The sequence below is a fragment of the Ascaphus truei genome, chromosome 4, assembly GCF_040206685.1.
Source record: "Ascaphus truei isolate aAscTru1 chromosome 4, aAscTru1.hap1, whole genome shotgun sequence".
NCBI classification, from domain to species: domain Eukaryota; kingdom Metazoa; phylum Chordata; class Amphibia; order Anura; family Ascaphidae; genus Ascaphus; species Ascaphus truei.
In genome coordinates, this window is record NC_134486.1 from 296212677 (window position 1) to 296284765 (window position 72089).

General features: G+C 44.0%; 1 protein-coding gene across 2 annotated transcripts; it reads left to right on the top strand.

Moving 5' to 3' along the window:
• The first annotated feature begins 3736 nt into the window (after positions 1 to 3736).
• On the top strand, positions 3737 to 50680 carry LOC142493535 (G-protein coupled receptor family C group 6 member A-like). Of its 2 annotated transcripts, none has more exons than XM_075597706.1 (6): positions 3737 to 3996; positions 32404 to 32701; positions 43288 to 44142; positions 44335 to 44544; positions 46650 to 46767; positions 49293 to 50680. In XM_075597706.1, exons 4-6 carry the CDS (start codon positions 44380 to 44382, stop codon positions 50357 to 50359), a joined length of 1350 nt encoding a protein of 449 aa, XP_075453821.1. In that variant the 5' UTR covers positions 3737 to 3996; positions 32404 to 32701; positions 43288 to 44142; positions 44335 to 44379; the 3' UTR covers positions 50360 to 50680. Both variants share the same exon structure in this region, with proteins under 2 accessions (XP_075453821.1, XP_075453822.1).
• The last annotated feature ends 21409 nt before the right edge of the window (positions 50681 to 72089 follow it).

Consider the following 72089-nt stretch of genomic DNA (forward strand, 5'->3'; position numbering starts at 1 on the left):
CTTATTGCGCGCTACGAAAATTCAAACCCGTTCGGCAATGCACTAAACTTATCAAAGTTTGTTGAATAGGCACATACAGTAGGTATGATATATCAGATTACATGTATTTGTGGACAGCAGTATATTGGCAAAACCTTTCCAGAGTTTAGACGGAGAATTCTCGAACACGTGAATTTTATAAAAAAATGAACTAGACACACCTGTAGCGAGGCATGTCAATAATTTTCATAATAGCAACATTATGGTAATTTCTTTCATAGGAATTAAACATGAGAAATTTAAAATCAGAAAAGCTCATTTAAACATATGTTTACTTTAAAAAAAAAGTCTCACCGTCACCCCTTTTATATAGAGCCTAGTGCTATGCTGTGCCCTGATAGAGTCTATATTTGTACACACTGGTTCCTATTTAAACTCTGTCATGTATACCTACTGAACTCACAGATAATTAGTTACATTTAATAGCTACATTTATGTTGCACACACAATGTTTCAGTTTATCATTCATGTGAGATATACACCACACATTGCAATTGAAAACTTTGTTTCCAGATTTGTATATAAATTGTATCTAATTTGCAGGATTTGCACCAATCTAAAGCCGTGATCATAGTAACCACCACAGCGCGCGCCACGAAAAAAGGCCATACCTCTATGAGGCAAGCCACGACAAGGGCACATGACCGAGCGTGCAAAGAAGCATGACCACGAGCGAGATTCTCGACCAGAAAAACTATTTTGTATTTGTCGTGCAACAGCCCGGGTCAAGTGCGCGGTTCAGCCAATGAGGGCAAACCGCTCACATGATGTCACGGCCACGCCTCCCCATCGCTGTTGATCACGGGCCACAGATCGCTTGGCCGACAGGCGCGTGCGCCTGCACTATAATCGTGGCCTAACAGACTGAGCAGTGATTCTGTTGTTTACACAGCACCATGATAACTAATCAGTAGCATTATGGTTGCATTGGAACCAAATGATTTATATTCTGAAGGAACTGACTTCCAGTCATCACCCTTCAAACAATCTTTGGGGAATTTTTAGAGTGACGTCAGACGTCCTGGAGGGTTGAGCTGAGGGTGTGGAGAGGCTGACTGTGCTCCGAGTGCTGCAAACTATCAGTAATTACCCTCAGTCCAAATATTTTAGCTCACCTTGAATCTGATTACCTAGCAGACCTGTTAAACAGCATTTTCCTCCGCCCCATCCTCCCACTTTCCAGTTTTAAACCATTATTTTAATTGTTGCCTTATTTTTTATTTTATTAATTAAATGTTAAGTATTAAGCATTGTCATTCATCATAACACATTTTTACCCATAGTGTGTGTGCAATTAGAGATTTGCTTGGGTCCTTGTTCTCCTCTCTTGGTGTGCTATCTTTGATTATATATCTCAGTAGCGGAGCACCCTCTATACAACTTTACTATTATCCTGAGCAGTCTGTTCTTTCTAGTTGTTTTTTTTATTAAGATACCTGAGGGGGGATATTAAACTAGTGCATGAGTGGTTACTTCTGGACGGTCCTATTATTGAAGCTTCAGAGTACGCAAGTAACCTGATATTTAACTATTTACTATAATAGTTTGAAGGGTTTTTTACGTAAAGTAATATGGATTTTATCCAGTTACAGGCAAATACGGTATATATTTTGTCCCACCCAATGATTCAGGGTGTTTGGATATCTGGGATTACTTATGGAATCAGGTTACCAATGTATTTAAAGATATACAGTAGATTAAAAGAAATTTGGTACACGTCAAGAGAAATATTGCCTACATTTTCCTAAAGCTTGTTGTAACAGCCTCTAGGAAGAATAAAGAATTGGAACTGCAAAAAACTGTGTCAGACAAATTTATTGGACACTATATACAAATAATCTTTATTTCGTATTTTCACACTCTTGGGATGTTTATTTTCACTGCACCAGCAGGCTGTGACACAGGCCTTAGGAACTACCTAAAATCTGCCGGTCCTTGTGTCCAGCCATACCAAAATCTCCCTTAGCATGCTCATCATCTCTCCACTCTTCCCCCCATTCATGCTCCACACTCCCAGCATATCTGTACCTCTGCCGACAAGATCTGCACCTGCATAGTTCACAGCTTTCGGCTGGTGAGTAATGACACAATCTTCTGTCTGACCTGCTCCAAAGCCACCTGGACTCTAACCCCATGCTGACACCTTCAGGATGGTGGTAGATAAAAACTCCTTGCCTCTCCACTAAATCGTCCCCATGCCTGAAACCCAATGAGGAGAGACCAACTCTTTCATATCCGGGCCTCCCACATCCTACCCCCCCCACACACATACCCTTTCCCTGTTTAATCTCTGCCACTCCTTGATTCTTCCATGGCCACCAGAGGGTCCATAATTGGCCTCCTTTACCCTCCTCAGCTGCCAACCAAAGAAGATCCCCACCTCACGATTCTCTCGGCTGCTCGGCACTCACTGCGCTCATTGCACCTGAACACCTAATCTGCTTAATCACCCAATTACCACTCCAGCCAGGGTCCTTCCTATGTGCCTCTTCCAACAGGCCTGCCACCAGGACCCCAGATTCTTGATACCGCCGGTCTCTGCTCACCCCACACTGACTGCCTCAATATCTATCAGGCCTGATTCCTCCTCAAGCTCCAGTGCTCTGCCATTGCTACCTGTTATCCCAGTTCCTGATGTCAGCTAATGAAGGGGCTCCTGATGTCGGCTTATGAAGAAAGGGCCCATCCCATAGGTACCTCCACTTACATAACTAGACTCCTGATAGCTCCACCTCACCTTACACATGCCAACCACCCCTAACACAAAATACTTTAACTTCAGGAGGGGACCCTCAGCACGAGCTAATGCCTCTCCACTATTTTTATCATTGCTGTTATTTACTATCAATGGATAAATGGCGGCCCCGCTCAAACCTGTCCAATAACGATGTGCTGCCTAAGAGATATAGCACAAGAGAAACAATTAGTACAAAGAAGTACTATAGTAAAGACTCCCTATCTGGCACACTACAGTATCAAAAGTTTATGACATGCAATTTAAAACATAACATTTATTGTTGTTTAACTAAAAAGGGATCTGTCGCACAAATAAAAAAATAAAAAAAACAGTTCTAGGTATTGGATATATAAAGCTGTCTGGTTCAGTCTTATAAGGAAAGGTAACCTCATATTGTAGAAAATACATTAGGTACTATATACACAGTATGGGTGTCAGGTTTACCACAGTACTTATTGCTCAAATGATTTTAAATTTGTTGATATTAAAAGATCAGATATATTCCTTATGCAATCTGCATATGTAAGAGTGAGAACAGATGTATCAGTGCCACATACAAGATACCTTTCCTTATAAGACTGAACCAGACAGGTTTATATATCCAATACCTAGAACTAGTTTTTATTATTTTATTTGTGCGACATATCCCTTTTTAGTTAAACAACAATAAATGTTATGTTTTAAATTACGTCATAAACTTTTACTATCAAAGTTAAGTATAGTTACTTCTACATTTTAAGTGAATCCCTTGTTTGTCTGAATCATTACATTAGACCAGATAAAGTATTTCTGTAAGCTACCAAGCAGGAAATGTCTAAAATGCAGACGGTAAATTTAGCTTGGAATGCTTGCCATCATTCTAAAATATTTCCCATGAATATTTATTACACTTGACCTAGAAAACCAGCATTTTGTTTTCCACGCCTATTGAGTGTAAAGAAGAGCCAGGATACTCTGATGTTATTGTTGGTAGTGCTTTCTTGCTCATGATGAACATCAGATGCTCTGCAGGGCACGTCTACCATAATCATGTTACTAAATGTACTGGTTTACGTACTTGCTTCTTGTTTCCTCTGGAGATTAGTTCCATCCTGTGACATCCATGAACAAGCAATAGCTCGGCTACCTGGGGACATCATGATAGGAGGAATCTTTCCCATTCATAAAGGAGTTTTTAATTTATTAGAGCGCACTAATGCAGATGATTTCATTTGTACCGGGTAAGTGTATTTTTATTGTTTTGTTTTTCTGATGGTTTTGATGAACACAATAGCCAAAAAGAAGGGATAAGGTCTGCAACCACAATTGTAAATGTTTATCTATTCTTTGTGTAATAATTGATGGGACTTATTTTGGATATTCCTCACTTACTGCTTATCTTTTTATGCATATGGCCTACTGTATGTAATTAATTTAATGTATTAGAGCACGCTAATGCAGATGATTTCATTTGTACGGGGTAAATGTATTTTTATTGTTTTTTTTCGGATGTATATATAGATTAGGCAAGAATATCATATCAAATTACTCATACAAAAAATGGAATTGGAATTTATTAATTAGCCCAAATTTATTTTGGGTACATCATTTGATAAATATTAATGGCAGAATGGCAATATTGGACTTGGAAGTGGAAGTGCGGAAATTGGGCTGGGAGAATTTGATTATGGTATGGGGTCTTTTGAGACACATTATGGTTTGCCAAGACTGACCTGGTGATGAAAGGGTTAATCAGTTTGTGAATAGCTTGCAAAAGAATGTCTGAGAAGGATGGGGAAAGTTAGACACACTAGAATGTTTAGAGAGAGATTGGTTACTGTTAGCAACTCCAGGGTCATATGTAACTAACAAGATAAGAGTTGTTTTTTGTAGAAATGGTGGGTGAAAAGCAGAAATAGTTTATCTTGGCATTACATTTTATTGTATTCCTTATATGGGAATTACATTAGCTTTGCTGTATAAAAATGGTGTAATTTATCCAGTGGCTAAGATGTTTTAATGTTTTGGGGGTCAGACTAAGCCATTGAGACTGACTCATTTGATTTGGTTGCAATTGCTCATAATAAAGAAATAATTACTTGATCATTCTATTCGTTTTTGAAAAATCATTTTTTGGTTCTCACTACGAAAACTCAAAAAAAGATATATAGGATCCTATCTCTGTATAAACGGTAAAAAAAAATTTAGTCAGATAACCTTATGAGAAAATAGAATATGAATTTGATATTTAACATTGATTAATTTAATCGGCAACATTAGATGAAGAAATAATATCTGGACTATATAATAATTCAATAGACAATATTTAGTCAGATATTCCAATCACAATGGGCTAACATATGGAATAGGAGACGGAATAATCAGTGCTACATACAGTACTATGATATATGTTATAAAGAGATTATACTGTAATTAGATTGTAAGCTCTTTGGAGCAGGGACTCCTTTTCCAAAATGTTAATTTTATGTCTGAAGCACTTCTCCTCTTTATGTGTTATTTATATTCTTTGTTATTTATATGATAGTCGTGTATTACTACTGTGAAGCGCTATTGACATTAATGGCGCTATATAAATAAAGACATACATATATATATATATATACATACACAAGAGTGACATGATTGGAATAGGGACAAATATATCCCAGCAAGTGATCCCAGCAATGTGATAAAAAGTTCTTGTTCATTTTTTTAATATAGTGACTGAAAAAATTAGGGTTTCCAGCAATGCATGTGATGGTATTATGTAACACAATGACTTAAACAGATAAGACAACTATGTTTAAGGGTAATAAATTAATATTTTGCAAAAAGCAAAATAGGAGTTAGCAGACATTTTTGAATAGTGTAATTTTTTATGTAAACTGAATCTATACTAGGTAATATTGTAGGGCTAGATGTTCCTCTACATCCATTGAGAAATTATATAATAATATCAATGTATGTATGACAAGATAGTGTATACATATCTATATATATCTATATATATCTATATCTATATATATATATGTAGCCCTGTTTCCTTCTGATTGCAGTATGCTACCAATGCTGTCTAACCTGTTGGCTCGCATGGGCCCTAAGCCTCTGCCATGGAGAGCCTGGGGCAATGTATATGTAGGGATAATCTCTTACCAAGTGCAGCACCTCCACCTGTGACGGCTCCCAGCAGAGCGGGAGTTGTTCCTCACAGGACAATAATACAGTACTACTCACACAGCATATAAAAGAAACAGTAGCTTTACTAGCGGTAACCATAACCATGCATATATTTAATTCCTATTGGTGTTACTCTTCAAGGAGACACAATACTAACGCGTCTCGCAGGACGCGACCCCTTCACCGTGTTCCCACACCGTGTCCAATACCCCAAAGTGAGTGTATGTGTGTGACTGCGCAGTCACTCGTATGAATGATATTATAGTTGGTGCACTTAATGGATGTTACAAGCGCTCGGGCCCGCCAACAGACTTCACAAAGGATCCAACGACGCAGATCTGTCTGTGGTACCTTCCGGGGCGATCTCACCCGGATGGCTGATGATATGCCTGAAGAGATCTGGTCCCAAACCTCTGGGATGGTGCCGTGACAGTCTCTGTGCCTTTAACAACTTCTCTCACTAACGTGACAGGTCCCTAGTCTAGGGCCTGTCCCTACTTTAACTCTGACTGACTGGGACTCAGGGCCTATATGGGCCTGGGGGTATACGTGCCTAGTGTAGAGGCTACTTGCCTCTCTACACACTGAGCTCCTACCTCTTCCCCTTCCCGGTCTTCTCTGTCTAACGTGCTCCCCTGCGCAACCTCCTAACCTCTCCCTGCTCAGTCTCCTCGCCCTATTGGCTCCCGGCCGTCACCTGCTCCTGCTGAGGCTTCTGGGACTTGTAGTCCCCAACGCTAAACCTCCTCTGGTTGGTCAATGCTTCGCGCGCTCGCACAACCACTTGCTGCGCATGCACGACCTCTCTTGTGTCGCCGATGCCTACGGAACTACTGCACATGCGCAATACAGAAATGGCGGCTCGGGCCGCCGCTGAGCCTCTGGTGCACCGGAGCGCTCCCTGCAACCTTCCCTAACTCTCTCACCACAATGGAGGTGAGGGTCAGTCTGGAGGACCTGGCTACATATATATATCTATCTATATCTATCTATATATAGAGATATATAAAATATATATATATAAAATATATATATATATATAAAAAAAAAAATATATATATATATATATATATATATATATATATATACAGCAGTGCACCGCTACTTGGCGCTTCTCTTTTCGGCGATCCGCCGATACGACGGCACCGAGAATAGGGCCGCCATCTTTGATTCTAAGTCGCTCATGCGCAGAATGGGCGGTTGTGCCTGGTGCGCATGCGCTGACAGCATCTGCGCATGCATACCGTAGTTTGCGCGCGCAGACCATAGGCCGCGCATGCGCAGAACGGCGAAAACGCAGTTCTGTGCATACACAGAACTGAAAATCGCCGGATACGCTTTCCGGTGATTTTCACTATACGGCGGGCCCCTGGAACGGATCCCGCCGTATACCAGGGGCCCTGCAGTGTATATATATATATATATACAGTGGTCGACAAATCACCAAAAAATCTACTCGCCGAACAAAGAAATCTACTCGTCACCTAGTACCACACGTGTGCTGCTTGGGCCAATAGGAGCTCGCCACGATGTTAAATCCACTCGCCCGGGGCGTGCAAATGTATTGGTTTGTCGAACACTGTATATATATATGATATGATATGATATGATATGATATGAGAAGGAAGACCCAAGAAATAGCACTCTAGTATACCAGTTGAATATACAAATACAAATTTTATTGAATTAACTGTCACAAAACAAAGAATCTAAAAAAAGCATGGAATAATTCAAATCAGGCATAGATCCCCTGTACGTAAAGCTTAGCAATAATCCTCTAACAATCAAATCAAAATGGACAAGAAGTCTCAAATTTAAGAAGTGTGTTTTTTTCAAACAAGGGGAACCTAAGTGCTGCAGAGAAGGGCTCAGATATGGAGGAAATAGCGATAATCAAGTCAACAAATCATAACATCCAATGTTCAATCCAAGGAAGTCATATACAGTAAACCCTGTAAAGTGAAGTACAGCTGTACAATAATAGGAGCAATGGGTGAAAGACTTGGAAAGGCACACTCCAAAAACTATATACCCTGTATCACATACCACCTAAGCATCAAACACACATAATGTCATAGAGGAAGCAAGGAGCAATGGCTCAAAACATAATTACGTGTCCCTAAGGGGGGAAAAACCAGGGGATCCTGCCTACAGCACCCACTCCTATGCGTTTCGGCAGATGCCTTCAACTGGGAGCGGTGGGGTAGGCAGGATGAATAACAAGCTTTAAAAAGGATTTTTGTCCCGCCAAAAGCGCCGTCTGAACAGGTGAGAAATCAGAGAATCTCAATTACCTTCAAGTGTTCACAATAGTGTACTCGCAAATACAACTAAGTGCGCATGTGCGTCAATTCAGGGCAGTGTAGATAAGCTCTGCGCATGCGCATTAGCACCCTTTGATACGTGCAGTGGCTTTGTATGGTAGCGTTTTTCCCCAGCCTGGCCACAGATGTGCAGATAATCATAGGAGGGAATCTATTGCCAGTTCCCTGAAATCTTAAGGCCTGCGACGCACAGGCATAACAGGATCTCTTTGATGACGTCATTGCGCACATGCGCACTTAGTTGTATTTGCGAGTACACTATTGTGAACACTTGAAGGTAATTGAGATTCCGCATCCACAAGACAAGTAAAGGTGACTAAATACCGACTTCAATAAATATGATAGCTAAGAGAAAGAGTAGATCCCGCATCCACAAGACTGCACAATAGAGGTAACCACAAAACTGACAAATATATGTATACTAGTAGATTTGTCAGTGGTGCTACAGGGCAGAGGAGTATATGAGAAAGACAAGAGAAAAGAAGCCCATATACACTGGCGACACACTTTATTCGAGCTCGGCTAGTCCCACGAATTCGGGTATACCCGGGTGTATTGAGGTTTGTGACTGTTTTCTGCCCGAGTGCATTGAGGTATTTTCCAGGCAGGGATTGAAGCATTTTATTCCCGCTGGCTGCAATACTGCACAGTATATATATATATATATACTGCATTACAATTCATGAATTTATGCCATCTGGTAGACACGCGAAGCATTGCAGCCTATTAAATCCTAATCATTATCATTTAACAGATCAGCCGCCCGTCAGCCAGGCATGAACCCAGGCTGGGAAGGCAAACACAACGGGGCTTGTCAGAGGTGAGGAGCGGCGCATTCCAGGTATCAGCCAGGTACATACTGGGTATTTGCTCGAATAAAGTGTGTCGGTGCAGTAGTAGCACTCTGGTATATCGTGGCAATATCAAAACATTTATTTATTAGATGTCACAAAAAGAAATAAAATATTGCACAGAAATTTAAAAACACGGCATAGATCCCCTGTGCGTAAACCAAAACAATATGCTGACTGAAGTGCCTGACATAACGAGTAGAAACACTGAAGGAAGCCAGGGAATGGAATAACAAATATCCCTAGCATAAATACATAACAAATAGTGCAACTCTAAAGCAGGCTTGTGGGTGATAGAAGTGTACCCCCTACACACATATAGAGTCTGGGGGAGCTGGAACCTAGCTAAAATCCTAACAAGGACATAAAAGTCTCTCAAACACTGTAGGACTAGTGGTTATGCTGGAGTAAATACCAATAATAGCCTCAATAACAGTGTAAAAGGTCACAGTCCTGTGTGAAAAACAAACAATGTATAGGCTAGGTCCAGGTTCAAATACACACAATATTTAGGTATATATGAACACACAGCACAATCCTGCAAACATGTATAAAAATTTAAGGCACATGAGGCAGCAGCGTCAGTAGGTATATTTACGTATCCCAAGAGGTGGAGAAAACAGGGTATATTTTGTACTTAATACATTTTTTCATTACTGAACTGCTGAGTGCTTTTGTCTCTTTACCTTTTCGGTATTGTATGCTGTGTATTTTCATGACCGTAGCACCAGATATTACTATTCCACCACTGGAGTGCAGGATATCCATCCATCCATCCATATATATATATATATATATATATATATATATATATATATATATGCAAATACAACTGTATGCTCATTTGCATGTCTTAGGCAGGTCTGCAACCCCGCCTTTCCCCATTATCACCCAGCATACAGCACTTCCACTGCAGCAAGGGATTCTGGGAAATGGTCGACAAATCACTCAAAATTCTACTCGCCGGACTAAAAAAATCTACTTACCACTTAGCCCCGCCCCTAGCCCACCATTAGCCCCGCCCCTCACCCCACCCCCTGTCCTGCTTTTTAAAAAACACATTGAATTAATGCCTAGTAAGAACAACACAGTTTATTTATTGTATTACATTTATACTTTACTACAATTAGTCCTTGTTTCATAGTTACGTGTGTGTGTGTGTAAATGTCGGAACTAGAAAAAAAAGCCAGCTGTGAATGACTAGTTTCCTGAACCCCTTAACCAATGCCTGGAGGCCCCCGCTTCACAATATCTAAAGCAGCAATCCCGCCTGGGATCTTACCTGATCCGCAGTCCCTCAATGTCCAGGTACCCTCATTCCCGCAATGTTATACATTGGAGGGGAGGTGTTCCCTACCTGTCTTCTGGGTTAGGGGGGATTCCGATGTCTCCCGTGTGAAGCTCGAGAGTTAGATCTGGAAGAAAGCAGTATAGGTTATTTCGGTGTAGGTATAGGGCAGTTAAGATATACAGGATAAATAAGAAATCCAAATCCAGAGTGTGAGAAAATGTGGTTGTGAGAGAGAGAGAGTGAGAGAGTGAGAGAGAGTGTGTGTGGGTGTGACAGAGAGAGAGAGGTGTGACAGAGAGACAGAGAGAGTGTGGGTGCGGGTGAGAGAGAGTGTGGGTGGAGATGAGAGAGAGGGTGTGGGTGCAGGTGAGAGAGAGAGTGAGCGACAGACAGAGAGAGTGAGCGACAGACAAAGAGAGAGTGACAGACAGAGAGAGAGAGCGACAGACAGAAAGAGAGAGCGACAGACAGAGAGAGAGCGACAGACAGAGAGAGAGCGACAGACAGAGAGAGAGAGAGCGACAGACAGAGAGAGAGAGTGACAGACAGAGAGAGAGAGTGACAGACAGAGAGAGAGAGTGACAGACAGAGAGAGAGAGCGACAGACAGAGAGAGAGAGCGACAGACAGAGAGAGAGAGCAACAGACAGAGAGAGAGAGCGACAGAGAGAGAGAAAGCAACACACAGAGAGAGAGAGCAACAGACAGAGAGAGAGAGCGACAGACCGAGAGAGAAAGAGAGCGACAGACAGAGAGCCACAGACAGAGAGAGAGCGAGAGCGACAGACAGACAGACAGAGTGAGGGTGCGACAGAGGGTGACAGGGAGAGGGTGATTGTGACGGAGGGTGACACAGGATGACAGGGAGGATGACTGACAGGGGGACAGGGAGGGTGACTGTGACAGGGTGACTGTGACAGGATGACTGGGACAGGGGAGGGTGACAGGGTGACTGTGACAGGGGAGGGTGACAGGGTGACTGTGACAGGGTGACTGTGATAGGGGAGTGTGACAGGGTGACTGTGACAGGGGAGGGTGACAGGGTGACTGTGACAGGGGAGGGTGACAGGGTGACTGTGACAGGGTGACTGTTATAGGGGAGTGTGACAGGGTGACGGTGACAGGGGAGGGTGACAGGGTGACAGTGACAGGGGAGGGTAACTGTGACAGGGTGACTGTGACAGGGTGACTGTGACAGGGTGACAGGGGAGGGTGACAGGGTGACTGTGACAGGGGAGGGTGACAGGGTGACTGTGATAGAGGAGTGTGACAGGGTGACTGTGACAGGGGAGGGTGACAGGGTGACAGTGACAGGGGAGGGTAACTGTGACAGGGTGACTGTGAAAGTGGAGGGTGACAGGGTGACTGTGACAGGGGAAGGTGACAGGGTGACTGTGACAGGGTGACTGTGAAAGTGGAGGGTGACAGGGTGACTGTGACAGGGGAAGGTGACAGGGTGACTGTGACAGGGGAGGGTGACAGGGTGACTGTGACAGGGGAGGGTGACAGGGTGACTGTGACAGGGTGACTGTTATAGGGGAGTGTGACAGGGTGACGGTGACAGGGGAGGGTGACAGGGTGACAGTGACAGGGGAGGGTAACTGTGACAGGGTGACTGTGACAGGGTGACTGTGACAGGGTGACAGGGGAGGGTGACAGGGGAGGGTGACAGGGTGACTGTGACAGGGGAGGGTGACAGGGTGACTGTGATAGAGGAGTGTGACAGGGTGACTGTGACAGGGGAGGGTGACAGGGTGACAGTGACAGGGGAGGGTAACTGTGACAGGGTGACTGTGAAAGTGGAGGGTGACAGGGTGACTGTGACAGGGGAAGGTGACAGGGTGACTGTGACAGGGTGACTGTGAAAGTGGAGGGTGACAGGGTGACTGTGACAGGGGAAGGTGACAGGGTGACTGTGACAGGGGAGGGTGACTGGGTGACTGACTGGGGGGGGGGGGGTCCTACACACACACCCTACATGATGCAGATTTGGATGAGTGACCTGGGGGGAGAAGGAGGAAGGCAGGCGATCTGAGCAGGTAGCCCCCTGCCGCCCGCTGCACCCACCGGGCGCCAGCCACGACCACCACTGCCCCACTCCTCCCCCCACAACAGCCACTGCCACGCTATCCCCCTGCGCCCATCTCCCGTGCCGGCATCCCCCTCCCGCCTGCCCCTGCTCCTGGACATGCCAGGGGGGCTGCAGCGGACATGCCGGCGGGGCCGCAGGGGACAAGCCAGCAGGCTGCATGGGGGGCAAGATAGAACCACAAGGGGGGACGCAGGCACTGGAGACAGATAATGAGGCAGGGAATAACAGAGTTCATACTTGCAGGACGTGAATTGAAAAGGAAGGGCAGGTTCAATTCCCAGCCTGGCTGCTGGAGGGGAAAAATAAAATCCTGGCAGCACGTCGTCGTGTCACACCAATCAGGAAGAGGGATTAATTTTTTTTTTAAACAAGCAAAGAACCACATGCGCTGTGCGGCCATGAGGGGCAGTCGCCAGGGTGCCAAATCCGGTCGCCAGGGGCAACCAGGCAACCGGATTTGTCGAACACTGTATATATATATAAATATATCTATATATCTATATCTATATCTATATATACACACAGTTAGGTCCGGAAATAATTGGACACTGATACAAGTTTTGTTATTTCGGCTGTGTACCAAAATAAATTCAAGTTACAGTTAAATAATGAATAGGGGCTTAAAGTGCAGTCTATCAGTTTTAATTTGAGGATATTCACATCCAAATTGGAGGAAGGGTTTAGGAATTATATCTCTAATTAATATGTAGTTCCCTCTTTTTTAAGGGACCAAAAGTAATTGGACAATTTACGCAAAAGCTGTTTCATGGACAGGTGTGGGCTGTTCCTTCATTATTTCATCATCAATTTAGCAAGTAAAAGGTCTGGAGTTGATTCCAGGTGTGGCATTCGCATTTGGAAGCTGTTGCTTTGAACCCACAACATGCGGTCAAAGAAGCTCTCAATGCAAGTGAAACAGGGCATAGTTAGACTGCAAGAAAAAAAAGAAAATCCATCAGAGAGATAGCAGGAACATTAGGAGTGGCCAAATCAACAGTTTGGTACATTCTGAGAAAAAAAGAACGCACTGGTGAACTCTGCAACACAAAAAGGCCTGGATGTTCACGGAAGACAACAGTGGTGGATGATCGTAGGATCCTTTCCATAGTAAAGAAAAAACCCTTCACAACATCCAGCCAAGTGAAGAACATTCTCCAGGAGGTGGGCATATCATTATCCAAGTCTACCACAAAGAGAAGACTTCATGAAAGCAAATACAGAGGGTTCACCACAAGGTGCAAACCATTAATAAGCCTCAAGAATAGAAAGGCCAGATTAGACTTTGCCAAACAATATCTAATAAAGTCAGCCCAGTTCTGGAACAGCATTCTTTGGACAGATGAAACTAAGCTCAACCTGTACCAGAATGATGGGAAGAAAGAAGTATGTAGAAGGTTTGGAACAGCTCATGATCCATTAGTGTTTTTTGATGATGTGACAGAAGACAGGAGCAGCCGGATGAAATCTGAAGTGTATAAGGATATATTGTCTGCTCAGATTCAGCCAAATTCAGCAAAGTTGATTGGATGGCACTTCACTTTACAGACAGACAATGACCCAAAACATACTGCGAAAGTGTCACGCTGTGCTCACCACAAACAGGACTGAAGACCGCGGGGCTGAGGTGGGGATGGAAAGACACTGACCCACAACCACGCTGTCCGGTCCGGAATACGTAGTCCAAGTCGTACAGCATAGTAGAGTTGGAGAGGTCAGGGTAATCAGGGTACTTGCCGTAGTTCTGGGTTGGAGAGTGGAGGATGGTAGATTTCCGTAGCCAAGGTCCAGGGTCAGAGAAGGTAGAATGGTCAAGGGACGAAGCCGGGGTCAAAGCGTAGGAGAGTGTAGGAATCCGAAGAACAGCCAAAGGTCAGGACAGGAGAGAACAGACAGGAAAAGGTCAAGCAGGGATCAAGACACAACGAAACAGCAGCAGTGAGCACAATGCATAAACAGGGGTTTATGCTCAGCAAGGAAGGACAGACAGGAGTAGGTATATATGGAGGAAGGATCCAATTACCTTGCAGGGGTGTGATCCGGTCCTCTAATGGCGTCAGGGAGGTAATTAGCTGAACAGCCTACAGGTCAGGCTTCCCTAGTAACTAATTGGGTGCCGGGCAACCCGCACACGTTTGCGATGCGCGGAGCGCTGACATCACGCAGACGTGCGGCCGAGATTCCTCCCCGTGGGAGGCGCTGACGGCTCCCTTCAGAGCGTGCGTGCACCGGCTTGGCAGTGCGCGGGCGCGTGGGTCTGCCGTGTGACGCGTCAGCCGGGCGGGTTCCGGCAGGGGTTGCGGCGGCTGTTACAAAAAGCAACCCAGGAGTTTATTCACCGTTTATTCACCATTCACAAAGGGTTGAAGCAGTCACTTATTATTTATATAAAGATAACACCCTTTCAACTCTTCAACAACAATTAATTATAGATACTGTAGTATTATTTTTATACTTCATCATAATTATTTATTATTTGAAGGACAATTCTATCGCCAGACCACTGGGACGGCCATGGGGACCCGCTTTGCTCCCAATTATGCGGGACTCTTTATGGGGAAGTGGGAGCTGGAATTCATTTGGAGCCCAAACGAATTTAGTCAATACCTGACATACTATCCAAGGTATATACTGTACTGTAGACGACATTCTAATCATCTGGGAAGGGTCAACACATGATCTAAGCATATTTATCAACTATCTGAATAATAATAATTGGAATATTGTGTTAAATGGGGAGAGTAACAACATAGAGATGAATTTATTGGATTTAAATTTGAAGATTGTTGATAATATCATCACCAAAACCTTTTTTTAAAAGGTTGACATCAATTCATACCTTGACTATCAGAGCAATCATTCACGTCAATGGCTTAATAATATTCCATATGGCCAACTACTACGAGTTCATAGGAACTGCTCACAGGTATTAGATTTTGTCGAACAATCTGAAATAATAGCCAAGAGATTCATCAATAAAGGAAATAACCAAAAATTGATTGATAAATCAATCAAGAAAAGTAGTGTATCCTAGGGCAGGGGTGAGCAAAACTTTTATGCAGAGCCCTCCTTTTCATCCATGAAATTTCTCGGGCCACCCCTGCCTGATGTAATCAAAATCACATGACGTCAGTGCACGTGAGCTGGTTCAGCCAATGAGGATGAACCAGCTTTGTGACACATCCGGCACGCGTCTACAATGTCCTGCAGCCAAGTTCCCAAATCACTTGGGCTGCAGGCGTGCGCGCAGGCAGTATACTAGTATTGGATCACTGTATTTTATTGTTGGCATCTGGTAATAATTTTTTCTGGTGCACAAAGGCAATCCTTTTGAGGGGGCAATTATCCACCTCTTTACTACCTCCCCCCCCCTTTTTTCCCCCTTCCCCTCCTATTTTTCCTTCTCCCATTTGCTTTCCCCAGTGTCATCCACTCCTACCTACCAGTTGTATGTATTATTCATTTATTCCCGTTTTAAATGTTGCCCAGGGATCCCCATAACCAAACTTAAGGGGCTACTGATGAATCTACCCTGCTGATCAATACTCCCAATTTACCCCCCTGACCCAAAGAATAACCTTCCGCCCCCCAAAACTCATCCTCCTCCCAAGCCCCTCAATTCTGCCATCTCTGCCTGACCTTCATTCCTCCGTTTAGCTGGAACCACCTCCTCCGGTTCCAGAAAACACACACACACACACACACACACTCACTCTCACACTCTCTCTCGCCATTGTGTCTTTCTCTCTCACCTTCCCCCAGTGTCTCTCTCTCTCTCTTACCTTCCCCCAGTCTCTCTCACCTTCCCCAGTGTCTCTCTCACATTCCCCCAGTGTCTCTCTCACCTTCCCCCAGTGTCTTTCTCTCTCATCTGACCCCGGTGTATCTCTCTCTCTCTCTCTCTCTCTCTCTCTCACCTTCCCCCAGTCTTTCTCTCTCACCTTCCCCCAGTGTCTCTCTCCCCCTCCCCCAATATATCTCCAACGTCTCCATGTCTCTCTCTCCCCTCCCCCCAATATGTCTCCCACCTCTCCCTGTCTCTCTCTCCAACCAATATGTCTCCCACCTCTCCATGTCTCTCTCTCCCCCTCCCCTCAATGTCTCCCACCTCTCCATGTCTCTCTCTCCCACTCCCCCCAATATGTCTCCCAACTCCCCATCTCTCTCTTTCTCCCACCTCTCCATGTCTCTCTTTCTCCCACCTCTCCATGTCTCTCTTTCTCCCACCTCCCCATGTCTCTCTTTCTCCCACCTCTCCATGTCTCTCTTTCTCCCACCTCCCCATGTCTCTCTTTCTCCCACCTCCCCATGTCTCTCTTTCTCCCACCTCTCCATGTCTCTCTTTGTCACACGCTGCATGAGCTGTACAGCACAGCGCCACCTAATGGCTGCCGGAGAAATTGCAGCTACAGAACTGCATTTCTCTCTGCTTCTCTCTCAAAATCGCCCGCCGCCTGTGTTACCCCTAAACAATATTGCACCACCAGGGAGACGTGCCCTCCAGTTTGCGCACCTCTGTCCTAGGGAACAACTTTTGATCCCCAAAAATAATTCCACTCAATTTAGGAAAAGAGATATTAATGTGGACATGCCGCTATTTGTTACAGGGTTCTGTAAACGGGAAATGAAAATCAGGAGAATATTGCAAAAACATTGGGGTCTCCTCCAAATGGACCCATTTGCGAGATAAGATAACATCTAAACCAAAAATAGCTTTTAGGAAAGCCAGGAATCTTACAAATTTACTGGCTCATAGTGTCATAAAAAAAGCTACATCAAACATACCTCAATGTGGGAACTTTCTACAAAAACCCAAAGGGATTAATACATGTGGCAAGTGTCTGTATGTCTGTACTGCTGTGGCCCCGTTTATTCTAAAACATCACCGCATTTTTCATGGATTTTTTTCCGAATGCGACGCACTTCACCGGGTGCATGCCGCATTCATGTTGCGTTCTCAGCCACGGGTCATGCGCGGTTGATGCCGGTTGATGCCGGTTCATGCGTTTATTGAGAATGGTTCGGATTTAATAGGTTGCAATTCTTCGCGTGTCCGCCAGATGGCAGATATTCATGAATTGTAATGTGCATGCGCTTCAGTAATGTGTCGACTTGCAGGTGTTTCATTTAAAAAAGATACCACAGTGTGCTATTGCAACTTGGCCTTGAGACTGAAGGAAGAGGTTGCAAAAATGTATCAATTTAGGCTTTTCATATTAAAGAAAGACAAAGACCAGTTTCTGTTATTCTCCAGAGACCCGCCACAAAGAGTGTTCAAGTGCAGCCTGTTTTCCAAAAACCCGAAAGAACTTACGCGTATTTGATATGGGCCGCGATTAATGCAACAGATGATAAGATGGCAACATTTGTTCAGATGTATCAGTATTTTATCGAAAACTATGACTTTTACAAATTTTTGCCAGCTCCTCATGTGTGGAAGCGTGCAATAAGGAAAAGGTTATGTAGCGATCCATGTTTTTATCGTATTGATCCCGAATTTATTGGTGGGTATTGGTGTGTATCACCGGCTTTTTCCTGTATCTATGATCATGCAGACGGCAAAAGGCGAAAGGTCGTGTTAAAACCAACTAATAAACGACAGTCGCTGGCAAGCAATGCGCCAGCACCAGCACCGGCTTCCAATAACGGTCCCACCGTCAGTGACAACCCTTGCTGTGTGTCCACGCACGGATACCTGCAGCCTGAGCCGGATTTCAGTTTCGATCAAGCTTGCATGTACCTAAGCGATTTCCAGCCTCATCAGCTGACTACAGGTGTAGTAGTCCCGCTGCCAACTGTCAACGTGTATGATCAAGAATACTGGACTGGCAGTGGCCCTGCGCCGGCGCCAGCTGATTGGGAAATTCTATGGTGAGTAATGTTGCCGTATTTTTTTATTTTGAAAATATCAATATTGGTGCGATTCAAAAGTCAAGCAATTCTCCTGTAAGCAATATCATTGGCTGAGCGGCTTCTACAGTACTGTACTGCAGATACTGGACACTCGGTGGAACGCTAGACGCATGCGCATTAGAAACTTCTTGAAATGCATATGCGTGTCATCATATCGACGGTAGGCGCATGCGCATGTGAACAGGAGACGCCCCCCGACAAAATTATTGGTGGGACTGACTGGGAACTTCTTTAGGGGACTGACCATTACAGTAAAACTTTTCTTTTTGCTTTTCCTCAGAAAAGAAAACGGCTAATGGAGGGATTTCGATGGATACAGTAATATCGCTTTGTGTAACAATGCCTGCACATTGCTGAATCTGATTTAAAAAACCACGTACCGGAGTCTACAGTTTAGTGGCCGTTGTTATTGATTAGGATAGAATACCTGGACAGTATGCTTATGTTTTCCGACCGTACAGTATACAATACTTTTTTATATACAGTATATAAACCCGAAAAAATAAAAAGTATGCATTTATTCTACAAGTATTACAGTACAGTACAGTATGTGTCTTCTATTTTTTTAATACTCTTGTACAAAGTATCAAAGGAGCCAATGGAACAATTTAAAACAAATCAACATGTTCTTTTATTGGTGGAGTAAGTACAAAAACATTTATTTACAAATACTGTACAATGTAAAAACATTTTAAGTGCACAGCAATTCAAAACATCAACAGGTGTATGGTTTACTGCTAGTGAAAACATTTATTTACAGAAAGTAAAAACATTTACAGTCAGTCAGTATGGTTTACAGTCACATGTGATTAAAAAAAATTCTTTATTCATAAAATATACAAAAGAACGGCAAGTCAAAACATTTACAGTGGGATGGTGTGCAGAACAGTCAGTCAGGCCTGCACCACACTACAGTCCTCGAGTGATGCAGACAGGCCCAGTTTTCAGGGAGACCTTTGAAAACCGGGTCTGTTTGTGGCCCTCGGGGACTGGAATTGTGCAGGTCTTGTGTACAGTAAATACAAACATTTTTTTATTAATACAAGTTAAAACACACAACATTTCCTTTATTTAAGTACAGCAGGTCAAAACATGTTCAGTACAGTTCAACACAACAGTATGGTCTTACCTGTGATTAAAAAAAATTATTTATTCATAAAATATACAAAACGCAACATCTCCTTTGATAAAGAACGGCAAGTCAAAACATTTACAGTGGGATGGTGTGAAGAACAGTCAGTGAGGCCTGCACCACTTCAGGCCTCGAGTGCAGCAAAAAGGCCCGGTTTTCAGAGTAACCTTTGAAAACCGGGCCTGTGTGCGGCCCTCGGGGACTGGAACAAAACATTTACAAAACATTTTCAACAGTTGAACACTCACTCAAATGTGTACCCCACCAGATTGTCCTTCCATGGCCGATGCCTTGCATGGCGCAAAACGCGATTAATGCAGTCTCGAACGCCTTTCATTACAGGATCTGTAATTGAAAAATAGCGCCACAATTCATCCAGAATGGTCTTTCTTACATTGTCAGGAAACGCCTTTTTTAGGCGATTTCCTTCGTAGTTCACTTTGAAGGCCCAGTTGCAGTACAACAAGTAGGGCACATGGTGCTTAAAAAGTAACAAGGCATATTTGTGGGGTGCACCAGCACTCATCACCCTATACTTCTCCCTGAGTGCCGGTGGCATATCGCGCAGGCTGATGTCAGGCTCCGTATTGATGCGAGCGAATGTAGGTCTTCTGTTAGCGGGTGTGCTTATGGCGGCGGGCGAGGGTAGGTTGTCTGGGAGGAAGCTTTCCTCCTGTCTTGGTCGCCGTGTTGTCTCCTGGCGTGGTCTTGACGGGATTGTCATGTCCTCCTCAACGGCATACATGTACACAAAATCTTCTTGGGTAGGGGTGCGCTTGGTGATGGAAGGTGGTCGATGCTTTCATTCATCACATCCATGCCACCCTCATGGTCCGGCGTCGGGGAAACAGGGGCATGAACACGAACAAATGATGTATCCCTGCTATGTCAGCCTCTATCTTTTCCATCCGTCGATCCATCCATTGATCCATATTTAGCATCCGTTGTTCCATAGTTAGCATGGTCTCCAGAAGCAGATCTATCTTTGTCAGCAAAATAGAGTTCCCGGGGATATCCACACTTATCCCATTCAGCATCCGTCTAACGAGCTGCTTCTTGTGCATGGCGTGCCATGGACATCTTGGTGGATGGGTGCTATGGAGTATGAGATGGGGGTTCCATGGAGAGAAGCGGCAGCGTCATCGAAAAAGGGTGGAGGAGGTGACCTGCGGATATCTGGGAGAGGAGATGCGGCAGCGTCGTCGAAGAGGGATGGAGAAAGTGACCTCTGGATTTCCGGGCGAGAAGTGGCAGAGTCGTCTAAGCACAAAGGAGAAAGTGACCCGTGGATTTTAGAGGCACCAGCGGCAGCGTCATCGAATAGAACTGGCGAAGATGGCCTGTGGGTTTCCGGGAGGGCGGCGGCAGCGTCAAGGACGATTAGGGGAGAAGACGGGCTGAAAATTTCTGGGACAGCGGCGGCAGAGTCGTCGAAGCGTATGGAAGTGGTCTGCGGGTTTGATGGGTTGGCTGCCATTTGTTTTGCATGGAGTGTACATCACTGTATTTCTTCTTGACATAATAAGGCTGATGTCTATTAAAACCATTAGCCTTTGGGGTAAGCAGAAGGTTTTCTTTATTGGCCTTAGCCTGTCGCTTTGGCCTTGGCGTGGAAACGGCTGCCGCCTTTCGCTTTTTCTGCATGACAGACACGGCAGAGGCGAGTGGGTTCCTGCGTCCGTAGAATCGGGGTTGCTCCATGGAAGCAGATGGCACAATGCAGTATCTGGACAAGGGCAAGTTCAGATAAAGATCATCGAGTGGTGGGCTATGCAAAGTGTGTAACCTTTTATGCATGGCGACCAGTTACAGGTGTTGAAAGTGGGCGTACTCAAATTTGAGTAATTAACCATATTGCGACTGTGTTGCCCATTGTGATCGCGCGTAATGGGCAAGCATCAGGAAAGTAGTACTGTACTGTAGTATTGTAAGTGCAGTATTATACAGGTAAGTATGGCACAGATTTTTTCTTTCCTAATAGTCAGAGTATACAGTAGTTCCAGTATAGACTAGTTTGACAGTACTAACTGCATACACAATGCCATAATGCCATAATACAGTATGCACCTACAGTACAGTAACTGCCTAATTTTTTTCTTTCCAGAGCGAGCAGCACCAGCCATCTGGTTACATAGTATTTAACAGTAGTCAGATTATACAGTAGTTTCAGTATAGACTAGTTTGACAGTACTACTGTAACTGCACACACAATGCCATAATGCCATAATACAGTATGCACCTACAGTAGAGTAACTGCTCAATTTTTTTCTTTCCAGAGAGAGCAGCACCAGCCATCTGGTTACATACAGTAGTATTTAACTGTAGTCCAATGTGGAGTAGCTATACAGTACACAATGCCATAATACAGTATGCACCTAACTGCTCAATGTTTTTCTTTCCAGAGAAAGCAGCACCAGCCATCTACTGTAGTACTACACATCACACAATGCCATAATACAGTACGCACATAACTGCACTAATTTTTTGTTTTCTTGTCTTTTCAGCAAAAAAAGGATGGACTGGGGGATAGAGGGGTGTTGTGTACAGTCTAATCTGTTTGTACAGTCAAGTGTACAGTATATAAACAGCAGTAATGATGTACACAAAACCTCTCCTCTCTCAATGAACTACTGTACTGTACACAGAATGAGGAAGAAGATAAAGACGGAAAACATTATATTACTATATATATATTATAAATTATATATTATTAAATAATATTATTATAAATGTACATTATTCATGTTTATCCATTTTTTATAAATGTTTTATAAATGTTTATCCAATTTTAATCTGCCAGAAGAACTTAATAAAGACTGCATTATGTATTATTCATGATTATTTTTATATTTGTATTTTTTGGTTCCTGATAAAATAAAATAAATATTTATTTAAATTCCTGCTAATCATAATCATTGACAACAACCCCCCCCCCCACACACACCTACAGTACACCAAAGAAAAAGAATGAATGACAAAACAACATGAATCAGTTAATTTTTTTTTAACTCTCAATTCTCACAATGCTGTGCAAATCAGATTTACATTTCAAATTCGAGAAGGGATTTTCCAAAGCGTTACCGTAAACAAAGCCTGAAAGGGTTGGGGGGGGGGGGTTGGGTGAGTCATGCGCAGTAATCAGCTTGCTCCCATCTCAAAGAGGATTACAAGCAGGCGCAGTGAGGCTTTTTAGCTCGGCTAGGGACGGATTAAAAACACAATGACTAGCTTCAGAAAATTAATGACTCTGTGGAGTGGGGGGGTTGGGTGAGTCATGCGCAGTAATCAGCTAGCTCCCATCTCAAAGAGGATTACAACCAGGCGCAGTGAGGCTTTTTAGCTCGGCTAGGGACGGATTAAAAACACAATGACTAGCTTCAGAAAATTAATGACTCTGAGGAGGGGGGTGGTTGGGTGAGTCATGCGCAGTAATCAGCTAGCTCCCATCTCAAAGAGGATTACACGCAGGCACAGTGAGGCTTTTTAGCTCGGCTAGGGACGGATTAAAAACACAATGACTAGCTTCAGAAAATTAATGACTCTGTGGAGGGGGGGGGGGGGGGTTGGGTGAGTCATGCACAGTAATCAGCTAGCTCCCATCTCAAAGAGCATTACACGCAGGTGCAGTGAGGCTTTTTAGCTCGGCTAGGGACGGATTAAAAACACAATGACTAGCTTCAAAAAATGAATGACTCTGTGGGGGTGTCTGTCGATAAGAGTTTCAAAACCTTGAGCGAGCCTTGTGTGTGTGCGTGGGGGAGGGGGCTGCATGAAGGATTAGCTGTGCAGCAGTTCAAAGAAATTACATACAGTACAGTAATTTCAAAAGGCAGTTCATCATGATAATTTGATCCCTACACCCCCAAATACAGTACATAAAAAGCACACAAATCAACCATGTGCAGTCAAACGCACAGGGTCGCAGTCAAAAGCTTACAGCACAGATTGAATATCGTAATATCAAGATTGTTTTTGCAGGCTTGTGGAGAAAATTACAATTAAAAATTAATAATACATTTTTATTTTTTTGGTCACACTCAATCATGCAGGCGCATAGAGAGGTGATGCTCTGCTGGGGACTGATTAAAAACACAATGGCAAGCGTTTTATATTTATTTTTTTTGTTCCTGGTAAAATAAATATTTATTTACATTCCTGCTAATCATAATCATTGAAGAAGAGCAAATGTGTGGTTCTCTAAACAAAAGCCTATGAGGTAAAATCACAATTGCTTGATTGAAGAATCCTATGGTTAAACTCCCCAGCGGAGGAATAAGGGATATACCCCAGACAAAATGCAGATGACAACTCCAAATATAACTCCAAAATTCAACCGTCTAGGGATCTAGGATCCCCAAAAGCACTGTAGTAAGGGACCTCACAATGAAGTGATCCAGCATATTAAATCGGAATGGAGAATGTCCAGATAAAGAAATAATAACTCACTCTGAGTAGGCTTGTCACCCTTATCATCATGATTGTGATGTTTTCTTCCACAGATAAGGGGTGTGCATCCGTTTTTTCATTGTGTTCTCAAGAAATGCAGATGGGAAAAAGCAGGCACCCAACACACAGGATCAAAAAATGAATAAAGGAAATCCAAAAAAGAGCTTGTTCCCATACAAAATTATTTAATGGACTCTACAAAAAATATATAACAACATTACGGGGTACAGAGCCCCCCACCAACGCGTTTCGAGAGTAAGCTCTTTTTCAAGGTGAAAAAGAGCTTACGCTCGAAACGCGTTGGTGGGGGGCTCTGTACCCCGTAATGTTGTTATATATTTTTTGTAGAGTCCATTAAATAATTTTGTATGGGAACAAGCTCTTTTTTGGATTTCCTTTATTCATTTTTTGATCCTGTGTGTTGGGTGCCTGCTTTTTCCCATCTGCATTTCTTAATCATAATCATTGACACGCCCCTCCCCTGGTTTTTGAAGGCTTGTGGAGAAAATAAAAAATAAAAAGATTAGAATTAAAAAAATGTTTTGTTTTTTTTGGTCACTCACTCACTCACTCACTCAAGCAAGCAGTAGTGGGCGAAGTTACAGGCGCATGCGCAGTAATCACCTGCTGTGAAGCAGGAATGTGATTGAAACCAGACACACGTTCAAAGGAATGGTGTGGGAGAGATGTACTGCATTGTAGAGAAGATATGAAGTTGAAATACCCTGCAGTGCAGTTAATTATCCTGAGCGAGGGGAGAGCGCTGTATATGCCAAAATGTGACACTCTTACAGTACTGTACACGCCTATGCGTTTCACCAATTTTCAAATGAGACATACTGTACTGTACAGCACTGCAAATGCATGTTTACTTTAAATATGCAAATTTAGAATTACTGCGAAGGTATTAGACTTCCAAGACAACAGCTCGCAAACGCCCCCCTGAGTTTTTACACGGCATTGCAGTATTGCAGACAGCGAGAATAAAATGCTAATATCACGAGTGCTAAAATAACGCAATTCACTCCGGACAAAAAAAAAAAAAGACGCACCTGACCGAGATAATCTGAGAGCCGCGGATCTAGCCGATTTAGACTCAGGTCAGCCGCCACTGTATATGTCACGTGACAAAAGTACATGTGACATTAGAGCAAAAGAACATCCAATCACACACTTTATCAGTTGCCTTACAACCTTTGTGGTATACGTTATAGACTGTCCCTGTAACCTGAGATATGTGGGGAAAACCATAAGACCCCTTAAAGTTAGAATTGGTGAGCACATTAATGGGATCAAGAATGCTCAGTGTAACCGTGAGAAAGGTAAAAAGATACACAATTTATCACAACATTTTTTGACCCATCACCACGGTAAACCAAATGGACTACATTTTAATGGTGTTGAGGTGGTTTCAAGTGACCCTCAGAGAGGGGATCCTGATTTGAAACTACTTCAAAGAGAGCAATTCTGGATATACACGTTGGGAAGTAAAGCATCAGGGGGACTGAACGAGTTGATAGAACTGGCCCCATTCCTTAAGTAGGAGATACTGCTTATACAACGTGTATATACATCACCGTGCTAAATATATACATTGATGTTTTTAGTGTATTTTTATTTATTTATATATGTATATGGATTATTTTGGTTTATTATATTATATCATTAATATTGCTCTTAATTTGTTTTCTAGTCAGTAACCTTATGTATTTATATTTCAACTTTTGTTGTGTTATTGTTATATTTTTTGTATATGTTAATATGTGTGTGCTTATGTGTATATGTTATGCATTTATGTGCGCTTAGATACATGCCCATGTGTGTATTATTTCTATCACTACTGGGTCTTTAGCCTTACTCATTGAGAGAATTTTTTTGGCTGTGTTTTTCATCGTTATGGCATGTATGTTTTAGTCGCTTTTGTATGAGACATTATCCATCGCTACACAAATTGGAAGGCTTTTCAGTACCTATATAAGATTCCTATTGGCAGGGGGAATGATCCATTTTGCTATTTAAACCAGCGATAGGATCAGTAAGACCAACCCCCTGATGAAGCATCATATGACGCGAAACACGTAGAGGTGAAGTCATCACGTAGCTATGAGGAGGCATGACGACAGACGCTCGGAAGCTACCATCATCCCCTTGTTTCCACGAGGACGCGGACTCCAGCCATATCCACAGCTTTAACATCCAGCATTGGGAATTGGACTATATTCCAACTTAGATCTGTGTGTTGCGGACTTATGGGACCCCATCTTCGTGCCTCATTTTTTCATGTGCGGATGATCCTATTTTATTATGTAAGTGTTTGTGACAGAGTGAAGTTAACTCCTATAAGTTACGCCTGGGAGACATATGTATGAGTGCTTCATCCAGCACTCATAAGGGTTAACTCAGGTGGAAGTTAGGTAGTCAGGATGTAATCTGACACCTGAGAGCCAGCAAGGTAGAAAAGGATGTTGTTATTAGCAGTAGCTGGCTCTCTCAGACCAGAGTACATGGATATCTGTGCTGCTAGACAGACGGATACAGCACACTACTTACTGCAGCCAAAGTAAGATTTGTTTCATTTGTTTCATGACTGCTTAAAAGACTCTGAAGGTTTGGTTATGGTTTAGCCAGCCAGCCTGCTAGATAGGTCTGCTGTGTTAGTTAGTTTTTCTCCCAACATGGAGCAGGATTTATTTGTTTAAAGGGACAGTGTACCCGCATGTTATGTTGTAATGGAGAAATAAAGCCATTGAACGTTTTTCATTATCCTGAAACTACACGTGTGGACTGTTCCCTGACCTCGGCTACAGGCCGTCCTGCCACAAGTGGTGTCAGAAGTGGGAAGTCGGTCAGCCCCTGTATCTGAAGGGCCACACAGAAAAATAAAAAATGGAGACAATTTTTTCTCAGTTCCTTGAGCAACAGCTCCAGCTAGCAGAGAAGCAAGCTGAGCGACAAGCCCAGCAAGATGAGCAACAGGCCCGGCGAGAGGAAAAGCTACTCCAATTGCTGGCCGAAGGCCCAGCCCCAGGCAGAACAGGGATTCCAAATAACCCACCGGTGATGCTGCCTAAAATGAAGCCAACTGAAGACCCAGAGGCATTTCTCCTCACTTTTGAAAGGGTAGCCACGGCCCACGGCTGGACAATTGATCGCTGGGTAATGACTCTGGCTCCACTCCTCATAGGGGAAGCTCAAGCAGCCTACCAGGCTCTTCCAGCGGACGAGGCCATGGACTATCAGAAACTAAAGGCTGCTATTCTGGATCGCCTAGGCCTCACGCCAGAGACCTACCGACAGCGGTTCCGGACAGTCAAATATACAAACAGAGACAGACCCCGGGTCGTAGCCCACCGCTTAGTAGACTTATGTACCAGGTGGATACAACCGGAAAAACATACCAAGGCAGAGATCCTTGAACAGTTTGTGCTCGAGCAGTTCATACAGATACTGCCCCCTCCTCCCGCTCCTGGGTAAAAAGACACACTGCATTTTCCCTGGAGTCAGCAGTCCGCTTGGTGGAAAACTTCCTGGGCGACGACACCCAACAGGATAGCTGGGAACGGCCGGTGCAAACACCAGTTGCTTTCGGTGATGCTAGAGGCAGGAGAGCAGACAATTGAGGGGTTTACAACCCGCCAGCTCGGGAGATCCAGTCAACCCGATCGGAAGACCCTTTCCCATCTCAGAGGGTTCCTGGTACAAACTCCCGCAGAGACGCCCGTCCCAGGTCCGAGGCCACTGGATCACTCAAGGGAGGCCGCCACCCACAGTATTCCCCGAGAACCTGGACTCCTGTCACCCACCCGGTGGAGAGGATAACCCCACCAACCAGAAGGGAGGATCCCATCCAACAGCGGAGAGGTCCAAACATCGAGCCCCGTCGAGAGCTTCCGCTGACGACCGAGGTTGCGGACTCAGGAGATGATGAGATGGACTGTTCATATGGCAGAACCACTGCCACAACTTTTCTCCGAGGGGACCACAATCCGTGGTTAGTCCCAGCATCTCTGGAGGGGACAAAAGTAAACGCCATGCTGGACTCGGGCTCTGGAAAAACCCTGATCCCAGAGGGCCTAATTCCAAGCAATAGACTATCTTATGACTCTCCTTGGAATATCAAGTGTATCCATGGGGATACAAAGAGATACCCGACGGCGAACGTTCTACTGCGTATCCAGGATCAAGAGGCTAGCCTACTAGTGGGAGTGGCTCCCTGGCTACCTGCTCCTGTTCTACTTGGCCGAGACTGGCCCAACCTCGAAACATTGTTGGCTCCTACTGAGCCTACTTCTCTGGTACCGGAGAAGCCCGGAGACTTGTTCCCTTTTTCCCCAGAGATTTTTTCTCCGTAGACACCATGTCCCAAAGACACGTAAACAGAGACGTGCGGAAAAAGAGGACTGGTTAAGAAAGGCTGGGACTCTTGGTAACATTAGTCAGCCCAAAGGACTGCAGGTCATGGCCGGGGATGACCAGGGTGGGGAACAGATAGATACGGGAATGTTGCCAGACCTGGATCTTCCTGACTTCCGTCAGAGGCAGAGGAAGGACCCAGCTCTGGCTAGACAATATGAGAAGGTGGTACAGGTCAACAACAAGATAATGGATGAACAAGGTGTAAAAGTGTTCCCACATTTTGAACTGTTGAATGACATCCTATATCGTGTGAATAAGGTTACACAAACAGGGGAGGTCATTCGACAGATGCTAGTCCCTAAAGGGTTGATTAAAACAGTGTTCACCCTAGCCCATTCTCTCCCATGGGGTGGTCATTTGGGCAGAGATAAGACCACGGACCGCATCTCGTCCCGGTTTTACTGGCCAGGCATACATGGTGACATCATGAAACTATGTGAGACATGTCCTGAATGCCAGTTAACTAGCCAAAAAGGACAGAAGCTGGCTCCCTTGGTTCCTCTGCCCTTGGTAGCTGTCCCATTCGAGAGAATTGGGCTAGATCTGGTCGGACCTTTAGAACCCTCTGCGAAGGGACATAAATTTATACTCGTTGTTGTAGATTATGCCACCAGATATCCTGAGGCCTTCCCTCTGAGATCAGCCACTGCTAAACAGGTTGCTCACAGGCTGTTAGAACTGTTTTCTAGGGTAGGACTTCCCCAGTAATGTTAACTGACCAGGGAACAAATTTCATAGCAAAGTTAATGCAGGATGTCCTGAAGTTATTGGAGGTAAAATCCGTCCGGACCTCGGTCTACCATCCTCAGACTGATGGATTGGTAGAGAGGTTTAACTGTACTTTAAAAACCATGCTTAGGAAGTTTGTGGATACTGAAAAGCGAGCTTGGGATGAACTTCTCCCTTTCCTGTTGTTTGCGTTACGAGAAGTTCCCCAATCATCCACAGGCTTCTCCCCGTTTGAGCTCCTATATGGACGCCAACCTCAGGGTATTCTCGACCTTCTGAAGGAATCCTGGGAGGAGGAGCCTTCCCCCTCCAAGAATACCCTTCAGTATGTCATAGACCTTAGAAACCGCCTAGACATGATAGGTCGGTTTGCTAAGGAAAACCTCAAATCTGCCCAAGAACGTTAAGAGAGGCAGTACAACCAAAATGCTCGCTTGAGGGTCTTCCAACCTGGGGACCAAGTGATGCTACTACTACCGACATCAGAGAGTAAACTCCTTGCGAAGTGGCAGGGTCCTTTCCAAGTTCTCCGCCGCACCGGGGAGGTGAACTATGAGATCTCTCAACCAGGGTCCAGGAAGGGTAAACAAATCTACCACGTGAACCTCCTGAAACCCTGGAAAACGATGAGATCGCTGTTCATTCACTCTCGGGAAGGAGAGACGGATTTGGGTCCACAGCTTCCAAAGGGTAGTACGTACAATGACCATCAGGTTCCCATGGGAGGGCAGTTAACAACGGAACAAAGGTCAGACCTACTAGAGGTATGTGACCAGTTCCCAGATGTTTTTTCTGAGCTGCCAGGGCAGACTGATTTAGTGTCGCAAAGGATTGAGACAGAACCTGGCGTAAAAGTACAGTCCCGTCCCTATAGATTTCCAGAGGGCCGAAAAGACCTGGTAGAGAGGGAGATAATAGACATGTTGGAATTGGGCGTGATCGAGGAGTCCCACAGCGAATGGTGTAGCCCTATCGTGTTGGTCCCTAAACCAGATGGGAAGGTGAGATTTTGCGTCGATCTGCGAAAGGTAAATGATGTATCCAGATTTGATGCATACCCCATGCCTAGGGTGGATGAATTGCTTGACTCGCTTGGTAAAGCAGAGTATATCTCCACCCTAGATCTCACGAAAGGATATTGGCAGATACCTCTAGCGGAAGAATCCAAATGCAAAACTGCCTTCGCCACCCCTCTCGGTTTATACCAATTCGTCACTATGCCATTTGGGTTACATGGGGCTCAAGCCACGTTCCAAAGGTTAATGGACAAGGTACTACAACCCCATAGGGCATATGCCGTGGCCTACTTGGATGACATTGTCATCTATAGCAGACACTGGCAGTCGCATATAAAAAAGGTTAAGGGCAGTCCTAACGTCCTTAAGAGAAGCAGGGCTCACTGCAAATCCAAAAAAATGTGCCCTGGGTAAATCCACTACAAAGTACTTGGGCTATGCCATTGGGGGAGGGATAGTAAGGCCACTAGCTAGCAAGGTGGCCGCATAAAGGAAGTCCACACCCCACAGACAAAGACACAGGTCCGCGCCCTTTTGGGGTTAACAGGGTATTACAGGCGGTTTATCCCCAATTTTTCAGAAATTTCTGCACCCCTAACAGATCTGACTAAAAAGAGTGCCCCGACCCAAGTTAAATGGTCTTGGGAGTGCCAAGACGCCTTTGACATGCTTAAAAAGTGCCTGTCAGAGGGCCCCGCTCTTCTGAGCCCAGATTTTAAAGAGCCCTTCATCATCCAGATGGATGCCTCAGAGGTAGGATTGGGAGCAGTGCTGTCCCAGCAATTTGATGGTGTTGAACATCCCATACTGTTCATCAGTCGGAAGCTGTTCCCAAGGGAAGTAAGGTATTCCATCATTGAGAAGGAGTGCCTCGCTATAAAATGGGCAATTGAGGCCTTGAGACATTATGTCGCCGGAGTACACTTCACCCTGGTCACTGACCATGCGCCCTTGAAGTGGTTAAACACCATGAAGGACGAAAACTCAAGGTTGACCAGGTGGTATATGGCCCTCCAACCCTTCTCTTTTGATATTCAGCATCGACCTGGAAAGGACCATGGAAATGCTGATTTTTTGTCAAGAGAAGGAGTGGAGGGTCGGGCTTCAGCCGTGTGGGACACTAGCTACACACAAAAAGGGGAGGTATGTGACAGAGTGAAGTCAACTCCTATCAGTTACGCCTGGGAGACACATGTCTGTGTGCTTCATCCAGCACTCATAAGGGTTAACTCAGGTGGAAGTTAGGTAGTCAGGATGTAATCTTACACCTGAGAGCCAGCAAGGTAGAAAAGGATGTTGTTACTATCAGTAGCTGGCTCTCTCAGACCAGAGTTCATGGATATATGTGCTGCTAGACAGACAGATACAGCAAACTACTTACTGCAGCCAAAGTAAGATTTGTTTCATTTCTTTCATGACTGCTTAAAAGACTCTGAAGGTTTGGTTATGGTTTAGCCAGCCAGCCTGCTAGATAGGTCTGCTGTGTTAGTTAGTTTTTCTCCCAACATGGAGCAGGATTTATTTGTTTAAAGGGACAGTGTACCCGCATGTTATGTTGTAATGGAGAAATAAAGCCATTGAACGTTTTTCATTATCCTGAAACTACACGTGTGAACTGTTTCCTGACCTCGGCTACAGGCCGTCCTGCCACAGTGTTATTTAGTCAATTTTATAAATATTTGAATGAATTGTGACATTGTGTTTTTCTTTTTTTGCGCCTTTTTTTGTTATTTAAGACTTTGATACATCATTCCCATATTCTTTTGTATTAAATGTTGGGTGGGAAGAATACTGGATTTCTGTTTTTGATCTTCCATTTCAAATAAAATGTTCTGTATCGCTATTTGTTTTCACAAATTAAGCGACCGATGTGTGATTCCAATAATCCTGTCTCTGCAGTATTTCAAATCACTATTTCATTTTTCAGAACACAGTAACCCATTCATTTCCATTTCAATGTTTTTAGTCTTGCGAAAATGCAATTTTTTTAATAAGTGTTCTTTACTAGTATACATCCTACAGATGTAGCAGACAGTAACGCGAATTGCATTAACGCTGTCGCGTTATTAACAGTAGCGCTATTGAAAACAAGGGTTATGGTGATACTGCATGCATTATATAACGTATACTTTTTTTTGCCTAATTTCATGTTAACGGTCGTAATAACATCTGCTACATCTGTGGGTTGCAGCACCGAATGAGATTTTGCTGATCCTTTGTTTTCCATTTTTAAGATTAATGAGATTATGTTTTTTTTTATTCCAGCTTGGATCTTCGGCACATGATTAAAGCCCTTTCTATGATATATGCAATAGAAAACATTAATAATTCCACCCTTTTACCGGGGATCACGTTGGGCTATGAAATGTATGATTCGTGTTCTGATCCATTAAAAGCCATTCAAGCAACACTGAGATTAATTCCAGAGTCTGTTACCATTAAAAATGTCACTGAGTGCAACCAAACAGAAGTTATACCTGCTGTGAAAGCTGTTGTTGGAGAACAGTATTCAGAAATGTCAATTTCAATGTCCAGGATTCTCAGCATTCATTTTATACCCCAGGTACAGTACAATGCCACACTCTTTAATAACGTTTATGATATCAAAATAACATTTGTTTTATATTTTGTGTAGATTTGTGTACAAGATGCAGCAGCCATTATCCAATCATTTACCTGGGTAAATCCTGCACTATGCTGTGTGGTGGTCCATGATGGTCCGCTGCAGACATAATGGCTTGTATCTAAGAAGTAGGAGGTCACTGAGGCTGAAATCAACTTTGTTCAGCTCAGGAGACCCCCTACTCACACACACTAGCATCAAACACCCTCCCCCAAATAAAAAATCATTACCATAGCGGATAGCTGCTAAGGAAATGAAGCTACTTATATTTTATTTGTATTCATAGTGTGCGTGAGCAGGGGTCAACTGAGCTGAAAATGTTGATTTCAGCCTCGGGGACCCCCTACTTCCCAAGTATACTGGGGCCTGTATCTCGGGAAGTAGGGGGTCCCCGAGGCTCAAATCAACTTTGTTCAGCTCAGGAAACCCCCTGCTCACACACTACAAATAAAAATACATTTTAATCTTAAAAATGCCACACAAAAAAATTGACTGGCATGGTGGCACTCCCATGCCCAGTGGGCATGAGCTGCCACTATGCCAGGCAACATGCATCCTTCCAATCTTCAAAACAAGCCACTAATAAAAACACATTCAATTTTAATCTAAAAATGCCACACCAAAATTTGAGTGGCATGGTGTGCGTGAGCAGGGGATCTCCTGAGCTGAACAAAGTTGATTGCAGCCTCAGGGACCCCCTACTTCCTGAGATACAGGCCCCATTATGGGGTGCCAATATCCCTCTGTTTTGTTTAGATCCCACGGTCACGGATTTTTACATGGCAGGGATACCGGCACCCCATAACGAGGTTTGTATCTCGGGAAGTAGGGGGTCAGCGGACCTGAAAACAATGTGGTTCAGCTCCAGAGACCCACTGCTGCATTACTGTAATGTATAAAATGAAATAAAAAACCCTCAATTGCCTGTGAGAGGCACGCAGTTAGAGTGACTTATTCAGCCTATTTCTTACTGCGCGTCTCTTACAGACAGGCAGATCCCGGTAAGATTAACACAGCAGGGCCATTCATCTGCTGAGGCAAATTTTGAAAGAATCTTGGGGAAATCTGGATAACCATTTCATCTGTAGCTGAGTCCCCTCCCCCCCTCCTTACATCTGGTGAGAGGGGAACGGATTCACTGTCTGTCTGTGCTCCAGAGCTCCGTGCGATCAAGAGTGTGGGGGCAGCTATTTTGATTAATCGTGCATGTGCAATGCGGCGAGGCGCGTATGCGCAGTGTGAGACGGCAGCCATTTTAGGGCGGCTACGCAGATGCAGCATGGGACTACAAGTCCCAGGATCCCCCGGGGAGGAAAACATCACGGGGCTGCCCAGCCAATAGGGCTTGGAGAACGAGAGGAACAGGATATCGCCTGCGCTTCAGTCCAGAGGGAGCCGGCAAGGAGGACAGATTTGTTAAGGGAGCAAATAAGCCCCTGGGCAAGGCCAGCACTTGCACTAAGGCCCCAGTTGGGCTCCAACCCCTACTTAGAGGATTATTGTAGGGACTTTCCCTCTTAGAGACCCATCACCCACACCACTGCGCCGTCAGAGGATGCCCACGTGGCAACCTGTGGCCTTCGTACAAGACCGCACGTGACCACCACCTGTAAGGCATGAGGGGATTTATGTTGGAGGCCCTGCTGCATGGGACCTGATCCGACACATTTTCAGACTCCCAAGATGCCCCGGGAATCACCCAAAGGGGAAAGTAAAGCAACTCCATCCAAGAAGTCTAGTGTGAAGGAGAATCTTAAGGAAAATCCTCCCAAGGGTCTCTCATGACCGACCCCCTCGATGCCTCGGAGCTTGGCTCCTAATCTTGGTTTCAATGCGACCCAAAGCAACTGTTGCTTTAACTGCCATAAAGAAGGTCACTTTGCACAGGATTGTTCGAAGTCAGACACCTCCACCCCAGGAACCATGGCCTTCACCGTGCAGTCAACAGAACAGCCGTCCACATCCTCAAATAGTGGCCCTGCACTTAGCCCCAACGAGGAACCCAAATCGAACGCCTACCATCAAGTGGAACCTGCTGCTATAATACAAGTACAAGTGGAGGGTATCTACTCCTCCGCCTTGTTGGATACCGGGTTTCAAGTGACCATCATATACAGGCCATTTTACGATCTGCACCTCAAGCATCTGCCTATGCCGTCAGCAGAGAAGATGAAATTGTGGGGCCTTAGTAGCGAAGACTACCCCATCGGTAGTGTGATTCAAGTGAAGTTGGATATACCGCAGCTCAATAACAACAAAACCCACCCCATGAAAGTGAAAGCCTTGATATGTCCCAAGCCCCGGGTATACCCAAATTCCCCTATCATGTGGATGTGGTGAGAGCCCTGATCCAGGCCTATCTGCAAGAAGCCGGCGAACTACCCCTATCATCTTTGCGGATTCACCCCGTATTCAAAGAGGAATGCTATAGGATCTCTGCCCAAGACAGATTTGGCCACGCTCATTAGCTCTCCTTTTTGACACATATACATATATATTTTTGGGGGGCTAAGGGGTTCCCAAAAAGAGCTAGCTGTGGTTCTGTGTGTTTGTGAAGACAGATTTGGGCATTTTTCAACCTTGACAGGGGTTGACAGAGATTCCACCAAGGGGAGTGAAGCACATGGCCGCTGTACCCAACTACCCGGGCCACGACGAGGCCGACTATTACTTTTCCTTAGAGACCACGCCCGAAGAGGATGCCAAGAGAGGCTTCAAGGTGGTGCCTGAAATGAAAGAGTGGAAGTGTACACTTCCTCGCCGGTTCAAGGTGACCATACAGAATATCTCGCTCCACACTATACGGTTTGACGTCGGTCAAGCACTTGGTCGGATATACTGGTTACTCAAATAGAAACCCTGACTCATGTAAACACGGCTACCGTGCAAGAAGCCCCTACCGGATTGCAGTTTGACTTTGAGAAGTCGACTTTGCCCGGGGAGTGGAAGAAGCGGCTAAGCAACATGCTGGCCGAATGCCAGGAGGTGTTCTCCACCAGTGAGATGGATGTGGGCTGCAGTAAGAGTGCTCAACACACGATCTGATTAAAGGATGCCACTCCATTCCAGGAGCATTCCAGATGGTCCCGGACCAATATACCTTGGCGTGGATTGAAGAGATCCTCAGAGCATTATCAGGCAGTCAGTGGTTCAGCGTGCTGGACCTGAGGTCTGGAAACTACTAGCTACCCATGAGCCCTGAAGACGAGGAGAAGACAGTGTTTGACTGTCCCCTCTGGTTTTACCAGTTTACCCGGATGCCCCAAGGCATTTGTGGTGCACCTGCCACGTTCCAGAGGATAATGGAAAAGACCATTGATGATATGAATCCCCGGGAATGTCTGGTCTATCTGGACGATATCATCGTTTTCGGAAGAACGTTAGAAGAGTACAAAGAACGCCTTCTGAAGGTTCTGGATCGACTGCGAAAAGAAGGCCTGATGTTGTCCCTGGACAAATGTCGCTTTTGCCATACTTCGGTCACCTATGTGGGCTACAGTATATACAAGTGCGCCGACGAGTATTCTAAAACTTGCCTTAAACTTGCCTTTGAAAATCTGGGGCGATCACCAACAAGATCCAGGTACATGCTGCAACATTTCAGTGACATTTTTGCAGAGACTAATGGCCCATCGGATTAACACAGCAGGGGTCCCTGGCAGTCCCATTCAGTTTGAATGGGACTGCCATAGACCCCCGCTGTTAATCCGATGGGTCATTAGTCTCTGCAGAAATGTCACTGAAATGTACCCAGCATGTACCCAGCATGTACCTGGGTCTTTTTGGTGATTGCCCCAGATTTGTTTCAAAATACTCGTCGGCACTACAGTACTACCGAAGATTTGTAGAGGGGTACTCAAGCAAGGCCAAAGTCCTCAACAATCTGTTGAAGAACAACCCAGAAGAGCCTCGGCAAAAAGCCGCAACCCAGTGAACACTGTTCGGGGACAAATGGACTTCCCGAGGCTGAAGAAGAGTCTCACTGAAGCCCCCGTCTTGGCCTATGCAGATCCGAGGCAACCACACATCCTACATGTGGATGCCAGCTTCAACGTGCTGGAAGCGGTATTACACCAAAAATACTCGGCAGGTCTACGGCCTGTAGCATATATGAGTCGCAGCCCAACGGTCAGCCAGCAGAACTACCCAGTCCATAAACTGGAATTCCTTATGCTCAAGTTGGCTATTGTAGATAAGCTTCACGATTATCTGTACGGGGTCTCCTTTGAAGTGCGCACCAACAATAACCCCTTGACATATATCTTGAACTCTGCCAAATTAAATGACACCGGCCACAGGTGGTTGGCTGCCCTATCTAACTATCAGTACATGCTGACGTACAAGCCAGGGCCCTTGAACATCGGAGCCGGTGCTCTGTCGAGGAGGCCTGGACTGAGTGCAACGCCAGACGATGGCCAGTGGGACGAAATTCCTGGCTCTGGGATATGGGCCATGTGCTCCATAGCGGCTATCATGGAGGACAAAGTAGCCTTTTCCGAATTCAGAGTAGCAGACTCATTGGGGTGTCAGTCAAAGGCACTTCCTGCAGCATACTGCCATACAGAAGGCATGTCCATCACACAAGATATCATAATGAGGTGGAAGGAATCAGTGATACACAAGATGAAAGACTCCGTGGCCAAAGCTGTACATCGGGCCATCCAAGAAAACAATACTTCCTTAGTGAAGCGTTCTCCCAATGACACGGTTGCCGTCATCATGAGGGAATGGGACAAGTTCCGCATGGACCGTAACCTTCTCTACCGTGTTATCCCCTATCACAACCATCCCAATAGCAGACAACTCGTCATGTCCGGAAACTTGCAGTACCATGTCCCACGATCTCTGCACAATGATCACGGACACCTGGGAGTGGACAAAACATTCAGACTTGTAAGAGATAGGTTCTTCTGGCCCAAAATGCAGGAATAAGTGGAGTGACATTGCTAAAAGTGTCTTCGGTGCATACAGATACAACACTGCCCATACGCGCTGCCCAATGGGACACTTAAAGAGCTCTGGTCCCATGGACATAGTCTGCATGGATTTCCTCTGCATCGAGGCAGACTCAAAGGGTATCGGGAACGTCCTGGAAGTAACAGACAGTTACACCCAATATGCTCAAACATTCCCTACTAAAGACCAGAAAGCTCTCACAGTAGCCAAAGTACTGTGGGACAAGTACTTTATCCATTACAACTTACCTAATCGGATGCACTCTGATCAAGGGAGAGACTTTGAGAGTAGTTAATATAAGAACTTCTAAACCTGCCCAATATCGAGAAGTCTCGTATGACTCCCTATCACCCTGAAGGAGATGCCCTTCCAGAAAGGTTCAACCAAACTCTACTGGATATGCTAGGAAATCTGAAGGGCTCTGAGAAGGTCAGATGGAGTAAGCATGTCGAGCTGTTAGTACATGCCTACCATTGCACCAGGCATGAATCCACTGGGTAAACACCCTATTTTATGATGTTCGGCAGAGAGGTGCAACTACTTGCGGACATTAGTCTCCGAGTATCCACGATGGGGTACCAACATGACGCACTACAAATATGTGCGACGGCTCCAGGATAACTTCCGTAGAGCATATCAGTTGGCGGAAAAAGCCACTGCCAAGCTGAATGAAAATAACAAGCGGAAGTAAAACCATAAAGTACGCCAATGGGAACTTCGGCCTGGAGACACAGTTCTCCTGCAGAATTTGGGAATATCAGGGAAACATAAGATAGCGGACCGCTTGCGAGAAGCTCCATTATAGTTGGAGTCACAGGTGCCAGGCCGCGCTGTATATCACATCTGAGATTCAGAAAGAAGTGTAAGGGTCTGGCATCGGAATCACTTGCTACCTATTCCACAAGTGGGGGAATGTGAACCTGAATCATCCTCAATAGCACCGGCAAGTGAACCGGAGGAGTCTGGCGAGATCCCGGATGCTGTAACAGAAAATAATCAGGATCCTTTCGAAGGAAACAAAAATCATCCTTGCCGAGGGGGAAGGATGGATCAGCAGGCACAACTGTGCAGGAAAGAGTTGCAAACGGCTGGACTGGGCTGAAAAATGCTTTATTTAAACATGGATTTAAAAACCAAGAGGAGGGGAACAGACCCCTGCACCTCTAACGCGTTTCACCCAAGTGTGGGCTTGGAGAAAGCCCACACTTGAGTGAAACGCGTTAGAGGTGCAGGGGTCTGTTCCCCTCCTCTTGGTTTTTAAATCCATGTTTAAATAAAGTATTTTTCAGCCCAGTCCAGCCGTTTGCAACTCTTTCCTGCACAGTTGTGCCTGCTGATCCATCCTTCCCCCTCGGCAAGGGTGATTTTCGTTTGTATCTACACACAGCAAGGAGCACACAGATCCGGACGAGAAAATGGACTTATGTGAGTACACCACGTTTACTATTTGAAAGTGGGAGCTTCCCCAGGTTCACTGGATCATATAGTTGCTGGATTTATATAAGGGGTCTGGGTGGGTCCTAGGACTTCCCCCAGACATCCCTTTTTTTTCCTTGCCAGATCGTGTTCCAACTAGGGGTTAATTCATATAGCTCCACACAGCATTTCTACACAACAAGTGATCCGGATGCAATATTCATTTTCATAAGTGGGTCATATGCTTTGGAGCACTAGTAATTGAGGGACACTACCTCAATATTCCTCCTTTGGAAGGAACCTCTGCCACCACAAATGGAGACTGGTGGGCACCACCGGAAGTAGTAGCGGGTAATGGGCCTGTTCCCCATGTACCCTCCCCAGCGACTTCAACAAGCCGACCACTCGACCCAAGGAGTCCGAGTTTAATTCCTACTAGAGACTATGTAGTTCAAGATTCAAACTTTATGAGAGGGTCAGGGCCCCAAGCCGATGGTAGCCTCTCCACCCAAGAAGACGTCAGAGAAGAGACTCGACAGACTCAAAGAGTGAGACGCCTTCCAACGAGAATGGCGTATGATTCGTTAGGGGCACCTCACTATGAGTCTCAGCAGCTGTCTCGGAGCAGGTTTGCCTCTGTAATGACCATGCTCACTAAGCTGTTTAATTTGGTTTAGATGTATTGTACAAGTTGAGTTGTATGCTTATATGCATTTTTCATTATATAAAGTATCTGTATATATGTTGTTCCCAAGCGGGGGTGTTGGATTCTCCACCAGGGGGAGGATGTAGCTGAGTCCCCCCTCCTTACCTCTGGTGAGAAGGAATGGCTCTACTCTCTGACTGGGCTTTGGAGCTTTGCGTGATCAGGAGAGTGGGGGCGGCCATTTTGAGTAATCGCGCATGCGCAATGCAGCGAGGTGCACATGCACAGTGTGAGGAAGCAGCCATTTTAGGACGGCTCCGCAGATGCAGAGCGGGACTACAAGTCCCAGAATTCCCCAGGGGGAGGAAAACATCACGGGGCTGTCCCAGCCAATTGGGCTCAGAGAACAGGATGAACGAGATATACTCCGCGTGCGGAAAGCCTGTGCTTCAGTTTGGAGGGAACCAGCAAGGAGGACAGATGTGTCCAGAGAGCAAGTAAGCCCCTGGACTAGGCCAGGACTTTCCCTAAGACCCCAGTTAAGCCCCGACCCTACTTAGAGGAGTATTGTAGGGAAGGCCCTAGATAGGCACTCTCTCTCTTAGAGACTCATCACCCGCACCACTGTGCCATCAGACGGACATCCAGTTGGCGACCATTGGCCTTTGAACAATACCGCACGTGACCACTAAGGGTGGGGGGATTTATTTTGGATACCCCGCTGCGTGCACCTGATCCAACACCGTTGCCCAAGTATTCTGGGCACCAGTATTCTGGGCACCAGTATTCTGGTCTGGGACATTGAATAGGAAGGTATCACCATGCACCTACACATCACTTTGGGGGGGGGGGGTGAGGGGTTGCACTACCACACATTTGGGTGTGGGATTGTTTTATGTACGTTGGATGTTTAGGTGCCCAGGGCACTCTCAGTACTTTGGGGAACTACACCGGGATGTTGGGTATTGCACTACTGTATTGTACTATTGCTGATTTGTATTTGAGTGTGGTGTATGTTCTATGCCATTATAGAAAAGCCCAGTTATAAATATAATGTGGTATTGTTATTACTGAGAGTATTGAGTCCTATGAGGAATCATCCTGCCTACGCTGGGATCCCTACTAGGTGGAGGCGCTGAACGCACAGAGAAAGAGTTCACCCCAGGCTCCCAGAGGCAGAGGCTTAGGCCTCCTGTGAGCAACATATACAGCAGCACGTGTAGTGGCCTGCATTATTACCTTAGGCATAGGGAAAGGGGGCTACATTTGGAGGCGCTGCTGAGATCCAGACCTGGGGTGTCCGAGTTAGCAGAACCAAATTTCGGGAACCATGTTCATACCCTCCAAACAAAAGGTCCATCAGTGGGCCGTGGATTTCCAAGAATCTACCCACCCTGCACCTCCCTAAGGCGGTTTCCTGGTTTAGCCGTAGACCGAAAGTCGGACCCTACCTACCATTGGAGTATAGTTATAGTTGCTGCCGGCAATGAGTTAAGTGAAGATGAGGGCCCCCAGGCCCTGCATTTTCCAGAAGCCTTACCCACTGGTTGCCCACTCATATACCCCAACCTACCTATACATATGGAGGATTTCTGTCCCCGACCAGCATCAGTGGGGCCTGCATGGCCATCCCCTGAGAATAGCACCAGACAGAACTAATCTAATCCAGAGAGGATGGCTGGATTGCCGTAGTCGACACTCGTCAGAAGGCACGGACGTTGAAGAAGTATTTCAAAGATTGGCTGACAAAATTTGTGCAGTCCTCCCAGAGTATCACTATCGCAAGCTGAAAGCCTTCTTTTGGGTGCAGCCCACACCGCTGAAAGAAGAGGAATTTGCGGATAGGAGAGACCATGCGGTGCAAGTGCTGCCAGAATGGACTTGCACGAATGCTATCAAGAGACAGTGAATCATGCAGTGTCTGTGGCCCCCGGCCGCCAACATAGTGCGTTTATATCATAAGTGCCATGCCGAGGCCGATGCCCAAGCTCTGATTCAGGTTTTAACCAAAGCCTATGGCACTAAGGATGACCACATTGTGTTGCTGGCTCAGTTCCATGCCCTCAAACAAAAGGAGGGGGAAGAATTATCAGAATTTCTTCGACGGCTGCAGCTGATGCTGTGCACCCAACACCGTTGCCCAAGTATTCCCTGGTCTGGCACGTTAACCAGGAAGGTACCACCGTGCACCTACACATCATCAGGGAAGTGGCTCTACCTCACCTTTGGGTGTGGGATTGTTCTGTGGACGCCAGGTGTTTAGGTGCCCAGGGCACCCACAGTACTTTGAGGAACTACACCGGTATGTTGGGTATTGCACTACTGTATTGTTCTATCGCTGATTTGTATTTGCGTGTGGTGTATGTTCTATGACATTATAGTGAAGCCCAGTTATAAATATAGTGTGGCAGTGTTATTACTGAGAGCACTGAGTCTTATGAGGAATCATTCCGCCCACGCTGGGATCCCTGCTAGGTGGAAGCGCTGCACGCACGGAGAAAGAGCTCACCCCAGGCTCCCAGAGGCAGAGGCTAGGCCTCCTGTGAGCAACAGGTACAGCAGCACGCGTAGTGGCCTGCGTAATTCCCTTAGGCATAGGGAAAGGGGGCTACAATTGCTTACCAGAAAAAAAGTTCAAGAGGAAGTCAAGCAGATAAGTTCACCAGAGTAATGGATTAGAAATAATGTGTTCATTAAAGTATTCTTAAATTTAAACTCATTCAACACACGCATAGAGATAATGGCATTTTCCCAGCCATATACATATTGTAGGCAACATACGAAGAGGAGACGTAATCGAATACACCTACTGTAAACCATGAACCAGTACTTTAACCAATACAGTATGTCACAGATAATGTGTTACATTGATATACAGTACTTATACTTATTTTTCTTCTCAAGCATAGGGAAGATTACTTAGATATGTTGAATAAACGGCTGTGCCCTGAAACCACTTCCCCGTACTGATAAAGATTATAGTCTCATTAATTTGCATGAACCTGAACACTTTTCCAGCTCTGGAAAGTGGCTTCTCAGCATTTTGAATAAGTGCTTATACTGTATTTCGCACAGAGGTGCTGCTCAAATTATTCACAAAAAATAAACTTACACTGTAAAATGTGTCTATGCAATAACTCAGTATATTTAAAACACTATATATAATTCACTATATATAACACACTATACTGTATATATAACTCAGTATACATAACACACTATATATAACTCACTATATATATAGCACTTGAGATGCTAGCATAATAGTGTTCTCTCTCGCTGCTCCAGCAAAACTTATATGTAAGGGTCTGAAGGGAGCCTATTCTAATGAGATAACTAACAGACATTGTTTTTGCATATAATTACCCCTGTGGATTGGAATTAACCCCACAGAACATAATGTTCATTACTGATGTTGATAATATGACGTTATCAGCCCAGATTTAATGGAACTTTGTGGATATGAGTCTAATTGTGAGTATATACTTTGTATTCTTTATGTCTGTAGATAAGTCCAGCATCATCTGCTGCTACTCTCAGTGACAAAGTGAGGTTCCCGTCATTCCTACGTACTGTTCCAAGTGATACACACCAAACAAAAGCTATTGCCAAGCTGATCAGAACACTTGGGTGGAACTGGGTTGGTGTCATTACAAGTGATGATGACTACGGACGTTCTGCTCTTCATTATTTGAACATCTTTTTAAGAGAAGAAGGAATATGTACTGCATTCTCCCAAATTATTTCAACATATGTAGATCATCCTTCTTTGCCAGGTGAAATAAGCAACATAACTAATGAACTTGTCAATTGCTCTGCAAATGTTGTGGTTGTCTTTGTAAAAGCTCCTATTGTTATTAAACTTTTTAAAGAATCTATCAGAAGGAACATATCTAGAACTTGGATTGCAAGTGACATCTGGTCAAACTCAAATTCAGTTTCTAGAATGGAAAACATTGAAAAGGTTGGTACCATACTTGGATTGAACTTCAAATTGGGCCATGTTCCAGGCTTTGCAGAATTTCTGAAAAACCTCTAGCCTCCCAGACAAGGAGCAATAAATACATTTCTTGACGAATATAAAACACTACGATTTGGTTGTACAGAGGAGTACATAAAGTATCTGGAATGTATAAGTTCATCTTCCAAAGATTGTAATCATTCTGATTCTATACAGCAAAAGTCTCCCCTGGCATGCAAAGTAGAGAATGTCTCTTTCGCAAATGATGACTATTTGGTTCACAATGCTGAATTGAGCACAGTATACAGCACATATCTGGCAGTTACAGCAATAGCTCAAGCTCTGAAAAATATTGTGTGCAGAAATGGAAAGTGTGAAGATTTGACTTTTTCACCACATAAGGTATGGTAAAAACGCATGGCTAGCCCTAATCCACAAAACAAATATTACATTTCTGTACACTCTGTTGTCGCCAATCTTCACCAACATAACATTGATACTAATTTCTAAACACCTTCAGCTTTTAATTTGATTATATATGCTCATTACTTGAAACAATTGTAATTCTCCAATAACTCCCTTTTTTTTTTACAGCTACTCAATGAGCTAAAGAACAACAATTTTTCCTATAATGGTGAAATGTTTCATTTTGATCGCTTTGGTGACATCCTAAATGGATACAATGTAATTAACTGGATAACAAAGAACAGCTCCACAGAATTTCGGTTTGTCGGAAAATACGATATATTAGATGCTATTATAACGTTAAACAGAAGTCTTTTTTGGAACACAGAAGACAGTATGGTATGTATTTAAATAAGTCTGTAAAGAATGTTTATTTCTAACATAACATTTTACAATTTATGAAATAATTGTATCTGTACCCAGGTAAATAAATAAGGATCGGTTATTATTTTAATTACAGATGAAGCATTAACATTTTACGTCTAGAATACACAATATATCCCGTTATCTCAATGGTAACTAAATTTCTGACTAATAATCCGTATTTCATAGCCTGGATGTTAGCAGAATCAGAAACCAACCGTAACCTTTTTCTTTATATACCTTGGCTTCCATATACTGTATTATGGTGTGCAAAAAAAAAAAGAACATTGTTATCTAATTCAATACAAACAGTTATCAAACTTCTTATACTTTCTTTCCTAAATATACAATAACAATCTTATTTTGAGGCAATGAAATATAACATAACTTGATCTTGATCACAAGGAACGTACACTGGGATTTGCCACTGACTGTACCTCTCCATGTCCTAGATGGGTAGAACGTAACATGAATCCAGGAAAATAAACGTACTGGTTTAGTTTACCCAATACATAACAGAAAAGTTACACCTAAGGCCTCGGTCCCGCTGCGCTCGGTGGCGCGGGCGGCCACAAGCGAGTTCCCCACCAGCAGGGGAATCCTGCGGAGCCGGTCCCGGTCCTCCCTGGCTGCACAGCTTACTACACGCTGTGGCGCGTCAGCCGCTATGGGATACAAGAGAATGGTGTTCCCTAGCGTTGACGCGTCATGTGGTGTGGCTGTGAGCCAATGGGGAGGGGAGGCTTCGGGAGGAGGAGAGGCTTCGGGGAGCGGGTAGGAGTGTGGGGTGAAAGCAGCGTGCGTGCCTGTCTGTGTGTGTGTATGTGTGTGCCTGAGTGCGTGAGTGCCTGCCTCTGTCTGTGTGTGTGTGTATGTATGTATGCCTGAGTGCGTGAGTGCCTGCCTCTGTCTTTGTGTGTGTGTGTATGTATGTGTGTGCCTGAGTGCCTGCCTCTGTCTGTGTGTGTGTGTGTGTGTGTATGTATGTGTGTGCCTGAGTGCCTGCCTCTGTCTGTGTGTGTGTGTGTGTTGCTTTACTTACCCGAGCCGGGTAAGTAAAAACCTCCCACCCACCTCCCGCTCCGGCTCCCGCTCCCTACAGACCGCATATCGCGGTCTGTGTATGTCAGCGCCCCGCCTGTCTGCAGCGCGGGTGCGCTGACTCTGGGAGCGGGGCCTTAGCCTAACCCATTTACGTTGGTAGTATGATTATATTTTTATGAAGACTGCGTCGTAAATATCACTTTATTACTTACAGTGCTAGCAATCAGTCACACGCACCAGGAAGGAACTTGGGGTCGGGAGAAATCAAACACTGAAAAGTTATTTAAAACGCATGTAGAAGTCTGATTTTAAAAAGATATCTTTCACCATCAAGGTTTATCCTCGAAAGCATATCAATGCTAAGTATCTAATTTCTTGATCAGAACAAATGCACTTTGAAATTGGCTTGTGGATACACTTTGACCTCAATCAACACAAACATTAATGTACAAGAAGAACAAAACACATAAGCATTAAAGATAAACACATGAGTGTATCTGTATATCGTCCACAGGTGGTAAACCTAATAAGTGACGCACTCAATGTACAGGCATACCCCGCTTTAAGGACACTCACTTAAAGTACACTCGCGAGTAAGTACATTTCGCTCAACAGGCAAACAGCAGCTCACGCATGCGCCTATCAGCACATCCTGAACAGCAATACTGGCTCCCTACCTGTACCGAAGCTGTGCACAGAGGCTATAGAGCCTGTTACACATGCGTTATTTACATCAGTTATGCACGTATATGACAATTGCAGTACAGTACGTGCATCAAAAGTGGGAAAAAGGGAGTGCTTCACGTTAAGTACATTTTCACTTTACATACTTGCTCCGGTCCCATTGCGTACGTTAATGCGGGGTATGCCTGTACTCATTTGTATATCACTGCAAATAATTATTGTCTCCAGTTTAACCACTGTATGATACAGTATGTGAGTGGAGCTGGTTCTGTGGACCTCTTGAAGACACGTGTTTGAAACACATACATAAATGTATTATGTAATTCTAATTATTTATGCTTGTTATACTACAGGTTCCCATTTCAAATTGCTCAAAACAATGCACCCCAGGACATTACAAAAAGCATTCTTTCATCAGCTGTTGCTATGAATGTATTCCGTGTACAGAAGGATACTATTCTCCTGCAGCTGGTAAGTACACAATGGGCTAGATCTAGTAAAGGTAGATAAATGGAGAAAATCGGTATTATCAGTATCACATTATCGATTTTTCAACGTCAGCTGTAAAGCAGTGAGAAAAAGCTTTTTACTACAGTGATGTGTCAGCATAGGCAAGATAAGACTAGCTAATATAGAATAGGTGATAAGACTATGTTAATTAAACTTTTAACAACTTTAACATATATTAACAATTTAGCAGTGCAAGTGTCCAGCTAACCATAGTTAGCCCATGGCTATCTGGACACTAAGTGCTACAAAGGGGATAATATATTACTAAGACCAGACTAACTACCCCTCTTGCATACCAAAGATAGTAGTAAGGCATTGCTTTGAAATGTCTTATGAGCCCCATTAGCAAATAAGGTACTAACCCCCACCTCCCTGCCCCTGGGGGCCTAACCACCTACTCTGGGGCACCTACCCCCATCACCTATCCCCACAACAATCTCCACACACCAAAACACCTAACACCCCACCCCACCTGTTCTAAGACTAACTTACAGCCCTATTAACAAGTGAGACTAGCCAACTGTGTTGGGGTGGGTCATGGGAATAGGGAATAGGAGTGGATAGGCCCACCAGATGGGAGGAAAGTTGGGGTTAGCCCCTGTTTTCCATAAGGGTTATTAATGCATTGCAAATCTATGTCTTACTAGCCTCTTTAGTATGGGCTGTTAGTCTAGTCTTTATGCAGACAGATGGGCTGATTTCCAAAATCCAAATATACCACAGATTGACCAGTTCCTTTAGTCTACGGATCAGTCCCAAAAAGGCAGATGTGTTTTTTTTTTAATATCAGTATAAATACAACTGACGAATTGCAAAAATCTAAGCAGATACCTCGGAATCCATCATTAGATCAATCCGATCCTGCTTTGAATCCGAGGGCAAATTCTTAAAAATACAAAGTCGGATTTGAATATCTGAAATGCAGCTTTAGCGAGTTGCTGCCCCTATAAAATCAGTGGTTGTGGGTTCCAGTCCTGTTGGTTCTGATACAAGTACATCATTCCAGTCACTAGGTGCCTTCGTCTTGTCAACTCAATATAGTTCTTATGTAAATCATTTTAGGAAGTTTGGGATGTGACTCATTTAAATTTACTTATAATAGTTATTAGCATATCTCCCAGGGTACCTCAGGGGGTATATACAACTGAAAACACCAATACATTGAACTCCTCCTCTTCAAGACAGAATCCGACCGGATTGTATCTAATGACGGATAGTGAGGTGTCCGGTCTGAAATTTTAGTACCCAATCCAAAGACTGATTTTGGTGTGCGGATCAGATTTAAGTAAAACCAGACAAATAAATCTTTTAAATCGAATTCTGACAGGTTCATCTATCTATCTATCTATCTATCTATCTATCTATCTATCTATCTATCTATCTATCTATCTATCTATCTATCTATCTATAGTAATCTGGTATAGTTTTTTTTCTGTGGAACTTTTTAAGTTCTTCTAACATATGACTCACCTGGTAGTACATGTTCTGATGAGGTCGAATAAGAGCTTATTTTTATTCAGATAAAACCTGTTTTAAATTAATCTAATATAGCATGTATTAATCAAACCTAGATTTGTTCCCCACTACTTTAAAAGAGTGTGCCTCCTAATTGTTTATTTTTACCTCCCATTTATAAAAAAAAAAAAAAAAAGTGGGACCCTATGAATTAAATTCAACTATTCTCAGTGATGGTGATCTCCTGGTAAACAAAATAAGTACCAGTGAAGTTAAATCTTCCTATGGGGAAACAAAATGGCTGCAAAATCTCAGACCAATAGGAAGCTGTAACATTATTAGTTGTGGTTTCCTATTGGATTGCCATTTAAAGCCCCTTTAAAAACCAGGCAGTAATACCGATAACTGCACCGATAAATATCTCAGAACCCGGGACCCTGAGCTGAAAATAGTGCGGTTCAGCTCTGGATAATCCACAGTTCTAATCATGTAACCGTATGGAGGTTACGTTGGGTGAGTTGCTCCTTTAACAACCTTTGTTGTCATATTACGCATTGATAATCTTGATAAAATTAGGAAGAAGCCAACTCCCATTAATAAGAAACATTGATCTTTTTAATTATGGTAATTGAAGTTTTATGAACGTCAGGAGGTAGAATATTATGATTTTATTTTTTAAATAACCCAACTGTAAGGTGCAGGCTAAGTATTCACTGTGAAATGAGGACCACACAAACTACGGATGGGGAGGGTTCAGGAGGAAATAATCTAAGACTCATTTTTAACTCCTTTGGTTTGGACCCCTCTCAACCGCAGCTCGGCCCATTGTAACCGCCCATTGTAACCCAAGACTGAGGTGAAAAGGAGGCAAAATCTTGTTTCTCCATAGGGGAAATAACATCAGTTGATCCCATACGTTTATTAAAATCCCAAACAGGTGCATTATAGCAGTTACAATTGCAGTAAATTATAGAACATAAGGATCAAAATATTACAGTGGTCTAACAACCAAATCTCCTTTTTTATTATAGATATGAACGAATGTCTAAAGTGTCCTATCACTCAGTGGTCGGCTAATGGAAGCGCTCGATGTGAAAATAGGACAATTGAATATTTCCGCTGGAATGACCCATTTGCTATTGTGCTGACAAGTTTTGCTGCACTTGGTTTTCTGCTAGTGTTAATAATAGCAATTGTGTTTATAAAGCATGCTGATACACCAGCAGTTAAAGCAGCAGGGGGCAATTATACTTACCTATTGTCTGTATCTCTGTTATTCAGCTTGGTGAGCATTGGGTTTTTCATTGGTCAACCAAGTGATATTTTCTGTCAGATCAGACAACCCTTGTATGGTATCAGCTTTACCCTTTGTGTTTCTTGTATCTTAATCAAATCTGTTCGAATTCTCTTAGCATTTGAGTCAGGAAAAAGAGGCAGACAGATAGTTACAATAACTTACCAGCCAGCAGTTGTTATCAGTGTGTTAACTGGTTTCCAGTTGTGTGTTTCTATGTTATGGCTATTTTTTAAAGGACCTTTCGTTACAAAAATCTACACAATACCTCAACTCCTAAGTCTGCAGTGTGATGAAGGATCTTATGTGGGATTTGGTATTATGTTGGGGTTCATTTGCTTTCTTGCATTTGCTTGTTTTATTCTAGCATTTAAAGGTCGGAAATTACCAGAGAAATACAACGAGGCCAGATGTATCACATTCAGCATGCTCATCTATTTGTTCATATGGATTGCCTTTATCCCCATCTATATAAATACCAGTGGGATGTATCTTTCTGCAGTACAGGTTATTGCCATATTGGCTTCAAACTATGGGGTGATATCTTGTCACCTTTTCCCAGCCTGCTACATCATATTGTTTAAAAGAAAAAGCAACAACAGAGCAAGGTACCTGCAATGTATTCATGCATTCTGCAAGGCTCAGAGATCAGTACTCTCTCTTTCACAAAATAATTCGGACTTTCAAGTTCCACCTACTGATATTACTGCAGGTGCCGCTGGGTTGAAGAATTGTACAATGCCAGTACAGAACACTTTGAGTGCCACTCTTTCAGTAAGAAGAAGAAGATTTAAGAGCTGTTAGTACTTTAACATTTGAAATATTAATGTTTTGGTTCAACTCTCAAAATCTACAAGTCTAAAACTGTACATATCTCTAAATGATTAATTATGTGACTTTGCTGTGATTTCTGCATCGGCTATCGTCAAATACGTGAACTACAAAAGCTGCAAGATAGCACTGTGCAGCCACGTTTTAGCCACGGTCACAGGACAGCAGCATGCAGCATTTTTGGGGCATTTTGCTTTCCTTCACGCTGTCACAGAAACAGAAACTCTGGTAACATCTGTGTATTTGGTTTTACATTATGCATGTAAACTCATAATAAAAAGGCTACAATTATTATATGCTTGTACTGTTTGACTCAGGTTGTAAGAAATGTGTTGTACATCAACATTCAATCCAAATGGTTATGTGACGGGAGACCATCTTTTATAACGGGATCATTTGATTGAGCAAGACAAGGAAGTAGCATAAACTGTAATTTATTCCACGAAAAGGCATACACACAATGTATCACAATTTGCAAGGAAAACACACTTACTGCGATCGGGGCTAACGAAAAAAACTTTCTTGGAACTAAAAGCTGCGACCGCTACGTCCCATTTTCAGAACTTGGCCCCTGAAAAGCGTGACTTAGAAAATGTCCTTGAATTTGCTGCTGATGGTTTGGCCCTTGAAAATCTGAGGTCCTGATTGGCTGCAAGGTTTCTTATAGGTTTTGGAGTCCCATTCAGAAACCACTACTGCCAATTAGCGCGTGGGAATTTCCCTGACAGCCTATTACCAAGTTGCCAGAATTTTTATGCCGGGTGGGTACATATTTCAATTCTGCTAAGGGGCATGCACCAACCTGGCACCTCTGCCTCTTAAAAAAGAGAAAGAAACAAGCGCAAAAACTGTGAAATTAAAGGATAAGATACAGTCCAGAAATTAGGATCTCTTTGATGGGTGCAGCACCGGATGGCAAATGGGTCCGTTCTAAATCACTTGAGTCGTTGAGGAAAAAGGAGGTTCCAAATGCGCACAGTCTCATCAAAGTACAGTATATAGAAAAAAGGGGGGGGAAAAAACACATAATAGTGTAATATTGTATAATACAGTTTGATCAAAGGAGGTAATGCACTCACATTTTATGCAGTCAAACGGGCATTTCGGTTACTGAGTTTAACCCCACTGATGTTACAGGTTCTCTGTGGACAGGATACCTCTGGCAGTGCAGATTGTCTTCAATGATAGGGTCCGCAGTGTAGTACAGGGTCACCGTTGACAGGATACTCTCAATGAAACAGATATAAACCAAAAATAGTGTGATACTGTACAGGTAGGTATCAGTAGAGTGGTAAAACAGAGTGTGCACTCACATTTTATGTGGAGTAATATAGGCTTGTGGTTGTTTAAAGTAACCAACTTATACAGGTGATTCCGGAATAAACAGGTTATTTCCAAAAAGAAAAAAAAGGGGAAAGGACGCAGGAAAAAAGGAAACAATCTTTATAACATAAAAACCGTAAGGCAATAAGATATCCTGAGGGAGCTAAATGATGGATGCCAACTCCCAATAAACCCCAGCAATGGCCATATACCAGGGGATATAGCTAGGAGGAGGTAGCAATGCTTCAAATATACTCCCAAAGGTCCTTTGCAATCTGTGGGGTAAGTAAAAGATGTCCCAACATGTTTCGTCTTAGTAGACTTCTTCCAGGGGGTTTCTCTGCCTCTTAGCATTTTGAACCTCGCGCTGTCCCAGACTCTGCAAAGTCTGGGGTTTGGCAAATGGTTTCTGGATAGCCCTTTGTTAGCCCAGGACGTGGGTACTCAAGTATAACTGCAGTACCCCGTCTGTTCTAACACCTTGGCATCCCTGAGGCTTTCAACTCCAGGACTTGAACAGACTCAGTGGCACCAAGCTTGGTAGCCATCTGGTCTCTCAGAAGCTTGGATTTGGAAATCCCACATTTCATTCACAGGCTAAAGGTTATACACTTATCAAATAAAAACCTTTATTAAAATATACTGACACTGTACTTGTTAAAAATGTCTAAGTCTCCGTTTCTGGTGTCAGGGATAGAATAAGAATATATATTCCCTACTCTTACTATCCTCATCCCTGCCACACTGTAAAAAACGGACTTTATTTTTATTCCACAAATAAAAGCCTCACAGCTTTCTTACATAGCCGGGGCGCCCCCTGAACCCCTATACCAGGTTCAGGGTGACTGAGCATGAACTGGGCATCCCTCCTTATGCTAGGGACCCTGTACCGTTCTGGGGATACCATGATCCCCTATGCCCCGTTTTTACCTTTCTGGTCTGAGCTGAAGCAGGAACCCTGGCGGTGAGTCGCAGGAACCCTGGCGGTGAGTCGCAAGAACGTTTCCAGGGTAGGATTTTTACTGGAACAATGTGCTTCAATGTGCCCGAGAATCTTACATGATTCTCAGGTACATATTTGGGGTATCCTGTAACTTGAGGACCCCTCTACATAGCCACAATCTGACAAGATTTTCTCTGCAAAACCCACTCTGAAACTCCCAGCCCCGCAATCTCTGCTTGCTAGCACTCCTGGAAAGGCAAAAACACAAAAATACTGTATTGTCGCATAATTTACATACAGTCACAGTGATGCATATATGACAGTCAGTTCCAAGAGCTGACACTCTAGGACCTAAACACACGGATCAGGGGTAACCAAGTGGGCTTAACCTATATTATTGAGCCTGGTTACCCCCTCACCGTCACAGGCCAATTACAAAAAAGTTAGTAATTTACAACTTTCTTAATGACTGCTCCATTTTCTGTCTGGAAAAGATTTAGTTGTCGTTCATTGTGCAAAATAAATGAGAACTTCAGTATTCGATGACACCTTTCTCATTTGAACGAACAATTTATATTTTAGCTTTGAGAGTTCTACTCAGAGGTAGAACAAGTCAGTGCCAGGGTGCTCCAGGCTCAAATGCTGTAAAAAAACCAATAGAGATGTTAAACGGATTTGCAGCCTAAGGCACTGAAGTTCTGGTAAACTGTATATTTGTACTGTTTCTTTGTGATATATTTAAAGTTTTTTATCGGTGCGCACTCATTTACAAACTAGTTAAAAACGAGCAGGTATTTATTTAAGTTTAATTCCCTGTCTTCCTGCTTCAATGCAGTGAACTGCAGCTGCATAAACCCAGAGTATAGATTTTGCACTGGAACCAGAGCCAGCATTCGCTGGTGCCTGCAAATAATTTTTTTATCCTGTCTTACAGTTGTTGTTATTGACTCCATATGTGAAGAATTCCTGTAAGGTATTTTTTTTTATAAAGACTAAAGGACTATCTGGTCACTATCTCAGGTGACAACAACTGTTGGACTAGAAGACCAACAATGGACAATAACTTCCTTAAAAGGACTAAGGGGTAAATCCTAGAGGTTTGTTAAATAGTTAACTATCCGTTAATTTGGGTTAACATATCATTAAGTGCTAACGGGTATCCTCAAAAAGTCATTAGCAATGCATTGTGTCATGTTTAGGTAAAGAAGGCCTGTTGTTAACTTTGACGGACGTCTGTGCTAATGACATTTAAAGGAGGGTGTAACCACCTCAATCCATAACCTCAGCAGTTCGTTAAAGTTAACACGGGAAATAACGCGTTGGTTATCACATTTTGTAAAGACGGAGCATTTGGTGCTGAAAGAAAAGAAAAAGAAAACAGCAACTATTCATTGGAGACTGCACTTCAATCAACTGACGATCCATTACTGCGTGTGAAGTTGAGATTCCACTGAAGGACACTCAGGATGGATGCAGAATGAAAGTAGGTCTTTGGGCTTGAATTGATTGTTTCTGATTATTTTTGGGGTTTATTTTTGTGCCATCGGTCCCTTCGTTGGATGACGACTGTGTGTCGGTACCCCTGAGGATCAGTAAGGTGGCTTTCATCCCGGCACGTGTAAGTAATACATTTATTTACTGTGTATATTGATTGCCAATGTGGTTATCCAGGCCATCATTGAGGGTTTAGGTAGCCACAGTGACTAATACACAGAAGAAAAAGGACTCAGCTGGTAGCACTCTATAACTCTAAAGTAAATAGTAATAGTAATGATAAGTGAAAGGATTAATCATAATTTTAATAGTATATCTCTTAAAAAAAGGGTGTGTACATAAATGAAAATAAAATTACCGTATATCCCAGTCAGAAGCCACACCAGGGTGTGATAAAGTATGTGCTAAATAACTGAACAGTTAAAAAGCTTGACACACAGACCTATACCACCATACACAGTGTATATGGGGTAATGTATAAGCACTAAGTAATCCCTCCTTATTGTAGTGTTGGAGGACTATTATCAAAGTTGAAGGGATATATTCCCTCCTCCTTAATGCATTTGAATTAGTTAAATCAATTGTCAATCTGCTGCAGAGAAAAAAGTGGGATCTAGTGGTAAAGTCTTCACTATTTGGAGGTAACTATGCTCTAGCGTATAAACCTAATATTCCCCTGGTAATTATAGGCTAAACACTTAAAAAGATCCTGGATTAATATCAGGATATTGGATTAGATCAGTATTGCATAGGAACCACATACCGTTTGTATGATCAGGCAGTGGTTACAAATGCATCCGATCAGTGTATCAGTTGCAGGCTCTATAAGTTGTCCTGCTAGGTCGAGCTCCTCTCTCCTCTCTGCTGGCTAAACACCATACAACTGAGGATGTGGTTCGCTTAGTGGTGACAGCAGTTACTGATTGAGCATCCTTGTGCTGGCTCCCCCTGGTGTTCTCCAGAGGTGGAGCACCCTCTTTCAAGGAGTGGTTCTGACTCTGTGCTGAACTACTCACAGGGAAGAGGCGGGGCTCTGGTTTTTGCACCCAACCCAGACAGAAATCCGCAACAATTTCTTGTACCATCCTGGTGCTCACCCGACTTGGCGGGAGCTGCCATCTTAGGTGTGACTTACTGCTTCAGAGAGCCTCCATTTTAATCACAGTCTCATCAAATACTCTATGACTCTCTGCATAGATAGGGGGGTAGCCTTCTGGTTTTCCCAGACATCTTTCTGCAAGGTAATTTGCCGCCACCTTGAGCGTAGCAGCACGTGCACGCTTCCAATGGTAACCCTCAGGGGGGCCCCCTGGCATAAACAGTGTGGACGGTGCCTCTGACATTCATATATCCCAAGTGGGTGACACCACAAAAAGTATCGATCTCCAAATGGACGTGGGGTCTTGTTCTTCATCTAAAATACAGGCGTACGGCCACCCAGGAATTTTACGCATATGATCACAGACCTCCACGTCGGATATAGGTGCGGGAAGGCCTCCTATGGCTACCACACGGCGGGGGTTAAAATCTTGCCTCAAAGCCCAGACGAAGACCTCGTGTCCGACTTTACAAACATTTTGGAAAATTTGACAAAAAAATAGAATAGGGCACCCCAGCATGTAAAACAACCAATGACTTTACTAGTGCAAACGTACTTATGCATATGATCAACAGGTGTCCCTCCCTAGGGGACGCTACCCCCTTTACCGGGTGATCCCACCCCGTGTCCAGTAACCACACACAATGTTCCCCACCTCCCAAGTGAGATATGTATGTGTGACTGCGCAGTCACTATGTCCTGTATGAATAGGTGGTATAGTTGGTGCACTTGATGGTTACCTGTGCCCGGGCCTGCCAAGGAGCTTCACAAAGGATCCTATGACACCTGAATACAGGAACTACCATCCGGGGCGATCCCACCCGGATGGCTGCTGCAGCGATAGCGAAGGTCTGAGCCCAAACCTCTGGATGGACGCGCAGCGTCCGCTGGGTCCCTAACTGGCTCTGGATAGTAAGGTGCAGGGTCCCTAAACTGGGGCCTGTCCCTGACACAACTCAAACTACTGGGTGGCTCAGGGCTATTTGGGGCCTCGGGGGGCTGCTGGCCTAGTGCAGGGAGTCACTGACTCCTTTACCCTACCTCCTTCCCCTAGCCTCTCCTGGCGCCGACTGCTCCTCTCCTCAAAACCCCGCGAAATGTATCCATTCTCCCTGCAGGGAAATCCTACAACCCTATTGGCCACTCTGGGACACCTGGTGCCTTCCACCCTAAGCCTCATGGGAATTGTAGTCCCGTGGAGGCCTCTATACACTTGGGGCCGCGTGCGCGATTCCACTGCGCATGCGCGACTCTCTAATGGCCGCCGCAACTCCCTAGCCTCATCCGCGCATGCACGATCGCGGTGCATGCGCGCGCAACCACAATGGCGGCCCCCGCTAGCCAGGTGCGCCGCCGAGCCTCCTGAGGCTCAGAGCGCTCCCTGCTCCGGCCCCCACCTTTGCTGTATGCCGGCGGGTCACTCACTGCCCCCGGCGGCACCCGCGACGGCTCGGCGCGCAAGGAGGGGGGTCTCTAGGAGCCGCAGGGGACCAGGGCTACATATATATATATTTATATATATATATATAAACAACACAAACAAAGAGTAGCGTTGATAGTGTATAAATGTGTATGTGTGATGACCAGTGAAAAATAGAAAAAAAACACACAGTGATAGTGTGATGATTACTAACAAACCAATCACAAAAATGATGAAATGTCCAATTTCAGGAAACAGTCCATATGGAGTTGGCAAGCTTCTTAAGTGATCTAGCCTGATCACAAATAACCTATAAAACAAAACAAAAACAAAAAAAAGAAGCACCAGCTCAATAGCATAATACTGTAGATAAAAAATATTTATTATAACATGGAGTAGTCACCAGGACCTTTTCTCACATAATGGGTAAAAACACATTTGTTTGAGACAATCAGTGTGTATGCGCTGGTAATAGGAGAACGGATCAAATGCTGTCAGTATTTAACCAGAGGAACCAGGTTGCCAAAGTTATGAGTACTCATCTGCTGTATGGTGGATTTCAAACGGTAAACTTATCTTCTCCAATTCAAGATGTCACTCAGTGGAGTATGCTCCTCCGTAGTACCACAGTCAGATCTGGACGACGTCTCAGCCACCTCCAAAAAGCGCGTCACTACGTGCGTCCCGATGTCCAACGCATTTCGGCACGATTGTGACTTTCTCAAGGGATGTTTGAATACACTGGAAGGGTAATAAAACTTTGACAAGGAAGGTGAGAATAAGGGAGTACATCAACAGCAGCACAGAAGGGGAAAGGGATGCTGGGGGTGGGGATGGGGAGAATATTTTAAATGGAACATTGGCAGGGAGGCAGGGCAGACTATTACAAAAAAATATAATAGTGTGTGAGAAACCCTATATAGTTACATAGTTACATAGTAGATGAGGTTGAAAAAAGACATACAGTGGTGTAAAAAAGAAAGTACACCCTCTTTGACTTCTATGGTTTTACATATCAGGACATAATAACAATCATCTGTTCCTTAGCAGGTCTTAATACACTGGAAGGGTAATAAAACTTTGACAAGGAAGGTGAGAATAAGGGAGTACATCAACAGCAGCACAGAAGGGGAAAGGGATGCTGGGGGTGGGGATGGGGAGAATATTTTAAATGGAACATTGGCAGGGAGGCAGGGCAGACTATTACAAAAAAAATATAATAGTGTGTGAGAAACCCTATATAGTTACATAGTTACATAGTAGATGAGGTTGAAAAAAGACATACAGTGGTGTAAAAAAGAAAGTACACCCTCTTTGACTTCTATGGTTTTACATATCAGGACATAATAACAATCATCTGTTCCTTAGCAGGTCTTAAAATTAGGTAAATACAACCTCAGATGAACAACTACACATGAAATATTACACTGTGTCATGATTTAACAAAAATAAAGCCAAAATGGAGAAGCCATGTGTGAAAAACTAAGTACACCATATGATTCAATAGCTTATAGAACCACCTTTAGCAGCAATAACTTGAAGTAATCGTTTTCTGTATGACTTTATCAGTCTCTCACATCGTTGTAGAAGAATTTTGGCCCACTCTTCTTTACAACGTTGCTTCAGATCATTGAGGTAGCCTATCAGGTGAAACATATGTTGGGTATGCCCAGCGTCACGCCCTGGTGCGCAGGCTAATCGGAGAGGTCGGGTGCGATTTCCTGTCAGAGCATTTCGGAGCCTTCACCGTCGGAAGCACAACGCTCTGACTCTGATCCTGTTTGATATGATATCATGTACCTCACTGTGCTATTCCTATTATAATGGACAGTTAAGAGCCTTTTGACTTAAACTCCACTCATAGGAGTGTTTTGTCGGGTGCCAGTGTCGCCGCCATCATTATAGCATCCCATACGGGACGTGGACGCTATAAAGATGGCGGCGACACTGGCACCGATGCCCCATACCGGGGCCTGTAACTCGGGAAGCAGGGGGTCCCTGAGCCAGAAATCAATGCAGTTCAGCTCAGGGGACCCTCTGCTCCCGCACAATATTATTAAAATACATTAATGCTGCTTCATTACCATAGCGGATAGCCGCTAAGGCAATGAAGGGGTTAAGGCATAATAGCATGTTTATTGGGGACAATTGCCCCCAATAAACATTGCAATAAACAACATACACCCCTGTGCCCCAACAACCCCTATACCCCATTACATATATTACATTTTTGGGATGCACATCAATGATACTATAGGCCGGCAGTGGCCCTCGGGTGTTCCCCGCAGGCCTGCAGTACCAATTCTGTACCCCCCCCTAAAATTAACAACACATAAATACTTTTCAATAAATACACCCCCCTTAACACATACAGTATAGTAATGTGCAAAATTACTATTATCCACATATGGATAATAGTGAATTTGCCCATTTAAAATACATAAAGCACAATAAATACAATAAATAAATATAGCACTCACCCATGTCCGGCTGGCATGATGAAGGCAATCCTCATCTTCATCACCGTCCATGCCCTCCTCCGATGCTGCAAAACATAAACAAGAATAACAAAAGCCAATGTAATGTCCCCTAACCTTAATGTCATTAACCGCTATAGTCATTAAGGGGTTAACCCACCCCGACTCACCACTCGAGAGGCCTATTCACCCTCCCCCACTACCCCCCCACCCCGTGAGCCCTAACCACCCTCACCCACAACCCAGGCGGGAGGCCTAACCACATGCCCTTGGGGCCAATACCCCCATCCCCCACCCCCTGTACCCACAATAAAAACAATACACAGCCCCACAATAAACATCATTATATTTATTAAAAACATAACCCACCCCCTGTGCCCCCCATAAATATATGATTTATTATTTTACATACAGGGAAAATACCCTAGGCCCACGGGAGTCCCCGGTGGCCCTGACGGGTGTCCGTAAGCCTCACAGTGGCCCTGTACCAGGTTTCACACAGGGTCTGGAGGCCTACGGGTGGTCCCCACCAGGCGCCATGGTCCACCAGGTGGTATCCCTGAATCACCATGGGCCACAATGGGGTCTCCACGGCTAGGCCCGCGGTGTCTGGGGGGCCCCGGGTCAGACCCACAGGTGTCTGAGTGGCCTCAGGTGGTTCCCACGGGGTCTGGTGGCCCTCAGGTGGTCCCTACGGGTCCGCGGTGTCCCCACATATGTGGGGCCACCGGTTCTTCCCCGCAGGTGTCCCCCATTGACCCGGCAGCCATTTACCCGTGAGAAGTCTGAGGAGACCTCAGGTGGTCTCCAGAGGTCCTCGCAGACCTAAGGAACCAACCCTGTATGTAAAAAAAATAAACCTGTCCTATACATTAAATATATCATTCACCACCCCCCCACCCCCCAAACACATACAGTACAATAATGTGTAAAATAACTATTATCCAGATATGGATAATAGATTATTTGCCCATTATTACATTAAATAGCATAATAAAATAAATAAAGTTCTACTAACCTCATCAATATGAAGCACCTTCGCCAGCAAATTCCGTGTCCTCTGTTGCCAACAAAATACATAGCCAATACATTGCAATTACATTCTGATATCAATTAACCCATTAATCACCTTATCGGATAATAACCGCAAAGGTAATTAAGAGGTTAAGCCACCTTGGCCCGATACCCACCCTTCACCCATTCATTTACATAGTTACATAGTAGATTAGGTTGAAAAAAGACGTACGTCCATCAAGTTCAACCTATGCTAAATTTAGACAACAGATACTTTATCCTTTATCTATATTTCCTTATTGATCCAGAGGAAGGCAAACAAAAACCCCCAGAGTCATATCATCCAATGATGTCTCATAAGGGGAAAAATAAATTCCTTCCTGACTCCAAGAATTGGCAATCGGATTAATCCCTGGATCAACATATTTCCCATGTATACTTATTTGGTATATCCCTGTATACCTTTCCTATCTAAAAATATGTCCAGACACATACAAGGAGACAGAGATTCTCCAACAAAGATCCCAGTTAGCTGCACAACAAGACTGAAAATATATTGAGGGTTAAATAACCCCACCTCCTAATAGGTAGTTGGGCTCTAAAGGGTGCCAATAAGTAACCGCTCCCAACACTCTGGGAGGACAATTACCACTAAAACTGCCCTTGGGCAGAAAATAATAAATACTTTAATGTTATGCAAAATACGACGCAGTAACACAAACTCAGGACAGATAAAAACACTTAAAACTTAAATCACGGGTGAATAGGGTGCAGGGCTATCTGGGATAAATCCAACTAAATACAGGTAAGTATTAACCCAACCCTAGGCAGAGTATTTATTCACATAAATCATAGTAGGGAAGCATATATTTAACACAAAAGCATACAATACTTTCTGGGTCCCCACCTAATGATACTAATAGATGTGATACTGATAAGCAGTATGCTGCAGGTTCCTAGGTGCACATCAGCTGTAGATGAAATGGAGCCTGCATAGGGTGTAGTGTGTCTGATGTGTTTCTATAGCAGAGTGTCTGTCAGGATAGATATATAAACACACACATGGATCGAGAATCTCAATCCCGCACCACACTTAGTATCCGTGGGTGGCCTTATACCCCTATGAGGCGATATTATGGTCAGCCTGGGATGTCGTATGTCATATAACCAATTGGTTAGGATGTTGGTAAGCCAAAATATACCTAAGTACAATATCGCAATATCGCAACCCTGTCCCCAACTCATCTGCAATGGAAGCAGATAGAACACACCACAGTACCTTCTGATCGAGTGCCAATACTCTCAATATCAGCATGAATATGCAATGCAGCAGACCCCACTCTACCCGCTCTAACAGCTCAGTGCTGGAACTGCCTCACCCGTGATCCCTCCTCCACGACGTCAACGCGATGACGTCATGCCGACGTACGTTTCGCGCATGTGGGGCTAGCGCTTTCTCAAGGTGGGAGGTGATAGGCTGAGTTGCGCTACCCTCCTTTATACCTATGTGCCGTGCGGCTCTTAAAGGTACCCTAACCTTGTAGGCTATTAAGGTGAATAGCCCAGCAAGCATACATGTATATAAATATAAATAAATAAGTAGACAAACCAAGGGGGAGTGATGAGACTGTGTTGTGAGTCAGGCTAGTGTCCAGGACTATTATTATGTCCATGCAAGTGTACAATAATGCTTACATCCTCTGTTCATGGTGTACTGATAAATACTCAGTTAAACTATATAGTGTGGTGAGTGATACCCAAAATGAGGGTATCATTCTAATACATATAGGCTACATAAATCCTATAGGGTCAGTACAGACACAACCACATGGCATATATGTAGGGGCCACTGTGGTCATGCGCCCGTGATGTCGTCTGTGGGTGTAGGAGTGATCTAGCCTGGGCTGTCCACCCGTACGGTCAAAACGGACATCTAAGTTTAAAACTATATACCAGGATCCCCCTAAGGTCGAGTTGAAGATGTTTAATTGATATATGCCCATGGGTTGGTAGGTATCTCTGATGGCCCCTTACTGTGTCTAGGTGAAACTCAGATTTAGGCCCTCTATGTCTTGGTATAGTGATCCGTTATTGGCCACAGTTATGATCACACACTAAATAAATGAGGTGTAGATGTATCCTTCATTTAACCCCATTGGGCTTAATGTATCAAGTGTGTACTGTATATCCATTTGCATTCTGTCTGCAATAGGATCCTATTCCAGTCTCCCTTCCGTTGGCCCAAAGGGATATGTTCAATCCCAATAAACACCAAATGATCACAACTTCCTTGATGTTGATTGATAACATGTCGTGCCAATGGTGTATCTTTAGAATTCCTTACGGATCCGAGATGTTCGAGGATCCTGGTCTTGAATTGTCTAAAAGTTTTGCCCATCTAAAAGATGTCCAACCATTTTTTGAACAAATCTATTGTATCTGCCATCACAGTCTCCATGGGTAATGAATTCCACATTGTAACTGCCCTTACTGTAAAGAACCCTTTCCTTTGTTGCTGGTGAAATCTCCTTTCCTCCAACCTTAAGGGATGGCCCCGAGTTCTTTGTAATGCCCGTGGGATGAATAGTTCTTTTGAAAGCTCCTTGTATTGTCCCCGAATATATTTGTATATAGTTATCATATCCCCTCTTTGACGCCTCTTTTCTAATGTAAATAAATCTAATTTAGCTAGCCTCTCCTCATAAGTTAGATTGTTCATCCCCTTTATTAATTTGGTGGCTCTTCTCTGCACTCTCTCTAATTCCATAATGTCTTTTCTTAGGATTGGTGCCCAAAATTGACTCCATATTCAAGGTGAGGTCTTACTAATGCTTTGCAAAGGGGCATAATAATGTTTACTTCCCTTCCATGCATTGCCCGTTGATGCAAGATAATATCTTGTTTGCCTTTGCAGCTACTGCATGACTTTGGGCACTATTGCTAAGACTGCTGTCTACAAGCACTCCTAAATCCTTCACCATCAAGGATTCCCCTAATTTATCCCCATTTAATTTGTAATTCTCCTTTTTATTCTTGCATGCCAAATGCATAACCTTACATTTATCTGTATTAAACCTCATCTGCCATATACCTGCCCACTTTTCCAGTCTCTCCAAGTCCTTCTGAAAAGAAATTACATCCTGCTCTGATTTTATTACCTTACACAATTTAGTATCATCAGCAAAGATGGAGACTTTGCACTCGATGCCAACCTCAAGGTCATAAATAAACAAGTTAAAAAACATGGGTCCCAGTACCGATCCCTGAGGTACTCCACTCACGACTTTAGCCCAATCTGAAAAAGTTCCATTTATGACAACCCTCTGTTGTCTGTCCTTTAACCAGTTTTCAATCCAGGTGCATATATTATTACTGAGTCCAATTTGCTTTATTTTGTATACCAACATCTTGTGTGACACCGTATCAAAAGCCTTTGCAAAATCTAAGTAGACCACATCAACTGCATTACCCTGGTCTAAATTCCTACTTGCCTCTTCAAAGAAACAAATAAGGTTAGTTTGGCATGATTTATCCTTCATAAATCCATGCTGACTATTACTAATAATTTTGTTTTCCATTAGGTATTCCTGAATATTATCCAGTATTAAACCTTCAAGAAGTTTCCCCACTATTGAAGTCAGGCTTACAGGTCTGTAATTCCCCGGTTGTGATCTAGCTCCCTTTTTAAATATAGGCACCACATCTGCTTTACGCCAATCTTGTGGTACTGAGCCTGTGGAAATGGAGTCCTTGAATATTAAATATAATGGTTTGGCTATTACTGAGCTTAACTCCTTGAGAACTCTTGGATGTATGCCATCGGGGCCAGGTGCCTTATTTACTTTCATTTTTTCAAGTCGCTTATGAATTTCTTCCTCAGTTAACCAATTGTTCATTAATATGGAGGTTGTGGCTTCCTCCTGCGGCACTACTATTGAACTTGATTCTTCCCTGGTAAACACAGAGGCTTCATCATGCAAAAAAAACTAAATATATATATATATAAATATATATATATATATATATATATATATATATACACACACACATACATATATATTGTGACAGAAACCAGGGGATGGTAATAAATTCCGTATATAGGGCTCCCAGGATACTAGACAGTTTCTATCCTGTTTGGCCTGGGAGTGCAGCCTTATAATACATACACTCCATCCCACAGTTTGGCAAGCGCTGGAACTGAGGGATGAGAGATCCAGACCAGAGTTTGTCTGCTGCCTGATTTCTGTCACCTGTCATGCTAATTAGGAATCAGGTATGAAAGACTGATTTCCTGTTTGCTCTGGTCTCCCCACAAGAGCCAGGAGGCTGGAAGGCTGCTGAACTACAGAGGGGAGAAGCCTCTTCCCCAAACAGGTTCAATCTTTCTGTTCATTTGTGTAAGACTGCAAAAGTACCGTGTTTTGATGTTGGAAGTGGAAAAGCCACTTCCAACCCTGAGTCAGGGATATCTAAGTTAAGTTATCGCTCAGGTGAGCAGCTTTTGTTTTGATCTGTTTTCTGTTGTATGCACTGTGGCAGTCTCAGTGCCTGGGACTGAATAAACCAGGCATAGCCTGTTTAAAGGAACAGTACGTGACGCCTCATCATTTAACCTACCCTAAAAGACCGTGTTCTAAACAGTCCCGGACAAACGACGGAGCCCCGGAGTAAGCCGTTTGTCACATATGGTGGAGAATGCGGGCAGAGCACTAGGGGGTCTGCGGGTTAAAGAACTTTGAAAAAAAAAAAAAAAAGTTTTTTCATCCTCTGCAAACAAGATGGAAGACGTGGTGGGTGCGCTGGTACGCAATGTCGCTGCCCAGAAAGACGCGAATGAAACCCAGCAACAGCTGTTAATAGCCCAGCAAGAAACTAATGCAAACCAGCAGCAGACGAATGCAGCCCATCAACAGCTGCTAATAGCCCAGCAAGAGATTAATGCCAACCAGCAACAGGCGAATGCAAACCAGCAACAGACGAATGAAGCCCTGCAAAACGCGAATGCAAACCAGCAAGAGACAAACCGCTTGCTGAGAGAGGAGCAACAGCGGTTCGCTCAGGGCTTACAGCAGGAACTCGAGATCCTGAGGGGGACTATCAGTAACCTTCCACTGGCAGCGGCAGCCCCAGTACCGAAAATGACCAGGGCAAGCCACTACCTTCAGAAGATGGGACCCTCGGATGATGTGGAAGCCTATCTTCTCACGTTTGAACGCACGGCACAGAGAGAGGGATGGCCAGAAGCTGAGTGGGCTGGTCTAATCGCACCCTTCCTAAGCGGCGAACCCCAGAAGGCTTACTTTGATCTAGAGCCAGCCGAAGCTAACGTCTATGCAAAATTGAAGTTCGAGATCCTCGCCCGCCTCGGCGTAACCACGGCTGTTCGCGCCCAAAGGTTTCACGCATGGTCCTTCACGATGGATAAAGCCACCCGAAGCCAGATGTATGACCTCATCCACCTCGCCCGGAAGTGGCTACAACCCGAGATCAACTCAGCCAGCCACATCGTGGAACGGTTGGTCATGGACCAGTTCTTGAGGAAACTTCCCTCTGCCTTACGCCGTTGGGTCAGTCGGAGTGACCCCCACAATGCGGATGAGCTTGTGGCCCTCGTAGAAAGGTACAATGCAGCAGAAGAGCACCCGCAACCCACAGTCGTGGAGCAACCCCACTACCCGAGGTTCCAGGACTCTTCCAGAGACGGTAAAAGGGTACCGGGGTTAAGGGGCGCTGAAGAGCGGCGACCACCTTCACGCAGCACCAGCAACAGTGGTTCGCACACTAAGGGCAATAGCCAACATGGGGAGCCGGGAAAAGGCTCTAAGTGGGACACAGACTATGTACCTAAATGTGTAAATTGTCATGAGAGGGGCCACACAGCAAAAATCTGCCCACTAAATGATGAGCCCATGCAATGCAACAGCGTGGAACCTTATTCGCTGTTGTCCCAATGTATGGGCCCTAGCCCAGAGGACCCCTTGAATAACCATCTGTGGGCATTTGTAAAGGTTAATGGTAAGAGGGTTCGGGCACTTCTTGACTCTGGGAGCATGGTCACACTAGTGTCCGAATACCTCTTGCCCATTAAGAAGAAACAGGGAAACAGTTCACAAAGAGTGGCAATTTGTTGTATACATGGGGATAATCATGAATATTCCACTGTTGATGTTTTTTTTGAAACAGAGTTTGGTTCTTTAGATTTCAAGGTGGGTATTGTACCCAAACTGGCCCATGATGTGTTAATAGGGACCGACTTTCCCCATTTTCTAAAAATGTGGTCCCCCGCTCAGAATAGCGCCCAGAGGTCAATAGCGGACCGTAATGAAGTATTAGAAGAAACAAATCCTTTCCCTTTTTCAGAAATGGAGGTTGATGAGGGCCCAAATAAGAAGGGGGAAAAGGAGGAGTGCTGTAAAATTCCCTTCCCCATCACTACTTTGGTAGGGAATACCCCAAATCAAGATGTTGAGCAGACACTTACCACCCCAGAACCGGATAAGACCCTCGCTGACATAGAGGTCAGTCCTGGGAGTTTTAAGAAGGCCCAGTGGGAGGACCCCACATTAGCGGTAGCAAGGGGAAATATACGGGACCAGAATAGTACTCCTGGCCAACCAGATAGGTCACTTGCTTACCCCTACTTCGAGGTAGAGAACGACCTAGTATATCGGGTTGATAAAAGGAAATCAGTTACAACTAAACAATTGTTGGTACCACGGACATTCCGTAACGTAGTATTACACCTCGCACATAGTCATCCATTGGGGGGACACCTAGGGGTGGAAAAGACAAAAGAAAAGGTTCTCCGAAGCTTCTATTGGCCTGGGGTTCTGGCAGAAATTACGAATTATTGTTCCTCATGCCCAGAATGTCAGATCACCGCCCCGTTCAAGGCGTACCGCAGCCCATTGGTACCCCTTCCCATAATAGAGGTACCATTTGACCGGATTGCTATGGATCTAGTAGGACCCCTAATAAAGTCTGCTAGGGGACATCAGCATATATTGGTAATATTAGATTATGCCACCCGATATCCGGAGGCAGTTCCCCTACGTAGCACCTCAGCTAAAAACATAGCAAAAGAGTTAGTAGTTCTGTTTTCCCGGGTCGGGATTCCTAAAGAGATTCTATCTGACCAGGGAACACCATTTATGTCCCAAGTAACGAAAGAGCTATGTAAACTCCTAAAAATCAAGCATCTCAGAACCTCAGTCTATCATCCACAAACAGATGGTTTAGTGGAAAGGTTCAATAAAACCTTAAAGAGCATGTTACGGCGGGCGGTTGATAAAGATGGGAAAAACTGGGATTGTTTGTTACCGTACCTGTTATTTGCCATTAGGGAAGTTCCCCAATCATCCACTGGCTTCTCCCCGTTTGAACTATTGTATGGCCGACACCCAAGGGGCTTACTGGATATAGCCAAAGAGACTTGGGAACACGAGGTTACCCCTTACAGAAGTGTAATAGAGCATGTTGCCCAGATGCAGGACCGCATTGCTGCAGTCCTACCCATAGTGAGGGAACACATGGAGAAAGCTCAAGAAGCACAGAGGAATACATATAATAAGGGTGCTAGGGTCAGAATTTTTTCTCCAGGTGATAGGGTACTAGTTCTGGTTCCCACCGTGGAGAGTAAATTCCTTGCTAAATGGCATGGGCCATATGAGGTCTTGGAAAGAGTGGGAGAAGTAAATTATAAGGTAAGACAGCCAGGTAGGAGGAAACCTGAGCAAATTTACCATATAAACCTACTCAAGCCCTGGAAAGATAGAGAAGTCTTGTTAACCCTAGTACCCCCAGGTCCGTCAGAGAATCAAGAAACTGACCCAGAGGTTAGCATAGCTGAAACCCTGTCTGTTCATCAGAAACGAGAGGTTCAGAATTTAGTGAAAAGAAACAAAGAAATCTTCTCTATACGGCCAGGTAGAACTAGCGTAATTGAACATGACCTAGTCTCTGAACCGGGGGTCCGAGTTAACCTTAAACCGTACCGAATCCCAGAGGCCAAAAGAAAGGCTATAAGTTTAGAGGTTAAAAAAATGCTAAAACTAGGTGTAATTGAGGAATCCCAAAGTGGGTGGAACAGCCCTATAGTCTTAGTCCCAAAGCCAGATGGTACAACAAGGTTTTGTAATGACTACCGGAAACTAAACGCGGTGTCAAAATTTGATACTTATCCTATGCCCAGGGTAGATGAACTTGTAGAGAGACTGGGCAAAGCCCGATATCTCACAACCCTAGACCTAACAAAAGGGTACTGGCAGGTTCCCCTCACAGAAAGGGCAAAAGAAAAGACAGCCTTCTCAACCCCAGACGGCCTGTTTCAGTATAAGGTGTTGCCTTTTGGCTTACATGGAGCTCCCGCCACATTCCAAAGAATGATGGATAAAATTTTAAAACCACATGCTCGGTATGCTGCCGCCTACCTGGATGATGTGGTAATCCATAGTGAAGATTGGCAATCCCACCTTCCAAAGGTCCAAGCTGTGCTTGACGCAGTCCGGTCTGCTGGACTAACTGCTAACCCCGCTAAATGCACTATTGGTCTGGAGGAGGCCAAGTATCTGGGATATTCTATTGGCAGAGGTTTACTCAAACCCCAAACACTCAAAGTGGAGGCGATACAAAATTGGCCAAGGCCAGTTACAAAAAAACAAGTAAGGACATTTTTGGGGTTAATTGGGTACTATAGAAGGTTTATTCCCAATTTTGCAACTAAGGCAACCCCACTAACTGACCTCACAAAAGCAAGAGGACCGCTAATGGTAAAGTGGTCCCCCGAAACCGAACAGGCCTTTAGAAGCCTGAAAGAAGCTCTCTGTGCCCAACCAGTGTTGGTCACACCCGACTTCTCGAAAGAGTTCGTAGTCCAAACCGACGCATCTGAGGTAGGGCTGGGGGCGGTACTCTCCCAGGAGTCTCAAGGTGAGGAGCACCCCATCCTTTATTTAAGTAGGAAACTAAATCCCCAGGAGAAAAATTACTCCATAGTAGAGAAAGAGTGTCTCGCAATAAAGTGGGCTGTAGAGACGCTCAAATACTACCTGTTGGGGAGAAAATTCCGGTTGGTCACAGATCATGCACCCCTTACCTGGATGTGTCAAAACAGGGAAAAGAATGCTAGAGTGACCAGGTGGTTCCTAAGCCTACAACCCTTTAAATTTTCTGTGGAACACAGGTCAGGGCACAAACATGGCAATGCTGACGGGTTGTCAAGGATGCACTCCCTAATATCCATGGTCGCTCATCCCTCGAGGTCTGAGCTGGGGGGGAGGATATGTGACAGAAACCAGGGGATGGTAATAAATTCCGTATATAGGGCTCCCAGGATACTAGACAGTTTCTATCCTGTTTGGCCTGGGAGTGCAGCCTTATAATACATACACTCCATCCCACAGTTTGGCAAGCGCTGGAACTGAGGGATGAGAGATCCAGACCAGAGTTTGTCTGCTGCCTGATTTCTGTCACCTGTCATGCTAATTAGGAATCAGGTATGAAAGACTGATTTCCTGTTTGCTCTGGTCTCCCCACAAGAGCCAGGAGGCTGGAAGGCTGCTGAACTACAGAGGGGAGAAGCCTCTTCCCCAAACAGGTTCAATCTTTCTGTTCATTTGTGTAAGACTGCAAAAGTACCGTGTTTTGATGTTGGAAGTGGAAAAGCCACTTCCAACCCTGAGTCAGGGATATCTAAGTTAAGTTATCGCTCAGGTGAGCAGCTTTTGTTTTGATCTGTTTTCTGTTGTATGCACTGTGGCAGTCTCAGTGCCTGGGACTGAATAAACCAGGCATAGCCTGTTTAAAGGAACAGTACGTGACGCCTCATCATTTAACCTACCCTAAAAGACCGTGTTCTAAACAGTCCCGGACAAACGACGGAGCCCCGGAGTAAGCCGTTTGTCACAATATATATATATATATATATATATATATATACACATATATATATATATATACACTATATATACACATGATTAACCAATATACAAATAAATGTTTAAGGGTTAACAAAAACATGCACAAATAAAAATACCACTTCCCCATATCAATACATCACCTTGCATATGAAAATTACAATATTATATAGCCACAGTAAAACAAAATGCTATTTCCTAATAAAATAATTCTCATCTTCCAATCAATATCATCAAATGCCAATCAAAACATTGAATTTACATTGTAAACATGATGCATAAAATCTGTGCACCATGTACACTCAATCAATGTTAACAATAAAATACTCCAAACAAAATACAATGAAATCCAAACAAGTATACTATTTAAACCAAGCAAGGCAACAGAAATAAATTACCATTAATTAATCAAATCCCAAAACAATTAAAATACCATCCAAATCAATTACATAATTAACTATTTTAATCGTTAAACAAAACCATTCTCCAAAAAAGTTACCATCTGACAAAATTTAAGTACCAAAAATAATCCACTATAAAAAAGCAAGCCTCACCCTGACCTAAAATACTGCAAACACGAAAAATTACATCTATCTAATTAAAAATTACATTACACACAAATTTAAGAATAACAAAATACATTTTAAATAGTGCAAAACAAGCATTTCCAACCAAATAATTTCTTACCCTGTATGTATATATTGATCGAGACATACATACATACATACATACAGTGGCAAGAAATGATAATAAAAAGAAATAGTATCACATATAAAAAATTTAAAAAAACAGTTAAAGTTAAATAAAAAAAAAATTATTTTGTTAACTTAACATTAGCTGCCCCACACACCGACTCCCGTCGAACAGCAAGCTCTCAAACCAATCCACGCACAGCAACAGGAACCCATAAAATACAAAACCATAAAAAAATAAACCAAGACTTTTTTTGTAATCCAAAGCGTCAACAGGGTCTTGATCTGTGTTCTTCCGTCTTCTTTCTTGTTCTCCTGGGGGTCTTCTTACCTTTGGCTGCCACGCCCTTGTCCTCTTATTCCTTCCAGAGGTCCGTCCTCCTTGGCATCTGCCTTCAAAATGAGACGACATAGGCTTTTATGTGATTTGGCTGAAAATTAAAAAAAAATTGATGACGTCATTTAAAGGCAATGACGCCAGCCAATCAGAATGGCTGTGCTTCATTTGCCTTTAAGATGACGTCATGAAAAGAAAGATGGCCGCCCTCAAATGGTACGGTAGCCAATCAGAGCGTTGGAACTACATCCCTACTCTGATTGGCTCTAGTAGACCATGTGACAGAGGCTTTGGGGAGAACGGATGTGATGTCATCCAAAGCCTGTCACATGGTAATGGAGCTTATCGGCGCTTATTGAATCGGAGAGGCAATATTGGCGAGAAAATGGCGAAAACCAGCTTTTTGGCGCTTACTGCATGGAGGCCCTTAATTACCAATACCAGCGGTCAGATTCAGCACACCGACATCTCTCTTCATTTTTAATTTATTTTAATCGTTATTTTTGGTTCATTATTTTGTCTACTTACCTACATATATATTTTAATTTAATGTGTTAATAAAATTAATTTTAAATTTGATAGTCGTGTCTCCTCAGTGTTACACACTAGGGAGCTCTTTCTACCTCTGTCTACCATGCATAGCAGTACATACAAGACAGCCAGGTCCAAGAGATCTCACTCTAGGACCCCACCATGTGACTCAGGGGCAACCAAGAGGGCTTGACCTTTATTAGTGAGCCTGGTTACCCCCTCACCATCACAGTGATGTACACGGAGGCTTTTTCATTTGTTTTACTCTCATCCTTTTTAGGTTTTTTTTAACACTATTTGTAGACTCTACACCCTCTTAGTTGACTCATTGAGGAGTCTACACAGCATCTTCTCTCAAAAGAAGATCCTTTATTTCCCGACTGGGAAAAACACGATTAAAAAAAACACACAACAGCAGTGCAAAACAATAAAGCAAAATAACATACTTCTGCAAACCAA

Excerpts from the sequence above, each read along its gene's own strand:
- LOC142493535 (XM_075597706.1), top strand. The coding sequence starts at position 44,380 with ATGTTTCATTTTGATCGCTTTGGTGACATCCTAAATGGATACAATGTA. Across the intron at positions 44,545-46,649 it reads GGAACACAGAAGACAGTATG|GTTCCCATTTCAAATTGCTC; the intron begins GTATGTATTTAA and ends GTTATACTACAG. Across the intron at positions 46,768-49,292 it reads ATACTATTCTCCTGCAGCTG|ATATGAACGAATGTCTAAAG; the intron begins GTAAGTACACAA and ends TTTTTATTATAG.